This window comes from Zingiber officinale, chromosome 10B (genome assembly GCF_018446385.1).
Source record: "Zingiber officinale cultivar Zhangliang chromosome 10B, Zo_v1.1, whole genome shotgun sequence".
NCBI lineage: Eukaryota > Viridiplantae > Streptophyta > Magnoliopsida > Zingiberales > Zingiberaceae > Zingiber > Zingiber officinale.
Genome location: NC_056005.1, coordinates 1480140 through 1551221, shown reverse-complemented (window position 1 = coordinate 1551221; position 71082 = coordinate 1480140). Strand labels below are relative to the sequence as shown.

The following is a 71082-nucleotide window of genomic DNA, read 5'->3' as shown; positions in this document are numbered from 1 at the left end:
CAAACGCATATGAATTGATTTCATGTCATTCCGAGATCTCTAGGTTTATCAGCCCATTTATTAGACAGCTTTGTCTAAAATCGATTGATGGATGGATTTTTCGAAAATCGATTCGATTGGAAAATATTCAGTTGAATCGATTTCCAAACTGTTTGAAAAGTCCATCAAAAATCTATTCAACTAATTTTTTTTCTAGTCGAATCGATTTTCAAAAAATCCATCCATTAGTCGATTTCGGCCAAAATTGACTAATGGACGGGCTGATGGACCTAGAGATCTTGAAATGACATGAAGTCAATTTTATGCGTTCGTCTAGTTCTCTTGGTTATATCTATGTCATCAAATATCAATTTAACTTAATATATTGAGAGCAATGATTTTTTTTAACACAAATTAGTTTTTCGAATACATTTTCAGGTTCAAAAACTTATTGCTATCAATATTTTAGATTAAATTGATGTTTGAGGACATTTTTACAATTAGAAAAACTAGACGAACACATATGAATTAATTTTATATCATTATGAGATCTCTAGGTCTATCAACCATTTTTGGCTAAAATTGTTCGAAACCGACTGATGGACCTAGAGACCTCGAAATAATATGAAACTATGTCTCTATGTGTTCCTCTAGTTATCTTGATTATATAAATACCCTCTAATATTAATTTGACACAATATATTGAACGCAATGTTTGTTTGAACACGAATTCATTTTTAAAAAAAAACATTACGGTTCACGATGGATTTCAAAATCAATTTTAAAAAATATCTATTTTAGTAAAAATTGTTTGATAGATAAATGATCTCTGATTGATATGAAATTAATTTTTATATGTTTGTCTAATTCTCATGATTATATCCATACCTTCAAATATAAATTTGACTTAATATATTAAGAGCAATAATTTTTTTGAACATGAATTAATTTTTTAAATTTATTTTCATATTCAAAAAATTATTGCTCTCAATATATCGGATCAAATTGATGTTTAAGAACATAAATATAATCAGGAGAATTAGACGAACATATAGAAACTGGTTTAATATAATTCCGAGATTTCTAGATCTCAAAATCAATTGATCAACCAATTTCGATTTAAACGAACTGATGAAAAAAATAATTTGACTGATAAAAAATATCGATTCGATTGGAAATAATAATCGGGATAAAATTAGTATAACATACATGATTTTATCATTTTCCAACTTATCTACTTAGTTTAGTAATTTTAAAAAATTACCTACATTCAGTAAAAGCCGCACATTTCCCTAAAAACTACAGTTCAATACTACACGTGAGTCATTGCGCTTTGTCAATTTAAGTAGTGAGTGAAATACTGTCTATCTTAAAATTAATCAGATGGTAAAATCAGGATACCTGATGAAAAAAACAGTTCATGCAACTTATTTCATAATGATATTGGTCTGCATTTTTGTGGTATGGTCCACAAGAGAATGTTTGCGAGCCAAGTATGCTGACAAGTGACATGAAAATGATTGCATGGGCTGCAGAATAAAGATGAAATTGCTTGACATTAAAGAAATTTGTCAACGACAGAGCACTGAATGAAATTGCCCAGGATTACTGTATCTCATAGTTCACCGAGAACACAGACAAAGTATAGAACATAAATCTTCTACCGGTATCACAATAACATAGCTGGGAGTACAATAATGGCATTAGTCCCAGAAGCATGTTCAACACACCAGAGGCATAAGTTTAACATAAAATTCCAGATATAAAAGTAGACCAAATTAAAGCTGGCACACTAGTATCGTCATACATTAACAGTATACACATCTAATTGGACTACAAAGATATGCTTCTCCTATAGTCTGGCACTAGTTCTTAAGGTGGGGGAAGCACTGATAGACATCATTCTTGGGATGCCTTGCTTCTGCATGTTCTCGGCATTTGACCTCTGTCGTAGTACATATAAAAGTTTGCATGCATACCTTGCACTGGATTCACATTGAGAATCGCAGTTAGTGAATGAACATGACTAAGAAAAGCATCATTAGGACTTTGTAGATTTCTAGATAAATGGTGGATCCTGCAATAAGAGAACTACCATAAAAGCAGCTAAGAATTAAGGAGCTATTATTTGCATAAAGTTCAATCAAGAGATTGAATTCGTATGGTAGATCTGATAAACACAAATTTATGTTGGGAAAATGATGGAAAATCACTAAAGTGGTTTATAAATTTACATTAGATGATCAGATGCTGACCATTGTTAATGCTTTTCATGCAATAGCTTCTAAGTATCTTTGAACAATTACAAGAATAGAAACTGATTTTAAACAATCAATGTAAACTTCCCTAATCCAATATCCAAACAATTAAGCATGGTGCACTAAATCCATAACACATTCCTACTTGCCCCCAAAGCTACGGTGCACGGAAGGGTGTCAAATTGTCACTCAGACACCCGCGGTTCGATCCCCAGCTATGGCGCATTTATAGGGATTTTTCTTCCAAACAGGGTGCGTAACCACATGATGCTAGACTTCTAAGCCGTCTGCCGCGAGCACTTCTTGATTTATCCTAGCGGCCGGAGGAAAACTTTTGTGAAGCCAAGCTAGTCGTCCCGGGTTCGGTGTTATTGGTTCAACATAACACATTCCTACCTAAATAGTATATATGACTGGTTGACAGCACAGTACGGCAAGAAGCAGTAAAGAGTGTCTTTTGAATGCTAAAAATTCCAATCCAGTAGTCACAATACATAGAGAATAGAGCTTTTAGTCAAAAAATGGGTAGGAGTGAATAAAATGAAGGGCTTATTTAGGTTGAAGAGTTTGAGAGGAGGGCAGGAGTTCTCTTCCATTCCATTCATCAGCTTTATAATGAACTTTATAACTCCCCCTTCGCCCTCCAATCCTTTCAACTCACCTATACTTCCGTCTCTGATGCACAAAAGTTCCCATTGGACTTATCATATAATTGAAGAAGCCACTACATGCAAAATCAGATACCTCAAAAGAAAATAGGATGGTACTGACTGCTAAGAGGAATGACTTTTTTGGCATCTTCTAAATGCATTGTTCAACCTATAATCCTATAAATCTGTCAAAAGAAGGTTTGGAATGCTGCTAGAATGAATAAACTTCCGCAGTTGGTAAAAGATAATTATTAGAAGAAAAAAAAATGGTTTGTACTACAATTTCTCTGGTTTCTTTGTAATGCTATCTTCAATGTGCCAAAAATTTCCTATTTCTTTTTGATGTCTACAGATCAGAGGTTATCTTCTTTAGTGTCTACCAAAGAAAACGTTGCTATCCATTATCAATACAGTTTCCCAATTCTGAGGAAGCAAGCAGATGGAGCATAGATGTGGATTCATAGGTGACCTATAATATAAATGATCATCATGGCAAAAGTTAAACATATAAAACTAAAATTCATCTAAGAGGGATAACAAAATGCAAACAAGAAGTTCTTATATTGGTGAACAGACAACATATGTGCATAAAAGGATCGAAATCTGACATGTAAGTTTGCTAATCTTCCTTAAAAAGCATAAACATCATTGCATTCATAATAATTATCGCATCCCTAGCTCTCTCTATACCAAATTGTTTTTTTTTTCTGAAAAAAAAAATTATATAGATGGAAGCCTCTGAGCCTCCATCCTCGAATCTTTTGACAAAGTCAGATCTCGAACCAAAACCTCACCAACCACATCCTAAAGCATTTACCAGCTGTCCTTGTTGGTCCATTCACCGAGTTCATCATACGTGAACTGTGAGCTGCTTCTTTGTCAAGATAACTCACAGACCACAAACATGTTGCAACTCAAAGTAAATCATTATCCAAGTGAGGTTCTGTTTTTAAAAAATAAAAAAATTGTTGTCCAAGAAAGAAATATGAAGATCAAAGCAAAGCATATTGCATCTTTCCTATTGTAATCGATATAAAATTATTTGGAAAAATCTATTGTTTTTGGTCGGCCTACCAAACACCAATGCATTGGTACATCAGATCCTGTGGAAATGAGGAATACTTCTACCACTTTTATTTAAATAGGTTGACCAATGGTGAGCCATATAAATGAAAGTTTTGCGATAGTTAACTAAGTCAAAGTTTCACGAGGAAATGCAAACGATACGACAGAATGGGTATGCACAAACAACACAAAGAACTTGAAGCTAAATATTTCAAAAGGGAAGATTGTTTCACTGAAATCAAATTGAAACAGTCAAATAATTAGCTAGCTGTATGTATCACATCTAGTTCGGCTCCAATGAAATCTCATCTTTCCATTGGCCTAGTAATATTAAACTCAATTAAATCACTTTCAATGCATTTATTGGAATTTCCTGTCTGCCTCTACCCCTCCCACCTTCCACTCACTCTAATCGATGGAAGAAAAGGAGAGAGCAAAAAACCCTATATTTCCTGACCAACTATCCATCCAAACACGTACTCCACTCAAAATTTAATTTACTTCACACCCAAATCCATAAAATTGCCTTCAATTAGACCCAAATCGTCGGTAGTCCACGCAGAAATTGAACAAGAAATTAACTATACAAAGAGAAGAAAAAAAGGAAGGCAATAAGGAAAGCGCCAACCTGGATGTTCATGGCCTTTTTGTTCGTTTCTAGCTGACTCCCTGCAAACAAAAACAACGAAAAGCAAAAACGATCAATCGGCCGGGGAGAAACAGTATGAGACTTTACAAAGCCATCAGAAAAAGTTTTTTTTTCCTCCAATAACGCACAAAAGCATGTGATTCCAAGAGATAAACAAGAGGAAATACCCTTGGCCGATTTGTTCTTCTCCATGTTTCTCTCCCGCGCCATCTTCGACTTCTGGCCATTCCCGCCTCCCATCGCTCCTTTTTCTACGGATGGAACGAAACCGATCTACCGGAGGCAGAGATCAACAGCGGAAGAAGGGCTAAAGCAAGGAGGAAAAGAGAGCAAGCAAGGGACGAGCGAGAGCTAGGAAACAAGCGGACGGAATGGAAGAACGCGGTGCCGGTGAGATGTGAGGGAGGAACGTGTCGCATCGACGGTTCCGATTGCCAACAAATGGATCTGCACAAATCTAAATGACCTCCAATTCACAATAAATATTTATTTATGTATTTATTTATTTTGGGTCAATCAATTTGCGATAAGTTGGTCCGATGGCTTTTAATGGAGCCAACAAGTTAACAACCACAAGGCCACCAAAAGAGAGAGCTTGCGCCGTTGCGCGTGAAGTCCATTCAATTCAATGACAAGTGGAAGGAGCCACCATTTTTGGAGATTATATTGGGCATTTTAAGGAATAGGAATGGGGTGTTTGGTTCTTTTCTAGTAATAGGAATCGGAATTGTAATCATTGTATTGTGGAATGGGAATGAGTATGAGCATGAATATCACTCTTAAAAGTAATATTTGATTAGTTGTATATCTTCTATCAGAATAAATCAAAGTTTCCTTTTTTACCCTTAAAGGAAAATAAGAGAAAAAAATAGATGTGAGAGAAAGATGAATGTGAGAGAAAAATATGATGAAAGAGAATGATGAGAGAGAAAGTATTATGAGAGAGAAAGTGTGATAAAAAAGAATGAAGAAAGAGAAAGTGTGATGAGAGAAAATGAAAAAAGAGAGTGTGATTGGAAAGAGCATGATGAGAGAAAATATGATGTGAGAGAAAGTATGATAGGAGAGGATAAAGGGAGAAAATATAGTGAGAAAAAATGAGGAGAGAGAGTGTGATGAGAGAGATTGAGGTGAGAGAAAGTATAGTGAAAGAAAAAGAGAACAGTGAATATGTGGAACCGCCACATCAGCGACCCCCCTAGAGCCGGTCCCACGGATATGGAGGGAGGTAAATGCAGATACACAGGTGGAAAGTGCATGACGGAGACGTTAACCCCAGGCAGTGACACCCCGGGGATCGACCCCTGGACCTTTCAGCCACAGAACCATGTACTCCCCATCTGTGCTACGCCCTGGGGACAATGAATATGATGGGAGAGATTGAGGAGAGAGAAAGTATGATGAGAGAGAAAGTGTGTTGAGGAAAAAGGAGTAAGTGTGATAAGAGAGATTGAGGAGAGAGAAAGTATGATGAGAGAGAAAGTGTGTTGAGGAAAAAAAGGAGGAAGTGTGATAAGAGAGATTGAGGAGAGAGAAAGTATGATGAGAAAAAAAGAGTGTGATGGGAGAGATTGAGGAGAGAGAAAGTGTGATGAGAGAGAAAGTGTGTTGAGGAAAAAAGGAGGAAGTGTGATAAGAGAGATTGAGGAGAGAGAAAGTACGATAAGAGAGAAAGTGTAATGAGAAAAAAGAGGAAAGAGAGTGTGATAGGAGAGATTAAGGAGAGAGAAAGTGTATGATAAAATGATGAGAGAGAAACTATGATGAGAGAGAAAATATAATGAGAGAGAAAATATAATGAGAGAGAATAAGGAGAGATAAGTGATATGAAAGAAATAAATAAATAAATATATTTTGATATTTGATATTAATTGAGAAAATTTTAGTTTTAAATCAAGAGTATTTTTGGAATAAGAGAATATTTTGATTGATGAAAATAGGGTAATGACTCATTGAAGGGGAGGTACATGGGAATGAGTTATTACCCAATTTTAAGGATTCATTCCCTTATTTGTATTCATATTCCTATAATCCAAACATTAACAATGGGAATCAATGATTCTCATTCTCATTCCCCACTCTTATTACCCTAAATCAAACGCCCCCTAAATTACCTATTACTCTAGATAAAACCGCGAATTGATCAAATCGTGTATTCTTTTTCATTCTCTTTCTCATCCTACCTTTGTTTTTTTCTTTTTAATTGTTCAAAAAATTTATTTTTTTCGCTAAAAATCTAAGGGAGCTTCTAGTTTTACTTGTTTTTCTTTTTTTTTTTATTTTCTAAAAAATATATGTTTTCTAAAAATTAATGTTTGATTTATATTTTTCACATCGATTTTTTAGAAAAAAAAAGAATAGTATTTTCTAAAAAGTAAAAAATATTTAAAATAACTTTCCTAGTAGAAAAAAAAATAGATTTTCTAAAAAAAATAAAAATGAAAAACGTACCAATCAAATGTTCTCTTAATCTCTTTTTTCTCTCTGTCTCAAAAAGTTTCCTCCATCATCATTTTTACCTCTGTCCAGTGGCGCAAAGAAACATGGTAAGTCACAACAGATTGAAGTCAAGGCTAGAGTTTTGGATCGATTCATGATTGACTCTTAGATCAAAGATATTTCTAATCAAGATTTAGAAGAAAGCGAATGAAATAGTATAGGATTGAAATTTTAACTTTAAACTTTTTGTCATAATTAAAATTTAGGTTCGATCGTCTGGTGCTTTTTGCACCAACACATAGAAGTTGTGGCGAGCTATGTCAAGGACACTGAGCTACGGCTTGGTCTATTGGGCTTTGATGCATTGGAGAAGCCGATCATGAGGAGCGGAAAATGAGTGCTGATGAGACTAGCTTCATCGATTCTTCACCATAGGGCGACTCCCGTCGCAAGAGTGTCAGTGTGTTTCTAGTGATGAAGTAAATTTTTTATTTCAGATCAAGATGTGAAGTTTATGTTTTAGGATGATTCAATTTTTTTACCGATAGTTGTGATGGCATTTCAAGGCACAACTGAAGGCAAAAAGGAAGGCAGATGCTACTTGTTGTTTGTGAATGTTAGCATAGATGAGTCTACTTAAGAAAATCATTTGAAGTTCTTCCTGAGCTCCTTGTACCCCTTATAAATCTTGAGGTAAATCTTGCTCAAGTAAGAGTCTCATTCATGCTAATCTTCACAAACAATTTGGTTGTATCCGCCTTCTTCTCATCCTTTGTCTCCACCTTCATGTGCGTCTTGACATTTCATCAAACAACTACCGGTAAAAAATAGAATCATCCTAAAATACACAAAGTTTGTATCTTTGATTCGAAATCAAAATCTTACTTCGCCACCAAAGACGCACCGACACTCCTGCGATTGGAGTTGTCCTCCAGAGGAAGAATAGACAAAGTCGGTCTCATCTGAAAATGCTTATTTTTCATCCCTCGTAACTGGCTTTTCTGATGTATCGGAGCTCAGTAGACCAAGTCACAACTCAGTGTCCTTAAAGTTGCTGGCCACGAGTTCCATATCATTCGCTTTCTTTCAAATCTCAATTAGAAACACCACTGATTCCTGTAACCCACTATGAATTGATTCAAAGCTCTATCCTTAATCTCAAATTGTCATCGATTTGTCGTGGCTATTTGTGCCGTTGGACGGAGGCAAAGGAGACATGGACGAAACTCGTTTATTTTTTCCGCTAAAAAAAATCCAATCTATTAGCGGAAAAATAAAGCATTTTAGAGTTTTTTTTGTTTGGATGGACAGTGAAAATCAGTAAGGTTATTATGGAAAAAGGATACAATCAGTGACGAATCCAGAAATTCAATCATGGAGGGACGACCGCGATCTGAGCACGACAAATTTTTTTTGAACAGTTAATAACTTTTATGTAATTAAAAAATATTTTTTAAATAACTTGGCATACAGGGGAAAAAGGTACAATATTATGAAAAAAAACTCGTACAATAATATTAAAATATTAAAATAATCTACTAACGAATACGTGACAATTGTATTTTTCGAGACTCCATGTTCTGAAAACGCTGTAAAATTGACTCATTGTCGACAGTATTAAAAACATCTTTCTCGATATAGACTACCAAACTATCATTCATCCATTCATTTTCAATCATGTTTCGCAAATCTGTTTTGACAATATTCATTGCCGAAAACACTCTTTTAATAGTTGCAGTAACAAGTGAAAGAAGTAAGGCTAGCTCAATCATCCGATAAACCAAAGGAAATACACAGTTTTTCATTGTTTCAATCATTTTATTTGCAAGAGCTCCCAAATCTGAAATGTCTTCAAATCGTTCATCTGATCTGATGTCATCAATATATGTTTCAAGCTCTTGTTCAACCAACATACGATAATTCCAAGAAAAATCATCCTCATAAAAATGAGTCAGACACACTAACTTCTATACATCAAATCTAGAGAACGAGTTTCTAGGATCAAGGCATGACATATAAATCAGCAAATCTGTAGTTGTTTCAGAAAAACGACTATCTATCTCCTGTAGAATAATATCGATAACCTATAATTTATAAATCAAACAACAAAAGTAAAAATTAATAAATATGTTACTGTTTAAAAGAATTTAATTGACGATAAACAAAAAGAGAATTATGAAGTTACCTCACAAAAGATTTCAACATGGTAGTAGTGATAAAAATTAACATTTTTTCATCTCTCTTCAAACGACTACGGCTGTTGATGTTATCTGTCATATTAATTATTTCAATGGATTGAGTGTTACAAAACTTCTTCACATCCTCAAGTAAAATATCTCATCCAGAATCTCTCAACTTTAGTAATTTGCATTTCACATTATTGATCAAATGCATCGCATTCACAATATTTTGATCTTTCTCTTGTAGAACGGTTGACAAATTATTTGTGATTGCCAATATACGTTTCATCAATAGTAGAATAAACACAAATTCATACCTCTTCATTCTTTCAACCAAAGTTCTACTTAAATCCTTAGAAGAACGATCACCATCATCAATCAAATTTTGAAGAACCTCTATAATAGATGGCCACATTTGTTCAATACGACATAAAGTTGAATGATGAGACCCCATCGTGTATCTCCAGGTCTAGCTAGACTAGTTTCTTGGTTTAGTCCTCTACCAGAACTAATCTCTCATCTTTCAAGAAGTTTAACTTTTCTGTCATGTTCAAGTTGTCGAAGTTTGACGACCCTTTTGCAAGATGATGCAGATGTGTTCACAATTGAACCAACAATCCACATGAAATTACAAACATATTGATTTGCTTAAGCAACACCTACAACCACTAGCTGGAGTTGATGAGCAAAACAATGAACATACAATGCATACGGATTTTCTTTCATTATCAGTGACTTTAAGCCATTAAATTCTCCAGACATATTTGAAACACCATCATATCCGTGACCCCTCAATCTCGCCACTGACAAACCATACTTAGTAAATAAAGAGTTGATTGCCTCCTTCAAATAAGCAGCTGTAGTTGTTGCAACATGAACTACAACCATAAATCGTTCAATCACCTTTCCATATTTGTTCACATATCTTATAACAATTGTCATTTGCTCTTTCACTGAACAGTCACAAGCCTCATCGAGTAGTAAAGTGAACCACCTATCTCCAAGATCAGCTAGAATAGCATTTGTGGTCTCAACTGCACAAGCATTCACCAATTGCTTTTGAATTTTTGGGGCAATCATTTGATTATTTCCAGGTGCATTCATTCCAACAACTGCCGCAACTTCTGAACACTCTGAGCTATACCATTTGAGCAATTCTAAAAAATGTCCTCTATCGGATGATGTCGAAGACTCATCATCTCCCCGAAAAGGCAATCCTTGTAACAACAAAAATCGAATTACTTTTAAAATGGAAGTCAAGTGTTTGCGATAAGCAACTTCAAGCTCATGTTTCCCCGATGAAAATGAATACTCCACACTTTATCTTTGATTCTTGAAATTCTCAAACTGTATTCTTGCCTCATTGTGCGCACTACCAACTCCACCTACATGCTCATTGAATTTTTCAATTGTTTTTTTCCAATTTATGAAACCAGATCTCATAAACACATCATCTCCTCCAAACCCTATATTACTAGGTCTAAAAAGATAACACAAAAAATAAAAAGCTGCATCCTTTGAAACACTATACTCCAAACAATCACGGTCTTTAAACCAAACCTCTCTGAAACATCTATTGTCTTTACCCATTTTTTTTTCTTGGAAAATTATGAGCTCGAGGTTGACAAGGGCCCATAGCAACATATTCTTTTCGAATACAATCTCTAGCACCAACATCATACTCTTCAATCAATTTTCGTAAACTAGGATCTATTGGGACAATTTCTCTAGGTCAAGTTTGACCAGTTTGACTAAGCTTGAGTTGAGTCAAGCTTCAGTCGGGATTTGAGTTTTGATGTTTGACAATATAAGGAGATTGCTGGAGCAATCGTCCGGTTATGGAGATGGTCAAAGGGTTGACCAGTTTGATGAGAATATAAGTCGAGTAGGTCAAGGTTGATAGGAGACTTGACTAGGAAAGTCCTAACTAGATGTTAGGCAACGGGAAAGTCCTAGTGAGGAGCTAGGCAGGAGAAAGTCCTGGGGAGGAGTCAGGCAGTTGGAAAGTTCAAGTGTGATCTTGGCAAAGGAGAAAGTTCTAGTGAGGAGCCAGACAACGGGAAAGTCCTAGTGAGGAGCTAGGCAGGAGAAAGTCCTGGGGAGGAGACAGGCAGTTGGAAAGTCCAAGTGTGATCTTGGCAAAGGAGAAAGTCCTAGTGAGGAGTCAGGCAATTGGAAAGTCCAAGCATGTGGTCTTGGCAAGGTAAGTCCTGGTATGACTTGGCAAGGAAGACCTGACAACTAGGATGAGGGCGAAGGAAGCTCCTGAAGGTAAGGCGTGAAGGATGGGGAGATATCCGAGGGACGCAAGACTATTGGAGGAGGTTAGAAGGCTAGTTCGAGGTTGGTCGGGTGTGGCCAAATGCTAGGCATGGAGACTCAACAAGTCACGGTTGACCGGAAGTTAGGTTTGAGACTTTGGACTTGAGTTTAAGTCAAGTTCAGAGTGTTCAATCGATCGGGCGATCGATTGAACATGGTCCAAATCGATCGGGCGATCGATTGAACAGGGTCCAAATCAATCGGTCGATCGATTTGTACTGTGCTACGATTGTAGGAACGCTCAATCGATCGATTGGGATATGAAATCATGAGCACAAAGACTTTCCCAATCGATCAGGCGATCGATTGGGAGCTACCAATCGATCGGTCGATCGATTGGGCAGCAGAAGCTCTCATGCGGATGCGAGAGCACAGAAAGGTTCTGAATCGATCGGGCGATTGATTCAGGAAGTCCCAATCGATCGGCCGATCGATTGGGAAGTGACCGTTGCGCGGGATGCAGGTGATGGACGACTGCGATGGAGCGGTGCTGACGTGAATCGATTGGGGATGAATTTGATCGATTGGGAGCACTGTTTAAAGCATGAGCGGAGCGTTTTCTCCGTAAATCTTTACGATTTCTCCTACGATTTTTCGGCGATCTTCAGCGAGCTTCTCCGACTTTCATCGCCAGTTCTTGAAGGCTCTTGAGAGTGTTCTCTCAAGGTTCAAGAGGCAACAACAAGCAACAAGTAAGCAAGAAGAAGGGAGTATTGTAGTTATATCTTGTATTTTCTTCTTGTGTGAGTTGTGTTGTGTGTGGATTTGTATGAGGTTTTTCCGCCTCCGGCTGCGACTGAGAAGGAGTTGTTCATAGTGGAGGAGCGTGTCGTGAGTAGATCCTTGGATTAGTCACCTATTCTTGAGGTGGATACCAAGTAAACCCTAGGTGTTAGTATTATGAGTGTTTGTCTTCGAGTATTCCGCTGCACAACAACAAGACGAAGCAAACCGACGCAAGCGCGACGAAACGCTATTCACCCCCCTCTAGCGGGTACATCGGTCCCAACAGGATCAACAACAATTTCTACTTCACTAGTCAGATTTTCAATATTTTCAAATAAAATTTGCGGAGGAGGAGGAGGAGGTGGTGGTGGTTGTGGTGCAGGAGTAGACTCTTCATCCGAAATACTACGATTCAATTGGATTCCTAGGCCTCTTTGTAAAATATTTCAACATTTTCTACAAATTATAATATATGGGAAAAATTATCAACATAAAGTAATGTGAACAATTTAACAATAACACAATTAAATTATTTAACATCATTTATCAACATAATTCTTTAAAAAAAATAAAATTAATTTAGCATAAATTATGAACTTTCACAAATTACAATTAACCAACAGCTAATAAAAAAAACTAATTATATATTCAGAATTTATAAAAAATTAAATTACAAATTATCCAACCATTAAATATACAAAATATAAATTTTCAATTATCCAACCATCAAATATAAAAAAACAACTAAACATTTAAATAATCAAAATTTTAAATGGTTAATTGTATCATACATTGTAATCAAGAAATAATCAAACAATTATTAAATAAAATAAAATAAAATAAAATCCACTTACCTGAAGGCTTCACCTTTGGACTTTGGCGCTTTGCCGCTTTGATTGACACTTGACAGAGAGAAGAAAAACCTTTGGGCGCAACCCGCAGGGTTTTGCCGTTTTGGTCGGCGCTCGACAGAGAGAAAAAACAAAGGGACACGTTTTGGTCGGCGCTCGGCGTTTCGATCACAAGGTTTTGTGAATGGCGGAAAAAAAACAGAGGAGAGATAAATAAAAATGTAAAAAATAAATCTTTATATATGGAAACGTGTCATGTGAATGGACATATGGTTCACAATTACAAAAAGGAAATGGTCTTCGTCTCTTCAACTCTTCGTTTTCTCCACTTATCGTTCGTGTTTTTTCTCCGGCTGCTGCGAGTGCCTGTGAAGAACTTCTTACCGCATCGATTTTTTTTTGTTCCGCCGGTAAAAGGGAGGTGACCACCGATGCCACCCCTGGTACATCCACCCTGGATACAATTTGATCAATCCAAAAATGAGCTATGTATTTTGGATAATACACAAAACCAATACGCGGTTTAGTAAAATGTTGTGATGAGTTTACTTGTGTTTATATTTTTCTATTTATGTTTATTCACACTGTGTTTTAATTAGATTATTAGGAACTTTAAGTGAAATGAATAATCTATTCTTTCTTTTGTGCCTTAAACTGAACAGCAATTAAATATTATTCTGATATCACATGTTATAAAAAATATAAGAATTTGAACACTGGTAAATTTATTATTTGGTAAAAAGACGTCACATATAAAAAAAAGCTCCTACCGATAATAATAATATTTTTTTTTCATCTAAATTTATACCGAGATATATTATAGTTATTATGATTTCATAATTATCATATACTTATTATGACTATTACATATTTATATCAGGTACAATTTTATAATTACAACAACTGAGTTATTATATAATAATAGTAAGTATAGTTTCATATTTATTATATAATTATACCAGTTACGAAATCGTAATTATTATAATATAATATTATGTAAATTTTAAGTAACATAATTTTTAACTCGGATTAAATCATAAATACATAATATATCAAATCGAATGCTATTTAAAAATCTATATTTATAACACCGTAATAAATTTTAGTCTTTCTTATTAAGATTATTTTCATATTATAATAGTTATGAAATTTTAACTACTATAATTATAAATTAAAATTGTTACCATCATAAATGATAATCATAAATTATAATAGCTATAGCAGCTATAAAATTATAGATATTATAATACACTTTATCGATTCAAGATTTAATATACGTGATCGGTTCATGATTTAGTTAAGATAATAGAAAAAATATTGAAGAATAATTACGATTTTACATCGGCATGGATCGATTTTTGAAAAAAAATAAAATAAAATGAGACGCTTTGTTAACAAGTTGGAAAAAAACATAAAGACCTCTTTTGACTTTTACCCTCTATCATTATCCATTTTAAGATTCTCTGGTCTCGGATCTCTAGATCAATCCTGATCCTTTTATTCATTCATTAATTGGATAAGTTAAATCCTACAAGTATCAATCCTGATCCTTTATTCATTCATTGATTGGATGGGTTGGATTCCACAGGTGAGATCCAGCCCATCCAACCAATGAATGAGTAAGAGATCAGGATTGATCCAAAAAATTATAGACCAAAGGTTCCGACCTCTTCATTACCCATTTTGAATTCAGTAATGTCAATATATTAAGAGCAATGATGTGCTTAAGAAAAAAAACTTAAGAAAAATTACAAGAATAGACACATAATCATCATTTCATTTTTGTGAGCTTTATTATTTTATGTGTCTATCCTTAAATTTTTCCTTGAATATTTTATGTGTCTATACTTAAATTTTTTTTTCTTGAACATATCATTTTTCATATATTAAATATTAGTGGTTATCCAGAGACCCGGATGATAACTAAGATGATTGGCTTAATTTTTCAACTAAGATGATTGGCTTAATTTTTACTTCACTCGGGGGCTATCAAAGCTTTTTTTTTTTTTTTGGTTGAGCTCGGGTAAATAATTAGATTTAATTATGATAATTTTTTTTCTTTTAATTACAATTACCTTACATTTAAATGAGATTAAAAGTATAAATTAAGTTTTTTCTTCTTCTTTTAAGTCAGTACCTATTTATCGTCTAAAATGGATATTTGATTAAGCATTAGTTTGGGTCGTAAAAGAAATTGTGTAACCGGATAACCGGTTCGGGTTCGCCGCCTGCAATTTAAACTCAAATCGTCAGCCCTGAACCAAACCGGTGCGGAACTCCATCGAGGAGTTTGGTCGCATAAAATATCAGACAGTCCTCGCTCATAATTCAGGTTCTGGAAACGCCTAGGTCTACCCACACCACTCTTCGGAAAGGAGTATCCAGAAGCGTGCGCTCGGCGGCTTTTAAACCTGCTCGTGCGATTAACACACCGACGCGAGGCGAAGAGATCGGAAGCGAGGTAGATTCGATGGAGAACGGCGATCCGATAATCGACCTTCGTTCCGCGGCGGAGGCTGTCGTCGCGGAAGAGGAGGATCTGGCGTCGGCGTCCGTGGCGCCGCTCCACCAGATCGAGTCCCTCTGCATGCGTTGCTTCAAGAATGTAAAATAAAATTTGTTACCTTCCCCTATTACTAAGCGGCTTGTTTCACTCTGGAGTTTCGGCTAACACTCGTCTTGTTCTACTCAGGGCACGACGAGGCTTCTGCTGACTAGGATACCGCACTTCAGAGAGGTGAATATTTAGGTGTTATTTTATCCTTTATTGCTCAATTTTTTGGTGGCATTCATGGGTTGGAGGATAGATGGTTTCCAAAGTTTCGGTTTCTTTTTACTTGCAGATTGTGTTGATGGCATTCGAGTGTCCACATTGCAACGAGAGGTAGGTTTTGTTTCAATATTTTTGTCATATAGGTTTAATTTGATGTATTTTTTTTTACTATTTCCTGAAATGATTGTTTAGGAATAATGAGGTCCAGTTTGCCGGTGAACTCCAGCCTCGAGGATGCTGCTATAGCTTGGAAATTCCTGCAGGGAACAGTGAGGTTTGCTTCCCTGTCTAAATGATTGTTACTATTCGGTTACTTAATGCCTTAATAGTTTAACACTAAATAACTGTTGAATACATCAATTTAGTATATCTTGATTTTGTCAAAATGCACAAATTATAGTACTATAAGTTCTCAAGTAGACAATTAGAATCAAGGTTTGCTGCAAAATGCACAGTGGAAATTTCTAAAGTTTACAGAAGAACAATACTCTTTCGCACTAAGGATCTATTATAGTCACACAGAATTGGGTAAACTATAAGGGATTAGGTTTACTGGCGGACTGAGGGAGATAGTGGTGGCATCTTCTCTCCGTATTATTCAATCATTCAAGTTATAATATACTACATTTTTTTTTAAAAATATTAGTTTTATGAGTATGACACTTAATATAGAAGTTTTGATAATTCTCCCTAGTACTGTTTTTTAGATCTGCCATTGACATTTATGTAAGTCTATATTACTAGTGATGTTAAAGTCATTTACTCTGATTATTATTTTATCTAAACTTTGTTTTTCCTTTTTATCCCTCAAACTCTCAATTGTACTTAGAACTTTCCATTTGCAAAATTTATTGGTCTGCCTTTAAACATGTGGATATTATCTTAACATATTTTCTTTATTTGATTATTTATTTACATTCCACCTACTTGCTTATCAATAGTGATTTCCTTTTCATTTATATTTTACAGTATCTCAAAGAAGTTGTTGTGTAAAGGAACCATTCTTTTCATATATTGATTGGGAAAATGTTTTGTCTTGTTTCGTTTCTTGTAGTATATTCATCAATTTATCATACTTTGTTGCAGATGCTTAATCGGCAAGTGGTGAAATCTGATTCTGCTATTATTAAGGTAGTCCATTTCTCTTTCGTTCTCTGTAAGTTTGCAAGATCTAGTAAATATGGACAATTGTTTAGAGATATCATGCTTTGTGTATTTTTGTATTATCATATTAAAAGCATTTGGATTATCTATCTGCTCTAGCTGATCTTGTTCCAGCAATGAAATTTTCCTGTATTGTGATTTGCAGGTTCCGGAACTGGATTTTGAGATTCCTGCTGAATCTCAACGTGGAAGACTCTCCACAGTAACTCTCTTTTCTCTCAAGATATGATTCTAGTAGTCCTTATTCAATTTATTCTACCTGTTCTGGTAAACTGTTGGTAGATATTGTTGGCTTCTTGCCGGAGTTTCAAATTCCAGTTTCTTTGTTCACTTAGAGATTGCCTTTCACTGCTATGATGGTCCCATTGACAATTTCTAAGAACTCTAAAAATGGCAGAAACATTCTTAATTCTTTTAGTGTTATCCCCGTAAGATAAGTAATACTACGAACCGCTTTCATTGAAAGCAAGTTATTGGCAAAAAGTTCTTTGTTATTTTACATAAAAATTATTACCACTGTCATCTGCTTTTATGCTGATTTCTCAAGTACATAAGACTGTGGCTATAGTGTAGTGATTTTAGCAATTTAGGTTCGCTGTTATATATATATATAACCAATTCAATGAATTTACCATTTATTAGCTACAACCGAATGAAACTTCCATATTTTAATTACGTCTGAAAATGAAATGCAACAGAAAAGACAATGTAGTAGGCATCTTTTCTTAATTTTTTTTCATATCACACGGATAGCTAGAACAATGTTAAAACATTTGTTTTTTCTATTTGAGATACCTAAATCTATTATCTCTTCTATTCTGATAGGTTGAAGGGATACTTGTTAGAGCTGCAGATGAATTAGATTCCCTTCAAGAGGAACGGAAGGTGAGATAAGGACTTCACACCTTTTAACTTCTTCATTTGGTTTAACCTATTCTTCACATCTCAATGAATCTGCTTTATGCTATGCAGAAAGTGGATCCTGTGACTGCTGAAGCTATTGATCAATTTTTGATAAAACTGAGGTCACTTGTGGCGGGAAATGTGGCTTTTACTTTTATACTTGATGATCCTTCTGGAAATAGTTTTATTGAGAACCCGTAAGAATTCTCTTCTTAGCATTGAAAATCTTAGATATGCACTCCCAAATCTTACTCTCCTACTTCTGTTGTTTCTTGCATGGAGTATCTAGATATTATGGTAAACTATTTTGCATCAAGGCTGAAAGAACTGAATCTAGCCTTTTATTTGCTTCTGCTGTTATTAACACATGCTAAAATGCCATGTCAACGCTTTGGCATGCCAATATTCATAATTTGTTTAATGTTTTATAGATGTTTCAATGTTTCTAGAACCTGCTCGAATGGGTTTTTGCTTGGTAGCAGATATAGCTTAACTCATGATGTTTCATGTAATCCAGTGAAGAATCTGTTTCTTCTAACCTCATATGTTCTTTGACTGAGATAGTGTATTATTGGTGCTGTTTAATGCAGTTGTGGCATCTTGATTCATTGTTAAAACTACCACAATTGCTGTGCGTAGTAAATTGTGGAGCCATCTCATCTGAAGTTTTAGGAAGTCAAATAAGTTTAGGAAGGAATTGATAGGTAGAATACTTTTTGGTCTTGATAGGTAGAATAGTCGAGTAACAACTATTGGCAAGTAATTGAGCTTAATATGATGGCCAATGCCACTTGCACTGCCAGGGTTAGGCATGTTGTTAAATGGTTAGTATTCTTTGCTCTATTTGGTTATTTGCAGGCACCTTTGTCTCAGGTAAGTTCCACTGCATATCATTATATTGTTCTGAATGTTGCAATATGATGGATTTTGGACTATAGTAGTAGTATCTATGGTAGCTCAATGGTCAGGATTGGAGTCGGCTTATATAATGTTCCTATCTCCCCCAAAGGGCATAATATGATCATAAACTATGATATCCTGTAATGCAATCGTAAAACTCTTTTTGGATTATTTGAAATTTGAATTCTGAAGCAGCACATTGTGGGTCTAGGATGTATAGACAGCCTCCAAGCCATCACATTTTTCTTGTTCTCAATTTGATTGAAGTTTCTTATTTTATCCTGTGCAGATTGGCTCCATCATCAGATCCCTTTCTGTCTGTTAGATATTATGAAAGGACCAGCGAGCAACAGGCATCACTGGGCTTTCTTGTTGAACCATCTCTACAGGAAGAGACTGAAAGGCAGGTTGATAGTGAAAATCATTCCAACATAAGCCAAAAAGAGCCACATGGTTCGGTTGGGGCTATTTCTGGTCAGCGTGCAATTGCCCAGGGTAAAACTGAGGAAGTTGCAGCAGCCTTGTGCAGATATTCTGCACCGGAAGAGGTATACATTTGTCTTACATGATGCACTGTGTTACTGATAATTCTTGTCATAAATTGCTCTTTATTGTAATTGCAGGTTGATACTTTACCTTCAACATGTGGGGCATGTGGGGCTAGCTGTGTCACTCGCTTTTACTCTACCAGTATCCTTTTAGTTTCTTTCTTTTATCTTTCTGATGGTACGCTTCCGTCATCATCAGCAAAAAAAAAAAAATTGCGTGCATGTGTCAAAGATTACCACACGTTTTTTAGTTGAATGGAGAGTTAGATAAGCAGTACCAAATATGGCCACCTGTCTACATTTGATCGTTTTTCATTGTTTATCCATTTAGGTTCTGTGAACTGGCAAGATTGCTCAAGCTGTTTATGCGCCCCATTTTTTATGTTCGTGCACAATATTGTAGTCCAGATATTCCATAATTGACATTTCAAAACTAATCTGGATACTAAAACTTGAGTTCACTAAGTGGACTGTTGCAAATTTAAAATGCTGTGCTGGGATGAACTAAAACATGTATCTTTATTGTTGTACTTATCACATGTTTCCTCCATCATGTATCTTCTCACAACTTAAATTTTGGTTTTAGTAACTCTGCTCTTTGTCTACCTATATTGTTTCTTGTTTTCTTAATTATTTCCTTTTGAATCTTTATTATTCTTAGCATCTTGTCATTGGTGGATTTGTGATTCCTAATCCATCTGCAGAAATTCCATATTTCCGAGAAGTTGTTGTGATGGCAAGTACATGTGATTTGTGTGGCTATCGAAGTTCTGAGGTATGATGTTCCCTCAGTTGTTCATGTGGTTAAATTAATCTCCCATCAATGGTTAGAGAATTTGTGATTTCTTTGAGTGTCTAGGTCGTGGGGTTTTAGTTGTTTTTGTATTACTATTTCTGGACGTTATATTTTCCCAAACAGTTGAAGGCAGGAGGTGAGATACCTGAAAGAGGGAAGAGAATCACATTGAGTGTGCAGAATTTCGAGGATCTTAGCCGAGATGTGATCAAGGTTAGTCTATTCATTTCCAATGGTCAAATTTTATGGTAGGACAATGTGTATCAGTCTACTCATTTCCACATGTTTTTGTGAAACTTGCATGTGGCATGCTTATTGTAAGTATCGGGACCAACACTTATGACCTGCACACATTATTCCTTGCATTAAACAGTATCGTGACTCTCGTTACTCATTAGCTTGAACATGTAGTACACATCCATTATCTATTTTTACATTTTGCACTAAGTTGTTTCACACACTCACACACACACGCACATATATACTCACGGGATAACTCTATAGCAAAGACTGAAAAACACTAATAAACTGTATTATATAGATTTGTATCTTCTGATACTGAAAAAATGTGACGTTTATTTATAAAAATTCATAAACATGCGAACATATGGGATTCAAATACACAATCGGGTGGAAAAAGGTTAATATAATTGCAAAGTGATACTAATCTTAGCCTATAGTTGTCATGATATTGCTCTTACCAAACACAAGAAAACTATCCTCTTATCTTTTATAATTTATGATTAATTGTTCGCTGATCTTTACATTGCAGCAATGTATTGAGCCACAAATTCAAATAAACATTTGACAGCATCCAGCATCTATGCTACTAAATATTAGTTTTACCAGACATTTCCACTCATTTTAGGTGAACCCATTTACATTGTGATGGTACTCCAGTGAGTTTATACAAAGTTTTACTGGAGCTTCTGCTTCTATTCAATACTGAGTTGTTCTAACTAATGTTGATTCATTGTTGTCTGAATATCAATTTCCTGCCTGTTTATAGGTGTTTTAGCAGGCTTCCTAACATGTTTAATTGCTTTCTTTTTTGCTGTATTACTTTTTTTTTCCAGTCTGACATGGCCAGCGTAAAAGTTCCTGAGCTTGAGTTGGAGCTTTCAAGTGGCACTTTAGGGGGAATGGTTACAACAGTTGAGGGTCTCATTACTCAAATTAGTGAAAGTAAGTTTTGCCTCCTCACTTTGGGTGTAGGTGGTGGAAGTGGTGGGGCGGTCAGTGATCGCCTATCGCCGAGGCGGTTGATTTCTTTTTACTATTTTTTATACATATTATTATAAATAGTTATTATTCTATATGATGTTTATGTATCAATAAACTTCATACAATACAATATAATACAATTTATATATAGTACAAATAAATATATAAATGCTACTAACAAGATATTTAAAAAAAATCATCATTACCTTTACCAAAAGCGTAAGTTTAAAATTTAAAGTTTCAATCCAACATGATAACAAGCCAACAAGACTAGAGTAAGCATAACTAATCTTTTAAATCATTAACACATGACCATCAACTACATTCATAATCCTCTCATCATCGGACTCAAAATCAACATCTTCATTCTCCTCCTCCGATGTATCTAAATCCTCATTAATTTGGATGTTCTTTGAACTCCTACTTGGTTGTATTAACTAAAAAAAGACAGCCTGGTGCACGAAGTTCCCGCTATGCGAGGTCTTGGGGAAGGATCTTTTGTACTTGGTTGTATTAACTAAAAATAAAAATTTAATCTAAATATTTTAAAATTATATATATATATATATATATATATACATAATTTTATTAGGATTTAATTAAGTTTATTTAAATTATCTCAATTATTTCTAGGAGTTGATTAAAATGATTAACTTAAAGTTATTTAATTAAACCCTAAGTTAAAAACCAACTCCAACCCTCTTACCATTGTTTCGGCCTATATAACGAGTTTGACACGTCGTTGGGATCGTGCGACGAGTCTTGATGCGTTGTCAAGATCGTGCGACGAGTCCTGATGTGTCGTCGGGTCCGAGCGACATGTTTGGGCATGTTGTTGGGCTCGGGCGACATGTTTGGGTCCGTCGTTGGGCCCAGGTGACGCGCCCAAGCTCGTGCAACGCATTTGGACTTGTTGCTTGGCCTGGGTGACACGTTCGGACTCGTCACGCAAGCATTGGAGGTGTGCTTGTGCCTAAAGCACCGCCTAAGGCAAAGGCAAATGCTTGGTGCACCGGCATTGGAGCCGCTTCGCCCTCCCACTTGTCTCGCCTCATCTTTGACCACCACCTAAAGCACCACTTAAGACAAAGGCGGTGCGGTTGATGCCTGCCTCTCACCTAGGCAGCCGCCTCGACCGCGATTTAGAACTTTTTTTCTCATTTACATTCTTGATGATTCTGATTTTACAAATTGTTCTTGCATAGATCTTGAGAGAGTACATGGATTTTCTTTGGGCGATAGTACTGATGACTGGAAAAGAAATAAATGGCAGGATTTCAAGTCCAGGCTCAGCATGGTATGTTAAATGGTGAAGATTTAGCATATTTCTTAAGTGATAACATGGGTGCCTCATTATATTCTTTTCTAATTGGTTCTTTTACCGCTCTGGTTTAGTGAGCGCAGTTTTTTTTTCAAGTAAATCTTCCTCTTTGCCTATGCATATGTATATTGACTTACTCATTCTCTCTCTCTCTCTCTTTCGTGTAGCTTTTGAGTTTAGAAAAACCTTGGACGCTTATAGTTGATGATGCACTGTCCAGTTCATTTGTTTCTTTTGTCACCGATTCCTTGGAGGATGACAAGCAGCTTTCTGGTTCGTTACTTAATTTCCATTCACGTGGAGTTCACTTTTTACTAGATTTCGCGTACTGATTTTACTGATCGATTAGTATGCACATATTATGCTAACGTTATATTGTCATGTTTGGTTCCTATGCCAGTGGAGGAGTATGAAAGGACTTGGGAGCAGAACGAGGAGTTGGGTTTGAATGACATGGACACATCACAAGCGGATACAGCTTACAGAACAGAAGCAGCAGAACGTTGATGTTCTTACCTTAGGAAAACCTTTCATTGTCATTAAAGTCAGGAAATTTAACTGTCTGTTAGTGTCAGCCGCATGCTCATACAAATATAATAACTTTAAATATGTTTCTACCTAAATAAAATTATATTATTTTTAGTTTTAATATAGTTAATTTAAAAGTATAATGTGTGTATGACATAATAATACGCTTGGATTATGATTAAAAAATTGCAAATAATGTATTGTTTTCTAACTTTGTTATGGATTTTAACGTGCCTAATGTAGACGCTCTAAGTTTGTGAATTTCATATTTTGTAAATATAAATAAAAAATAATAATTCTATTTAATCTTATTGATTATCCGAGATCGAAGTTTTTTATTGTTCATAAAGGTAAATTAAGAAGTCAGTATATTTTGATTATGATTTTTTGTTTGAAGGAATAATTTTTATAAATACGTTGTAATTGGGGTTGTTGTAATTGGGGTTTGAATTATGAATGTTTGAATGATAATTTAAATATTTTATTGTGATATCATAATCTTAAATATAAATAAGATCTTAACAGCCGTGGTTGCTTCTCATTAATTTATTTCTAAAAATGCAATAAAAACTATTTGATTTACAATAGCGACAGACGTAGACGTATCACAGTTCGAATGAAGATTAAACTAAGGGAATCCACAAATGAAACTCCTCCATTGTGACGTGGCAATGTGGTAACGAGGGAATGCACAGTGGGATCCACCATGAAGGAGTAGGGTTTCCAAATTTGGACCGTAAAAATGAAAGTACTTTCCACACCCGGAATTCTACCTACTTTGTTACCTCTTCGTCAAGCCGTTAGAAGCGGTCTCAAACTAGGGTCCCACTCTGTTCTTCTACCCCTCGTTGATTAACGTGGCGGGTAGGAACAAGAGTAAACGTTAGTCCGATTTTCTGAGATTCCGTTTGTGGGTCGCGGATCAGGTTGTGCCCCTGCCGAATAGGAGGGACGCGTGGGTGATTTACATGAAACGTGATAAGCGATGAATGGATTAGATGCATGCTTTTAAAATGGATCGTTGAATTAGAGTGATCATTTGATCTCATTTGACGGAGCTAAGTCGATGTGGGATGACAATTGGCACTTGGCATTGCCCAAAACGGACAGATTCATCGAAGAGAAGCTCAAGGGAAGCAAAGGCGCGTGTGGTAGTCGTTGGGTGGGCGACGGGGCATGCCGACCGCCGCCGCCGTACAAGCTCGGGTACTGCTCTTCCCGCGGCTCCGACCTCCTCCTCCTCCTCCGCCCCTCCCGCCGCTCGCTATCCGAGGGAGCTTCCTTCAGTTCCGGCTCTCTCCGTCAAGGCTTCGATTCAGGCCTCGCCCACTTGTCCTCGTCGCCGCATCCACTGGGTCATCCTTCGATGACATCGATTCCCACAGCAGCTCCTCCAAGGTTGGATGTTGTTTCAGTTTTTCCCTCTCTCTCTGGAATTATCGGACGCCATCTGCTTGTTGAACCTTGTCGCGTTAAATTAAAGAGCGATATGTAAATTTCAGTTCTCGCTTTTTTTTCATCACGATTTGAAATTTATATCAGAACTAGAATCTTTCACGGATCTCAGGTTCTAGGTGAGATCATAAAAAACAAAGATGATTATTCAGGAGCATAAAGATGATTTTGTCATCGGAGCGACTTTATTCTGAAAGTATCTTCTTGTGGATTAAGTATTAACATATCCACTTTTTGTCAAGAAAATTATCTGGAAATAGTTGTTTTTGTATGTCTATGTTAAGATGTAAATGGAGCTTGTTGGTATGGGAAAATAGAGAAGTTTGAGGTAGGTTATATGCTGATGTATTGGTATAACGTCGGAGGACTTGGGACATTGAGATCGAATTGCTTACAAATAGAAATTTCAAAGGTAGCCGGCACATCTCAAACTATATGTTCTGAGTTGTTTCCTGGTTTTGCTATTGTTATAATCTAACAGTTTGAGTTGTTTTTTATGTATCCTTGTGCCCTCCAAAACTTATACTTTTGTGATGAACTCTTTAATATGCCAATTAAGTTTACTTTTGTGTTCCCATGAACTGTATCTTTTTTAAGGGGAATTTTCTGAAACTAATCAACTTTTGCATTTCAGAATTCCATCATCCTAAATTTGGTTCAAGAGATAGAGCCTTTGGATGTGAGCCTTATTCAAAAGGATGTTCCAGCCAATACAGTGGATGCAATGAAGAGGACTATTTCAGGCATGCTTGGTTTACTACCATCTGATCAATTTCAAGTCCATATAGAAGCCTTATGGGAACCACTTTTCAAGTTACTCATTTCTTCTATGAAGACAGGGTAAACTAATAATGCAAAGCTACCTGCTGTAATTTTGATAATTTTGGCATACAGTATTTGAAAAGCATGTTCTTTCTTTGGCAGTCAGTGGTATATAGCACAGTCATAATAAAAAATGCTGACTATACAATATACATCTAATTGGTCCATCTACGGTTAAAATTCTAAGAGTCAGAACTGTGTATTTTCAATTAATTTTCTTGGTGGAACCAACAAAAAAGAAAAGTTGGATGTTTGGGCTAGTTGTAAGGACCGATGCATTTCTGCATCCAACCATCAGAGACTTCATTACCAGTTACGTATTTGTATCCAAACTGTTGCTGTAGTATGAATCACCTTTTAATATTTCACTATTCTTTTAGTTTAACATGTTTACCAGTAAAAGTTTTCATTATCAAAATATTGTTTTTTTTAACAAAAGCAGATTCCATACTTTACAAAAAAATTGACGTTGTACATTTCCAACTTTTGTCATACAATTATTGCCTTGGAGATTACTTCAGTTTTTTATTTATGTTGCAGGTACACTCTGCGCAGTGCTGAATATAGACTATACCTTGAAAGAAATCTAGATACCATTGAAGGCGACACTGAAAAAGAAAAAACATCAACTTTGGAGGAAAATAACTCTGAGATTTCGTTTGATAGGTCTTCAAAAATATCTAGTTCTCCTGGAAGAATCAATGTTCATCAAAATCATGAAAAAAAAGATCAAGCATCACCCACAGATATGATCAATATCAGCAACCTTGGGGAGTTAACAACTGAAGTTCAAGAATACATATCCTCCCTGCAATCTCATATAAATCTTGTAGAAAAGGTATTAAGACCGCTTATTTCTTTTAATAGTGTTATTGTCATGGAAAAATGTGAAACTACATGGAGAGGATTAAACATCACAAATCTCTTCTTGATAATAGCCTTCAAGTTCATAATGAATTCAATAATAGATACTAGGCTACATCAATTCACATGGGCATCCATTAACATTTATCATGAATCATGTTTCCAATGATCTATGATCTCCAAGATTTTTCCATTTTGGTTTGCTGTATCCTATTGTGTTTACAGGAGCTGCATGACATGAAAAGGAGAAATTCTGCCTTGCACATGCAACAGTTTGTTGGAGAGGAAAAAAATGATTTGTTGGACTATCTCAGATCCTTGCAACCTGAGAAGGTTAGTTAATAAAATTTCTATATTTGTTTATATTTTTTTTACAAATATTTGGTGTAGCTAAGCCCAGCTTGTTAATTATTATGTATCTGGCCTTGGATTCTATAAAGTTGGCTAGTAATACCTCATTATACAGATAGCACAATCCTTTTTTCCAAACTGTAGCCTTGCCCACAGCTTGCATTTATATTAGTTCAGCTACATACATGGATAACAAATTTTTTTTTTTTTAACTGTAGCTTAGCCGACCTCCCCTAGTGGAATAAAACTTGGTGTTTGTTGTTGTTGTAGCTTAGCCGATTTCACATAGTGGGATAAGGCTTGGTTGTTATTGTAGCTTTGCCTACAAGCTTGCTTTGCTGCAAACTACCTATTCAGTATTCATCTATTTTTTTACCATGCATTGTGAGTTGATAAAGTAGGTTCTACTAACGGAATATTGGCATAAAAGTAAATTTACTACATATGTTAGTTTAATTCCAAATAAAATATATGTGTTTAGTCAATCATTTATGTAAATCAGCACACTGTACACCAAAGTAATTGTGTTTGTGTGCATATACAAGTCCTAAACACTGAAGCTGGGCATTTACCTATGGATGTACCCAGGAGATTTCCCTAAACTTGAATAAAGTTGAAATGATAACATTTGGAAAAATCATGAAAGATACCTGAAGGTTATTACTATTTTAGTTGTATATTTCCTACTCTTCTTCCATGCTGCTGAACCATCGCCAGGCACAAAGAATTACCTATTGGGAATGTTTTGAGGAACATATGTTACAACTGTTATAACAAGGCATTTTCTTTCTAGGTTGCTGAACTTTCAGAACCAACTTGTCCTGGTGTAGAAGAGGCAATCAATTCAGTTGTGCACGGCCTCCTTGCAATTCTTTCTCCAAAGATGCAGTCCAAACCCCCCGATCCCTCTGACAATCCAACAGGTGGAACCTTAGGAGTTGGTAAAGATGACTGTGAAGAACTTGTTGAGAACACTTCCATACAATTTCAGCCCCTTATATCTGTCCCCCGGGATTATCTTGCACGCCTTCTATTCTGGTACTACATATTGTTTTTATCTTCAGGAGCAATTTTTTTTTATCAAGTCAGTGAACTTGGATGATTTTTTTTTTCCAATTTAGTTTCTCAAATTTATGGTGTTGAAGTGCTGTAACTGAATTAAATTTTGTTTTTAAGAAGGGTGTGTAACAAAAGCACCCCCCTTTTTTTTCATGCATAGTGAAGATGACCAAATCTACTGTCAGGACTCAAAACTTTGAGATGAAACTATAACAAGTTTTCTTGAATTTAGAAGTTAAATCGAATATATTCTAAATCTAAAAGCTGAATTCTAAATCTGAAAGCTGAATTGAGATGAAGGTCAAAGTTCAATCTCTATATGTAACTTTACCTATAGTTTCTATGCTTTAACATTCATCTTGAACCTTTGTCTTGCTGTGGCTTTCTTAGGTGCATGCTATTGGGTCACCACATCAGAGGCCTCGAATACCGTCTTGAGCTGATGGAACTTCTGACAGTCTCGGCTGATTCACAAACTGTATGGCAAGAAGACGATTCAGTTGCTTAACAATGCTTATTTGGTTCAGTAGAGAAGAACATATGATGGAAGTATTCATGAACCCTTGAGTAGCCCAGGTAAATCACTGTAGTTAAGCATGCGCAAGTTCATTATGCTACAGCAGCAACCATTTGGAAATTGAAGATGGTCTCTGGATTTGGTGGTTCTAGGAATGCGCTTGTCAAATATCAACCTTTGTAATTTTGATTTCCATTCTCAAAGTTAAGTTGCATCTGTTCATTTCATTTTATTTGTACTGTGTTCTTATTTGTTGCAAATTATAGTGATGATGTTTTTTGAACTCTTGGTTGATATTTTAGATCAGTGGTATTTTGGATTCCAACAAATTGTTATCCCTTTTTTAAAAAATAATTATCAACTGATATTTTTAAGGGCTAAAAATCAAAAGTCAGGGTGTTTTTTTTCCTCATTTTGATTTTTTATTAAAATGACATCCTACGTTATTTTTGAGTCGTATATAGTTTCCCAATTGTCTTTTAGTATTATTTGTATTATTATTTCATGTCTAAATTTGTGTCAGACATGTTATTCAGTTTTATATAGGGATGACAATAAATTTGATCAAACGAGTTACTGGATAGGTTTAAATCCGTTGATCGAATTTAGAAACGAGTTCGGTGTGGATTACGAGTTTCAATAATTATCTGCCTCAAATATATATATAATAATAATAATTTATATTGTTGACTTATATTTTTATTTTTTAAGTTTAGTGAGTTGGCAGATTCAACTCGCTATGAATTCACTGAGTTTTGAGCGGGATCGGGGTGGATTGAAAAATTAAGTAGGGTGTGTCCGGGTTCGGGTCTATTTTTTTTTTTTGGTGAGATCGATTATGGGATTGTCCTAACTCGGTCTAAACCCATCCCGTTGTCATCCCTAATTTTATAATTATTATAACATATATTTAACCTCTTTAAAAATGTTTACTTTGTAACATATATAAAATTGTAGTTGTTATAACTGTTGTAATAATTATTAAACAGTAACTGTTAGAATTTGATTTACTCATCTAATATTTACATTGTAATAATTATAAAATCATAATTACTATTTAGGTGGAAGATAATAATAAGAATATTATTAAATAGTAATAAAGGACAATTGAGGCATTGTATACGATTGAAGAGTGGGTTGAGACGTCTTTTTTTATAAAAGTTAAGGAGTCGTTGTAAGATGATTTGGAAAAGAAGAGTGACTTTTGATTTTTACCATATTTTTAATATTGACAGTGAATTCATTTTACTATTTTATTAAAAATCTAGATCATTTTGTAATTAATTTTGATGAAGTTTAAAATAAAATTATATTAATAATTTTTTTCTATATTAAAAATAATTTTAAAATTTATTAGTAATTTTCTCGTTATTTTTTATATAAAAATATGTATTGTCATTGTTCTCTTTAGTGACTTTAGTCCCACGTCTTAGTGTCAGTGCAATCATGCTTTAAAGAAGAAATTTCGATGATTGACAATTATTTAAATTTAGACTAATACATTGGATCTAATATGAGTTTTGGGTTCGCAGGACTAAGAAGGTTGAGGACCAGATTCCTGGCAAGAGAAACCCTTGTAGGTCAGAAGACCGAATGCAAGACAAGAGAAGTCCAAGGAGGTTTGGAGACCAGATCTTTGGCACAGGAGAAGTCCTTGTAGGTCGGAAGACCGGATGTAAGGCAAAAGAAGTCCAGGAAGATGAGAACAAGATTCTTGATGAGGCAATTAATAATCAACTAAAGCAAGTGTGTTAATCGATTAAGAAAAATGTTAATTGATTAAAAGGGTGTTAAGCAATTAATCTAATCACTTAACAAACCTTCTATTTGAAATAGAAGGTTTCCTAATCGATTACAGTAAACGATTAGGAAACTGTAAGCAATTGAATCAATCACTTATGGTGTCATTTTGCTTCTAACAAAATGCTTCTGCTCGAAGCTTAAGTGATTGGCTCAATCGATTAAGAGATATTCTGTTCGAAAACAGAATAATTCCTAATCACTTAAGCTAGTCGATTATCCTAATCTTAATCGATTATGGTAATTGATTTGGAAGAGTCATGTAAATGAAATACACACCAAATCGACTACTTTAGTCGATTAACGCTTGGTAATCGACTAAGATCACTTCTTAATCGATTAAGATTTACAAAACGATAAGAAAAATGGCTCATTCTTGACGGTTTAAGAACATCCGAAGAGCTTGTTTGAACACAACTATTCTATTATGATCAAGTGTTTTTCATTGCTCTCCAGTGCTCAAGCTCAAGTTTAACTTCAAATGCTAAAGCTCTCACTAGTACTACAATCTCAAGTCACTCAAAGAAGAAGAAGGTGTACTCAAAACCCTAATCTCTTGACTTCTTCTTCCTTGTGAGGTCTTATGTTCAAAGGGATTTGTAGAAGATTGTGTAAGATTTCTCCACCTTTGGTGTTGATCTAAGAAGGAGAAGTTTCATAGTACAAAATGTGACCGTAGTGTGAAACTTTGGATTAGTCACCTCAAAGAGGTAGATACCAAGTAATATAAGGAGTTAGCATTGTCTTCAAGTTTCCATTGCACAAAATCAAGTTAATCAAGAAATTGAAGTTCGTCATTCACCCCTCCTCTAGCTCAACCGGACCTAACACTTAGGACTAATAACACCGCGAACGGAGAAGTTTTTATAAATACCTTGGGTCAATAATATTAGAAAGCATGCATTTCTTGACCTTTTTGCTAAGATATATTTAAGTGTAATATATATTTTTATCAGTTTAATATCTAGTATAAAAAATTAAATTATTTTTTTTTTTGAGAAAGAGTCTATTACACTAATGCATGAATCTAATTTATAGGTCTCAGATACTAATTTATGTGTATTTATACATTATATTACACATGTAATCCTCACGTTATATTAATGTATGGGCCTAATCTCTCCTTACTATGTTTAATTTATGTGATTTATGAATTTAAAATACTAATTTATTTATATTTATGTATTATATTACATATACAAGCCCTGTGTTAGATTACTGTAATGGACTTGGTACGGAATCTCAATAACTTTTTGCTAATTTCTAGTGTGGTTTCAAATTCTTCAAATACCCCTAAGTTTTAAATATTTATTATTTCACTCATAACAACCAAACATAGTGTGCATTGAACAAAAGTAAACTTTGGGGACCAACAAGCAAGTTTTTCTATAAAGTTTTGGGTAAACTTAACTACTAACTGCTGCTGCATACTCAATCGCTGCACGTGCATTAAGCATGCTAGGGGGTGGCTGAATGCGGCAATCGCTAGGTTTGGGTGTATCTGGTAACGTCAAACAAAAGAAAGGATAAGACATCTGGGAACCGATTGCATCGGTCGGCGACATGGCGGAGTGGGCCGGCGCGTCGGAGAGCGATCTGAAGGAGGCTGAAGCAGAGCTGCTGCCGGAGGGGCGGAGTGGGTTGCGGATCAAGGGTTGGCTCGTCGAGTCAAGCAAGCGCCCCATCCTTGGCTCTCTCGCCCGTGAGGAGTACGTCAATTCAGAACAATCTTTTTCCAGTCTCTCTTTTTTCGGGTTTTTAATACTTATCGAGTTGCGTTTGTGTGTACGACACAGGGTGATCTTAGCATAACGCACTAAAATCATCAAATGTAAAGTTGCTATTCAAGGATTAGTTTTGCAGTTTGCGCATGAAATTGACTTCAATAAGACCAATAATATACATGGATCTCACAGATAGGTCAGGTCGGCGTGGATCTCTGTAATTATCGTTTGACGGTACGAGTGATGCTACAATGTAATCCAAGATGCCATCCTGTCATGGCTATGAAAGCACTTGGGTTTTTATACTTTTTTATTACGTTCTTATCACTATTGCCTGGGATCCTGTACTGTAAAACTAATTTCAAAGAAGGAAAATAATTTCCAGTTAAAGTCATGCTTATTTATTAACATTAGTGTGATAACCCTTCGGATATGCTCATGAGATGATGCAAGCTTCTATTACTCATATGCAATTTGACTTCAAAATTTGATTTTGCTTCAGGTTGGAAAAAGAACTGGGAGTGTCACACTTACCGGAAATGGTGTTTGGAGGAAGTGCTTTATGTCTTTTGCATGAAGGAAGTGGTGTTAAGTTGCACTATAATGCAGTTGATGCTCTAAAGGGTTGGATGGAAGAAGCACTGCCACCAGTTGAAGTCCCAGCTGCTGCAAAATGGAAATTTAGAAGGTCAATAGTCTTTATTTATTTCAATCGTGTGAGTTCAAAGTTTGCAGTTGCTCATGACCAACTTCCATATGCCTTAGTGCTTAAAAGTTTCTACAATAATGCTATCCATGATCCTCAGAAACATGTGTAATTTTACAGTCTTTAACTCTTGCAGCAATTTTAAATTTTTTATTTGAGATTTTTTTAAACTTAATTCCTTGATCCTATATCCGTTGTTTTTTCTGTAATTTCCATATTTTATTCTATTTACACTGTTGAGCAGTATTTGGTCATGAAAATTCTATTATACTTTCAATCTGTTTCATATTAAGGATAAATGAACTTCATATTAAAATATGTTTCTGCAAATCCATTCTTGAATGACCTAATTGAAAACTATAGGGGGATGCCTTACTTATGCCTTTTCTTTTCAGTAAACCGTCACAGCAAGTGATTCTAGACTATGATTACACATTTACAACACCATACAGCGGAAGTGAGACACTAGATACAGAACCAGAAAAGGTTTGCTTAATTCTTCTGTATTTTTTTTGAAGTAGAAATTTATAGTCAGAATCATGTGAATTCTGGAGTTCCCTAATTGAGGTTTTGAATGGGAAACATTTCTGTGTAAGCTAGAACTTTAGATCACCAATAAAATTTTGTAGAGAAAAACTAACCTTGAACTAATATCCATGAAAAAACCTCAGTTTCAAGAAGGCTAATTGTTTCTAGCTGGCTTACTAAGATTGTAATAATTATTTATATTAGTGACTCCATGAGGATCTGTTATTGGTAGATACTCAAGGAAGCCAAATTTGCCACTCTCTTCATGAGCTCAGCAACCTCCAGTCCAATGTCACCAAGCCCCTCCTCTTCCCACCCTCCTTAATCCTTCATAATGCCGTTATCAAATATGTCTTTTCCCTCTGCCATAGCTTGCTACTCAAAGCCACCACCCCACATATCCAATCATCCTCGCACTTGTGACGCTTCAAGAGAGAAGACAGACAAGGAGGGGAAGAATCATAACAAGTTTCTCCCCAATCCACTCCTTGTGTGATAACAACTCATAATAAAACAATCAAATAGATTCAGTTCATTTTAATTTTTGGATAAATTGATTTTCTTGGGTTGAACGCCGATTTAAGACTAACAATGAACCTCAATTTAGCCTATTACATTCCCTAATGATCACTAAGTGACCATTTAAGACTAATTTTAACATAACTTACTCTGCCAATTTAAATTTAACTAATCAACTAGCCATAATAATTGGTTTAATTAAATACTATAGTATAATATAGTTATTTATCTGACTCATTAGCCTAATTCGAACTAGTTTACACAGCTTGAGAGAGACTTAGAGAGAGGTAGTGAGAATCAAAATGCATCTTTCACTGTGTTTATCTTGTAATGCAGACAAATCCTGAAGAATACCATAGACTTTATTGGCAAGAGTGTGATGAACAAATTGATCTGACTGTATTATCAAAAAAGGAACCAATACTGTTCTACAATGAGGTTGGTACAAGCTATACTGAATAAAACATATATGCTATTTTTTATGTTCTGATATTTTTATTGCAAGTGGTTTCTGACTTGGCCATGTAAGTAGAATTTAGTGAATAGATATTTTGAGAACTGATGTTATCATCGAATGCATGCTGATCTGTTAGTGATTGATGTATCTAATCTAGGTAGTCTTATATGAGGATGAGTTGGCTGATAATGGAGTGTCACTTTTAACTGTGAAAGTGGTAATGCCTATGGCTCTTTTTTTACTTTTTCAGAACCTGTACTTTACTGCAGTATTGAATGCTAATATGTACCATTTTCTATCAAACTCGTAGAGAGTCATGCCTAGTGGCTGGTTTCTTCTGCTGCGCTACTGGGTGAGTTTATGACATCATTTTATTTACTTGGGTGTACTTGAAGTGAAATGTTTTCCTTTTATTATACAGCTTATTTTCATATTTTCCACTTTAGCCTACATTGTATTGTCATCTAGAACTCCACTATAACTATAATTCCTGTATAGAGATTATGACCAAAAGTTCTAGGTTTTGGAATAGGTACTCATGAATGATAATAACAAAGTTTGTTGCTTCTATGAAGTTGATAGCTTTCATGTGTTATATTTTAGAGTCATGCATTCATGATAATGCATTTTAATAGACATGCACCCATGAAAATAGAAAATTTCTTTGTGCAAGATGATGAATTGTTAATTGTACAATATATTGTGCCTTGTTACTTATGGTACTATCATATTTTTTTAGGTCTAAGATTGCCAAAGTGATTCTATGACTGGCTTGGTTTCATTCAACATATTTAACTTTTCTCCATCTGTTCCTTCTCCATTCATATGTCTGTGTTTATCTATCTAATTCAGATGCTCTCCAGTAATATAGGAGAGTGAGTCCTCTCCAATTTCTCTCATTTTTTGATCCATTAATTCATGGATTGCTGGAAAACACAGTGCTTTTATTGTGATTGTACAGTTTTTGTGCTAGTGAAATAGTAGGTTCCCATAGTTTGCTGTGATCCTAGATTGTAAGCCGGCCATGGTATTGCATCTTGGCTAGTACTGAAGCTTTTTCATCAATCTCCTATACTCATGCAAGCCTTCATCTTTTCTGTTTTCTGTATAAGTTCAGATTTTCATTGTAGTGGTGCCCATATAATTTCCACAGTCCCTTTTATTTAAACTTAAGTCTGTTACTTTTCCTTTTACTAAAATGGGAGCTGACAATCATTGTGGTGAGTTGTGACTGCTTAGAACTTTCTTTTCCTACCTATTCGATGAAATTTGGCTGTGAAACTTGAATGTGGAATCTTCTAATTGGTTTGCCAAGTAACTCCTTGTTAACTACAATTGTCTCCAGTATCACGTGGCTTCTTTAAACAAAATTGGACTTCATAAGCTATTAGATCTGTACATGGCGTCTAGCCACCATATATGTGATGGTAAATGATAAAACTAGGAAGTTATACGACTAGCAGTGGCCTAGGAGACATCTGAAATCTTCAATATCATTGATAGTGCTTGTTTATTCCTTCTAATTGTGACCTGGGTTTATTTTGATTTTTCTCGTTCTCTACATTCTGAGTCAATTGTGCTTACAGCTTAGAGTTGATGGAGTACTGATGAGGTTAAGGGATACTCGAGTATATTGTGCCTTTTCCAGTGATGACAAGGAAATGCCGGTGATCATCAGAGAAATCTGCTGGAGAGAAGCTACTATTCACAGTTTATCTACTGTAAGATTTATATTTTCATAAAGTACATAATTTCTATGAGATAACTTTTGCTTTCTGTTTAATAGCTGTTATACTTAACCAAACAGTTAAGTGTTCTTCATAATATCGAGCCCTTATTCAGCCTTATGAGTTTAACAGACATTTGCTATATATTTTAAAATGAAAATTTACATGTGGAAATATATGGTTGATGCAAGCAATAATAAAGCTAACAATTACTTATTATACTTGTTCATTTTCTTTAGATTTTTTACCTATCCCTTCTCAAGGACAAGGACAGATTTGAACATGCAGCCCGTCCTGATTTCATTTCCCTACTTTGAATGTGCAGAAAGGCTTTCCTTCTGATTCCACTGCATACATGGATCCAAATCTTATCAGTCAGAAGCTCCCCATAATCAAACACAAATCCCAAAGGCTGATCCTTTCCAGGTAATGTATTTTAAATAATGAATTGCATAATATTTTTTTTCTGAAAACTTTTAGCTCCCCGAGTGCTAAGTTTTTGACTTGTTTCCTCTCCTTTGATGATTCCTCTGTTAGGGTTAGAATGGATTCATTGTTTCTTAATAAGCTCACCATGTATAATACCAATAAGCTGACCATGCATACCGACTAATCCTTGGGTGACCGGACTGCCCCTTGGAAGTTTTCCATCGGCCAATGGGATAAATCGGAAAGTACTTATGGAGGCCCTTTTAGACGGCCAGCTTTCTTAGGCCCGCTTCTTATTGGAGGAAAAATCTTCTACAGTGCGCCACAAGATTCGAACCTTAGATCCCTTAGATCCCTTGGTTATCTGTTAGAGGGCCTAACCATTTGAGAGGGAAAAAAAAGTTGGCCATGCATAATTCCTACTGATTATTATCTTTCATTAGGGATACACCGTTAATTTTGACATACATATCCATCAATTCTAGAGGTTTTCTATATTCTTTTAACATTCAAAACCCGTCCCTTTAAAATCAGATAGAATATAAAAAATGATCCATCTTTTTCATTTACATTTGTATTTTTCTGGTCATCTATCTTTCCTTTTTCTTCTTTCCATATATTCATAGATTCTCAAAGAGAAGTCAGAAGACCAAATTTTGGACTGTTAAAAGAATGGATGTTTTAGCTTCTCCTTTGACAAATGAGAGGGATAGAAATATTTGAATAACTCAAAATAGGAAATTAACTAATTAGTTATAGAAAAAGTAATTTACCCTTTTCATTTATATTTGCTCAAGGAGACAACTCGAATGATAATTTTCTTTTCCCTCCCTCCCCCTTATATTTTTGTTTCTTTTTGCACGACAAACTCAACCTCTCAATTTATCATAATAACATCTTAAGGCCATAAAAGTATACTTCATTTTTAAGCTACGTGACTTGGTAACATATCGGTCTACATTTTATTTCTGCCTTAACTTGGAGGTTTGAAAGATTAATTGTAACCTTATTTTGATAAGAACTTTTATCACCATCCTTTTTGTCGTGAAACTTGATTCCTTGAGTTTATACTTCTATGCAGGTCTGCCGATTAAAGATGGCGGAGTGGAGATTGCTGACAACTTGATGAACTCGCACCGTATTCCAATATCCTCTCCCGTACGCTAGATTATTCGATGGATAGGATGATGATCAAATTAAACAGCCACACAGCTTTTTTTGTCCATATTAGTTTATCATTTCGCTCTTTAAAATGTAAACCTGTTTCGTTTGCAATTCTCTTTCTAAATGCAAATTATGTGATATGACTGTCTGCAGTAGTTGCTTACGTGAACCAGTTCATTCAAGCCATCTTAGACTTGGGCTAGCCAGTCGTTATACAATACTGAAATTGAAAATTTTCTGTTTAAATTTAGATCCCTACAATAATTTGATTACACTACTTGGAGATAAGGATCTAGGAAAGAAAGCAATCTCGTGCCTCAGTTTAGGACAGTTTAGGAAAGTCGGTCAGTAAAGGCCGAATAAACTCTTATAATTTATCTTTTTGTTAGAGTGTGAGGGCATCCGGGAGGAACTGTTAAGGTGAGCTTCATCTTTTATCACCTGAAGAAAGAAAGCAATTTTGAACAACAGGGGCGGCTAAGATGACAGCTTCTTCTTTTACCATCAGAAGAAAGAAAGCAATTTCGAACAATGAAGGTTTGAATTTTACATTTGGTATTTTTGAACACCCATGGATTTCAAGTTACGATTCATTAGTGGCGTTGGAGTTTTCGGATTTACTTGGTGGCCGATGGGATCGTCTACTGATTAGTTGTGCGGGGATGACTGTGGGAGGTGGCTGCGTAGTTTGGTTTGAGTGAATAAAAATAATATTTAAGACAATATCCGCATATGAATTTTTAAATTTCGTATGTCGTTATTTTCATTTAGCATGCAACATTTTCCTTTTTTTGCCATTTCTTTTTAAACTAAATTAAACTTTAATTTAAGCTTACGATGTAGATTATACTGATAATCAGTTTTTAATATATAATAAATAGGTTAAAATTAAATATATTATTTATATAATCTTTCTATTATGTATGAAGAAATTAATTGGTCTCATGGATCTGACAATAGGTTAAAATCTAGTTAGGTTCATGGACCTGATAGTTGGTGCAAAGTTCAGATAGGTCCGCGAGATTTGATATCTGACGGGAAGTCCGGTTGGGTCTGTGGAACCTGACAACTCACGGGAAGATATGGTGGATCAAAGACAAAGTCAAACGATTGCAATTGGTAAGTAGATGAAGTAACTGGAGGAGAGATCCAATGAAGACGCGTTCCCAGTTGAGGAGATTGTAAGCGTCGGTCCAACTTAGATTTATTTGGAAAACCTTATTAGAGATCTGATTACCTGCTAGAATGGGGTTGAATAGCTAGGTCATCTCTAATTCGCGATTCTCTCTTTCTATACATGTTAGTGGCACAACGAAAATACAAATAAACAACGCTAAACAATAAAGAAGAACACCAAATCGCTAACATGCATATTTACGTGGTTCAGAGATTAGTGCTCCTACTCTATGACTGTCCGTAAGGTGGGCGATCCTGATCCGTCGGTGGATGACTTCCCGGAAACCTCCGGCTAGCTCAAACCTCCTTCTCGGTGGAGAAATCTCACCACAACATTGATCCAAACTCTCTTAGATCACAAGAAGAGCTTGGAGGCTTTGGAAGACTACTGATAGGGTTTAACCATCTCTATTTCGTCAACCATGTCCAAGTACCCCGAGCTCTATTAAATAGAACTCGAGAGGAAAACACTAAGTTGTTTTCCCGCTACCAGTCGGTTGGTGTATGTACTAGTCGACTGGTCCTTTAAGTGAAGTCGATCGTTATCCAACGGTCGGCTACCAATCGACTGCTACAGTATCACTACAGTACTGCTACAGTGTCGTTACAGTACTGCTACAGTAAATCATAAAAACATAGGATTTTGCCCTGAGTACAATCACTCAGCACTTGTCCTTGCCCGACCAACCTAGACCTAGCCTCCTCCATCAACCTCGCGTCCCTCGGATGTCTCCCCATCCTTCACGTCTTGCCTTTTGGAGCTTCCTTCGGCCTTATCCTTATTGTCGGGTCTTCCTTTGCTAAGAGGCTTCTCACCTCCGGGACTTCATCCATTGTCAAGTCACACTTAGACTTATGTTGCCAAGACTACATGCTTGGACTTACACCGCCAAGATTCATCCTTAGACTTTTCTCCTTTGCCAAGATCACACTTGAGTTTTCCTTGTTGTACTTGTATCCTGCACACTCATAATGCATATCAAATACAACAATAAATCTAACTTAAACGTTTGTCCAAATATCAAAACCTAGGGCACCTAGATTGCTCCAACATTAACCACCTCTATTTCGTCAATCTTAACCAAGCTCCCAAACCTTAGTTATATAGGCTACGAGTTTGAAAACCCCACCTACTAGTCGGCTAGTAAAAGTGTTAGTCGACTGTCTTCTGTGGAAATTCAACCGTTACATCCCAACGGCTCGATACCAGTCAACTGGTGAAAGTACCAGGCGACTGCTCTACACTAGCTAAGCGAACATAAATATTTTGTTCGCTCCCAGTCAACTGCCCAATCGACTGAACCAGTCAACTGATGAAAGTATTAGTCGACTAGTACCCAAGTACAGTCTCTCAGTACTCAGACCCTCATCCTCATGACTCACTTAACTCTTCCTCATAACCTTGACCTCTTGCCTTCAAGCCTACTTCCTTTGGCTTTCATCCCTTGGATGTATTCAAGCTCGCGACTTGTCTTAATGTCATCCTTCGCGTATGGCTTGAAGTCACTTCCCTGTGCTCTTGTCCTTATTGCCTTATCCATGGTCCCTCGGATGCTTCATCCTTCACCGACGTCATCATGCTGAGTCATATGCGTATCTTGTAAACCTGCACAACTAAAATACACATATCAAATACAAGGGTAAACCTAACTCAAACCTTTACCTAAAACATCAAAACCCATGGTCACCCCATATCATCTTGAGACAAGATTGCTCCAACAAACCTAAGATTAAATCTTGACTAGATCCTGATCTTGAGGATATAAGATCTAATTACTACTATCTTATTAATATTGTACTAACTCTGTTTTGTAGAATAAAAATATTTTTATTTACCTGGACTAACTTTTTTTTACAGGAAGAAGAAGTGCGAAAAAGGGGAGTTCGGGCGCTTGGAAGGGATTTGGGCACTCAGACTCTTGGCGCCCAGAGCTGGTCCGGGCACTTGGACTAGCTTGCTGGGGCGGGTGCCTAGGCATACACTCAGGCAGTCCGAGCCCTTGGAATTGGTCCAAGCGCCCGGACTAGAAAAGTTATCCAGGAGCTGAGTTGGAGTGCGTCGACTGGTCGAGCCCATGTCAATGGTCCAGGCGCTCGGAGGGGGTCCGGGCACCTGGAGGTGGATAAAACTTTACGGATGAAGTTTCGAGGAGTGGTCGCCACGTCAACCTGGTCCAGGCTATTGGGCCCTTGGCGACCGACTAGAAGGGGTGAATAACCTGCAACAATAAAAATAAACCCTTCTTGACTTTATAGCTATTAACATAAACACTTGTACAAAAGAAAACTAATCAAAGAAAGAAGAGACTCGGAGAATTTACTTAGTTACAACCAGGGAGGTTGTTAATACAAGGAAGATGAAAAGCTCACTAAACAATTTCCTTCAGGTGGAGAAGCCTCTAACAGCAGTTAAAACACTCAATTACAGAATAAGACTAAAGGATAATTAATTACAAGTGTTATTGTCATCTTCTAGGACCAGGGCTGTATTTATAGCCCTGGTTGGGATGCCTAAAAGGGTTCCAGGCTCCTGGAGGGGGATAAACTTTTATTCCTATCGCAATGGCTTGCGACACCTATTGTGTCGATAACTTTTTTGGTCCGGGTGCCTGGACCAGTTCTGGGCACCCGAATCGGGTTAAACCAGCTCTGCAAATTCGCTGCAACAAGGTGCCCCCGGGTTGTCTTGGGGGTCCAGATGCCTAGACCAAGTCTGGGTGCCTGGACTTAGGTTCGGGCGCCTAGACCAGAAAGTTATCTGGTATTGACTTTTTGGTCTCGGTCTTCTGCTCCGATTCCACTCACATTGGTCTGAACCTTCCGTTTTGGTTCCACTCACTTGGGTGATGTCAGCCATCCGATATATGACTCATTCGAACCCAGCTTCCTGTCTTCTTGAGCAGACTTCCGCTCCGACTTCTCATCTCTCGGAGAACGCCGCACACCTCCTTCTCGTCCGCCCGCGTACTCTTCCGCAACACCTTGTCCCTCGGACGCATCGAGCCCTTCGGCTCTCTCCTATGTCGTCTTTCTCGCTAGTTGCGTCTTTCACTCGACTTCTTGTGCTTCTAAGTTTCTGCACACTTAGACGCGGGGGTTAAATACCAACAGAACCTAACTTTACTTGGTTGATTACATCAAAACTACTACGAGGCACTTACAATCTTCCCCTTTTTTATGTGAGCAAACCCAAGTTAAGTTAAGGTAAACCTAAAAAATAATAGTTATAAAATTTGTAAGTACAAAAATTAAAAACATTTTACAAAATTGTACTACTCTTTCCTTAGACTTAATTTTCACTACTCCTCTTTTGATCATATTAAAAATGAGGTACTTTAAAAATGCTATTTGGGGAAAAAATAAAAATCTAAGGGAAAATTTCAGAAAAATATTAAAGTTTAAGTTCCGAAAAATTTGGATTTATAAAAATAAATTAACATATATAAGGCAAAAAAAAAATTTCATATAAAGTTAAAATTATCTTTAAGCAGAAATAAAATCTTTTCCACATTAATTTTTTTTTGTTAATAATAAAAAAAATTTAACATTCAAAAAAATTTAACATTAAAAAAAATTTAAAATTTTTTCTTACAATAAGTGATAAAGTTATCTTTTTTGGAAAAATTAACTTCTAATTAATTTCTAAAAAAATATTTGACATACAATTGAAAGTATTTTTATAATAACTAAATGCTTGATAGTTAGTCAATTAAATACTTATTTCAATAATTGACTTCCAAATTGTGATGAGGTACTAAGACTTCTTGAATATTGCTTTTAATGAAAATAAATATTTAATTTTCTCTCTGAAAACCTAAAAACTAATTAATCTAAATATGATTTTGGAATCCAAAATAGATTCCTTCCAACTGAGTTTACTAAAAAAATTCTTAGGAATTAATTGTTTATCTACTTTTGTAATTTGATTCTTATGATATCTAAAATACCATTTAAGCCTTTGATGATCTTTGAAATTTCTCGGAATATTTGAACATGCATAGTCATTTTTCAATTTGTCTATTTGTGCTATTAATTTTTTATTTTTAATTTTCAACTTATCAAAATCTTCTAGTCTACATACATTTATTAAAGTCAATTTTAGCAATGCGTTTTCTCTTTCTAAATTAACCATACTTTTAGAAAACATTTTGATAAACTTAATAGTTCTTCAGGGGATCGGGAACGTACCTTACTTACCGTTATTTTGTTGTCTGATGCCCCCCCCCCCGCCCTTCGTTGTTGCTTTCTTTCGAGATCTCTCTCGCTTCATCGATGCTTATCTCGGATGAGTTTTCTTTGTCTCCAGGTAGATATTCGGCTATGAGAGTTGTTCCGATAATTTCCTCGGTCTTGAATTCTTTTGACTACGACTCGGTGTCTATCGAGGAGTTGAATTTGGCTTCTTTTGGTTCTTCATAGAGCTTCAAGAACTTTTCCCAAAGTTCTTTTGCACTCTTGTATTTACCGATTTTGTCGAGATCCTTGGCAGATAGAGCGCTCATAAGGTGGAACTCAATCTTACCATTTTCCATGAAGTCGTTGCGCTACTTTTCAGTCCATCGATGCTCCTCAAGGTCTTTTCCTTCTTCGCTTTTGGGCATATCAAAACCATACTTTATCATTAGTAAAATATTGAAATTGGTTTTAAAATATACCTCCATTCTATGTCTCTAAAACGTGAACTCCCCCTCAACACTAGTGGGTAGATGCTTGCACCGGCCATTTCTTATGCTTCAATCGATGGTTAGTCCTTCTGAAACGACCTCGCTCTGATACCACTTGTTGGGCCCTTGACGACTGGCTAGAGGGGGGTGAATGACTGTAACAATAAAAACAAACTCTTCTCGACTTTATAGCTATATTAACATAAACACTTATACAAAAGAAAACTAATAAAAGAAAGAAGAGGCTTAGAGAATTTATTTGGTTATAACCGGGGAGGTTGTCAATCCAAGAAGATGAAAAGCTTATTAAACAATCTCTCATTCAGGCGGAGAAGTCTCTTACAGCAGTTGAAGCACCCAATTACAGAATAAGACTAAAAAATTATCAATTACAAGTGTTATTGTCACCTTCTGAGACTAGGGATGTATTTATAGTCCTGATCGGGGCGCCTAGGGGGGGGAGATAAACTTTATCCCCGTCGCAACGGCTCACGACACCTGTTGTGTCGATAACTTTTTTAGTTCGGATGCCTGGACCAGTTCAGTGCGCCTGAACCGGGTTAAACCTGCTCTGCGAAGCTGCTAAAACAAGGCACCTCCGGGCTGTCTCGGGGGTCCGGGCGCCTAGACCAAAAAGTCAACCTAGTGTTGATTTTTTAGTCCAGGTCTTTTGCTATGGTTCCGATCGCATTGGTTTGAATCTTCCTCTCCAGTTCCACTCGCTTGGGGGATGTCGACCATTCGGAATAGGGCTCACCCGAACCCAACATTCGGCCTTCTCGAGTAAACTTCCGCTCCGGCTTCTCGTCCCTCAGAGAATGTCGCGCTCCTCCTTCTCGTCTGCCCGTGTACTCTTCTGCAACACTTCGTCCTTCGAACGCACCAAGCTCGTCGGCTCTCTTCCGTATCGTCCTTCTTGCTAGCTACGTCTTTCGTTCGACTTCCTACGCTCCTAAGTTCCTGTACACTTAGACACAAGGGTTAAATATCAATAGGACCTAACTTTACTTGGTTAATCACATTAAAACTACCACGGGGTACTTACACAGGCGCCCGAAGGGGTTCCAGGTACCCGGAATGGACCTATATAAAGGCCTTCGACCAACAGTTTCAGAATATTAATTGCTACAACTTTCGTACTCACGCGCTGCTTTGAAAAGGTCTTCAAGATACCTAAAAGTTACACTGACAATTTGCACTCAAGTTTTCAAAGTTGTATTATCGGTATAATTTAATTCATGGAATTATACTTAAATTTTGTAATTACTTCGCGATTATAGTGATTATCTAACAAAAGCACTCAGCGAGTGTGGGCCTTAGAGTAGGAGTCGTCAAAAACTCCGAACTAAGTAAAACCACTTGTGTTAGTGTTCGCTTTTCGTCTCTGTTTTTTCCGCTGCGTACTCTTAATTTCTAAAAAAGCGAAAAAGGTATTCACCCGCCTCTAGCATAGCTACCGTCCTATATAAACTATAATAAATATTTCTCTAAATTTATTTGTTTTTAATTTTAAATTTGTAATTCAAAATAATAAAATATAAAAGAAGATTAATAAAAAAAACTTTCTAAGTCAATTAATGAATTTTAACTGAATACCATTGATAGACCTATATGATTTGAAATTTTTAAAAATTGACATGTAATGGAAGAGGGTGGTGCAGTGAAACTATTTATAGTGTCCATGCCTAATTATAAGCACATGGAATGGGTCGGATTAGAGCTCTCTAAGTCCATCAATGAATTTCAATCGAAATCCATTGATGGGTCTAGAAGATTTGAATTTTTGAAAAATTGACATATAATTGAAGAGATTAGTGCAGTAAATGTATTTATGGCGTCCATGCCTTATTCTGACATTCCTATGATAAGTTATGTATATGTGCTAATTGCTTGCTTTTAAAGATCAAAACTTTTGACTTGAGTACCAGAATGGAATGTTCTATGTGCCAAATCAAAGTTCATTTAGAGATCTATATTTGTTGTTGGGTGAAACCTATAACAGCCTAACTTTGAGCTAAAAAAAATATCGTTTAAAGTATTTTCGACTTCATCAATATATTTCGATCAAAACTTATTTAGTTTCGATCAAAATTTATTAATTGACCTAGAGAACTCTGATAGGACCCATTCCAAGTGCTATAGGTTTTTGAAGTGCTATGGAGTATATATGTATCGAGAGATATCAGTTTGAAGTCATTAACAGTAGTGATCAAAGGGTTTTAAAGTTTGATTTAAGTCAATTGACACAATACATAATTTATAGTAGGAATGTTAGGACCAGACATGAATACTATAAATTCCTTCACTGTACTACCCTCTTTTAGTATATATCAACTTTTCAAAAATCCAAATATCTTAGATGCGTAAAAGAGTTTCGGTCAAAATCCATTAATAGACCTACAAAGCTCCAATTGGACTTATTCTAATTCTTATGGATTTATGTAGTGCTCTAGAGTCCAAATATATCATTCTTTACCGTTTTAAAAAAATCAACACCATAATGATATTGATGTTTAAGTTGTGATGATGATTTTTAAACACCAACACTTGTGGTGATGATTTTTAAACACCAATACCCCCGGCTACGATGCAGTAGAAGGGCGTTGACTTGTTATCCAGGTACTCACGGTTTGATTCCTAACTACGGTGTATTGATAATGAATTTTCTTTCAAATGGGACACGCAATTATGAGATACTAGGCTTCTGGGTCATCCATCGCGAGTGTTTCCTGATTTATCCTAACAACCGGTGGAAAACTTTCGTGGGGTTGAGCTGATCTCCCCAGATTCGGTGTTATCTAGTTCAATATTTTTAAACACCAATACCATCGTAATATTAATTTTTAAAAATCAACACCATAACGATGCTAGTGTTTTAAACTATGGTTAATGTTTAAAAACCAACACCCTAACAATATTTATATTTAAGCTTTAATGCTGGTTTTTAAAAACATCATCAAAGTGATTTTTTATTAAGAAATTCAGTTCTAGTTAATAATTTAATTTATTTTTTATAATTACATATTAAAAATAGAAAAAATATTTTTTTATTAAAGTTTTAAAAATAAAAATAAATAAATTTAGAAGATTATTTATTAAAGTTTAATTTAATTAAAAAAGAGAAGGGAGAAAAGAAAATAGAGGAAGGCGCAAAGAAAAAAAGAAAGAAAAAAGGGTCTATTTTAGCATAGAGGTAAAATGGAAAAGGGTGGTACTTTCAGGCATTCTTAAATTTCAGTGTATCTTTTCGACAATTTCAAATCTTAGACGCGCTCTTTGAAAAATTATCATTTTTTAACGAAATAAATATGCTTTTATTTATTTTTTTATTTCTATCTTCCCAAGTAAAGAGAGGTAAGACTTGCCTATTTAGGATAAAAAAATAGTTAATATAAAATAATTTTTTAAACAAATTATGGTAAAAGTTAATTATTTTTCCTTATTTGACTGTGATATAATAAAATATTCAAGACCAATGGGAGTGAGAACGTTTGGGGAAAATGATTATTTAGGCGCACCATCAGACTATTTAAATATGCAGCTAAATACTTTCCAAAGTAGCACCAATCTCCACTAAATATTTAACATAATTTTCATAACAACATGAAAAATAATTACCAAAGTGTCGCCAATTTAAATGTGCACATCTTAAAACAGTAGTCACAATTTAAAGTGTCATGTGTAGATAAATACAAGACATTTTAAAATTTATATATAAATATATTATATAATTTGTTTACAAACATAAAATCTCCTCCTTTCACAATATGAAAAAAGAAAACTGCATGAAAACTTTTTACACGATAAAGTATGAAAAAAAGAGAAACTCTCTGAGATTCGTATGATTTACTACTGTAAGAGTCGTGCAACGGATAAAATGATGAAGGGGATAATAATAATAATAATAATAATAATAATAATAATAATTGATGTAGTGATATAGAGAGACTCACTTGGCACGGAATTAACTATCAATTTGGAGGTCAAAGTCAAGATGGTCAATATCATGATGTCAAAGGACCGAACAGAGGACAATTATAATGACTGATCGGGGCATTTAGTGCCCAACCGGCGGGAGACGTCTATGAGCGGATCATATGTCCAACTCGGGATAATATGACAAGATAATCAGACGTTCAATGTAGTGCAACAGAATGCCAAGGAGACCAGATAGCTTGTTCGAATGTGGAGGTTACGCTACTACATAGTCACTACAGGGAAGAGTGACTGAGACAGAATGGGGAGGGGGGTCTCGTCCGAGTTGCTACCTCGTTCGGTCAAATAGCGAACCTAACCAACAACGGAGTGGAGTCCCGGCAAACGGCTATCCACTCGGCCAAGCACTAGGACGGTGGTCATATCACTTGATATCCTTCTGGGAGATAGTGTCGTTGACACGAGGCATGGTCGACAGGTGGATCATACGATGAAAAGTTCTATTGTCTTATCAGAGATATGCATATCCTGTTAAGATATAATGTTAAAGGTAGTTCCTTGACAAATCTCTTCATGAGATATATCGGAGAACATGCCATGTCTCGAAGAATGTGTCTATCAAGATTCTATATAAGAAAGTCCATCATCAATAGAGATACGTTTTATTTACTATTTACATCTGTATTACTATTGCTCCGCTTTTCTTTTATACTTTCGATAACTGATTTAAATGTCAACAACCATGAGATCTCTATCCTGACACGATAATGATGTTACTTATTTTCCGTGTTGTTCTTCGACACGATCAATAATAATAATAATGTTTAAACTTTGCGGGAAGAATCTGTTTTTGGATTAACGTAGGAAGAATAAACTTATAAACATCCCCTCTCACCGCACGTGATCAAAATGGGGGCTGCATGAGACGGGCAGACAGTGTTACCGGGCCACACGGTCCCCATAGCGGATCCAAATCCGGCCACTTAAATTTTGCCCTAGCGCTGCAGTGAGTGCCGCTGCTCTGCGTCCCATCACCCTTGCCATCGCTCCATGGTCGAGCGATCCCCGGCGAAGGATTCTATGACGACTTCGACGATCACCTCCACGGAGCTCAATTTCCTCGTATTCCGCTACCTTCAGGAATCAGGTCGCTCTCTCTTACCTCTGTCTCCGTCTTCTTTCATCGTCTTCTTAATCCACGCTGTATGTGCGACTAGTTACTTCATTTACAACGGAATCGTTTTAGGTTAGGTATGCGTGATTTGAATGGACACTTGTTCTGGTTAGGTTTTTTCTTTTTGTTTCTCTTTTTATGGAGTGTTTTTTTTTTTTTTTACCTATTAGGGTTCGAATGGTTGTTAATGTTGTCATAATGGAATTGTTCAAATTCATGGTTGTGTTTTTTCCTAGTATGATGGATTTTGTAATTAATTTTTTGTCCTGTTAATTTTTTTTGCTAGTTTTTGGTTCTGGTTGACTGAGGACGTGGAAGGATTGGTCAGCGGTGAACTCTAGTGGAGTTTCTATCAATTAGGGCTCTGTAAAACCGTTTACATTTTGATGCATTCTTTGGTGCATACTTATTCAGTAGTGGTTTGGGAAATTAGAAAACAAAATTAAGGAAATAAATAAGATGAATGGATATAGATTTTTTTGCAAGCAAGTTTTGGATATATTAGTGGGAATGAGATAAAAATGAGGATATCATGCGTGATTGAAATGGAGAGGAACTTTCACAGGTTTGTGTGTGTGTAATGTGCCTCGTAGGCTAAAAGGAAAGGTGTTTACAACTATGGTATGATCTGTCATGTGAGAATGCTAAAATGGATGTATGAAGTTACTAGAAAGGATATTTATTCATTGCTTTTAGAAGTGACTTATACAGCTGCTTCCATTGAGGTTGCAATTGTGTATAGCATATTTATTCCCCTATATGCTATTGCTTCACTATGCAAGCCCGAGCATCCTATGTGGCCATCTATATGACTATAGACGAGAACATCCAAAGAAAAAGATATTGTGGTTCATACAAATCTGTTTGGGTTAGACCAAATCAAATATAAAACATACATATAGTAAGGGCATGTAAGGTGGTTTTTTTCTTAGAGGACTAGTTCTTGTGATTGTGAAATACTTCCATTGTGTAGTAATTTCTAAGTGTTCATTTTTAAGCACTTGCTTCCTTTGTGTCCAGTTATACATGCTTTATGTATTATATATTCTACAATGTTAATATAAGCTTTATGTTGTACTTTTTACATTCTATATAAAATTATCTGCAGGTAGATTGATTAGTATTCTTTGTTATGCATATGTTAAGCATTTTTGTCAATATAGATACCTTTGGTGCAAATACATATTTACTTTCTTTAAATAATGAAATAACATAGTTACAATTACAAAATTGAACATTACATATATTTCATTCAAACTTACAAGTCTCTCATAAATACTGTTTGTTCAAAATTGTATACCCATAGTGTCATTCTCATTTAATATTTGTCTACTTTCATTATTTTTTTCTAAAATCTTCTTCATTATACATTTAATTTCATTTTTTTTCCACATTCAAATGTCATTCTAAGATATATAAATGTCTTTTTAATATATTAAATAAATTTATTTATTAAAAAAATTTAGTCAAAAGATCAAATTCTATGGAGCTTTATACGTGTAAAAGTTAAGGGTCCTTGTATTTATTAAAATTATTTTATTTCTAATCTAAGAAAGAAATGACTTCTAATTGCATTTATGCAAGATTTTAAGTTTCTTGATTTTTTTTTTTGCAAAATTAAAAAAATTTGAAGTGGTAAATATGCAAACTAGTTTGTAAAGTATATAGGTATATATATGTGTGTGTGCGCGTGCAATTATGTCGGTAATTTTTAATTTTCTTTTACTATGATCCGCATATATCCGTGTATATGCCCCACATATATCTGTGTATATGATCAGTATATATCCTGTGCATATGCCCTGCATATGGCATATCCACTATGCAATGGATTGATTGAATACCACTTGAATGGACTTTACTGAGAGCTTGCATTTATTCTTTGTTCTTCCCAAGTCCAACTCAATTCCTAGCTCTTGAGAAGCAATATATATAAATTCTCAAAGTTGGTGTTCTAAAAATTGCAAAGTAGTTGTAATTGCTCTTTAAGTTTTCAGAAACTATATACAATCTCATGAATGGAAATGATTTTTTTTTTCTCTTCAAAAAAAGTGTGTAATGCTCATGTTTGGGTATTCAGTTTGGTACTTATTAACTTCTCATTGAAAAAAGAGTGTTAATACTCCCGTTTGCATATTCTGCTTGTTAGTTATTAATGGTTGACATTTAAATTTTCCCTTCTCTTTATAAATATAATCATTATTGGAAGTTGTTATGCTATGCTTATTTGTTTCAACCTAGCTTCCTTTTCCAATTTATTTTTCTTTTCTTTCTTGATGGAAATTTGTTGTCCTGCAAGAGCCTTTAATTGTTTGCCAGTATTCATCAAACAAGGAATTGGGACATTTTCAGGTTTGACCCATGCAGCATTTGCTTTGGGATATGAGGCTGGGATTAACAAAAGTCCCATTGATGGAAATGAAGTTCCACCAGGTGCTCTTATTACTATTGTCCAAAAAGGTTTGCAATATATAGAGCTGGAAGCTAACTTAGATAGTGTAAGTATTCCTTTTTTACAGTCATGTTTTCTTCCTTGGAGATTGAAAGATATGATAACCTTCAATATATTCTTTTTGTAATTTGCAGATTGATGAAGATTCGGAAGATGACTTTTCCTTTTTGCAGCCTTTGGATCTCATCACAAAAGATGTTGATGAACTACAACAAATGATAAAAGCTAGAAAGCAAGCGAAGAATCAGAAGGAAATTGATAGAACAAAAGATAATGCACTTGCTCAAGAACAAGAACAACAATTTGAAGGGGAGAGAGTGAGAGAAAAGCAAGAGAAAGTTGGAGATCAAGAAAGGGATAAAGATAAGATGGACGTGGACAATGAACAAGAGCCAGAGAAGGAGAGGGATGAAAAGGAAAAGGAAAAGGAAAAACAACATTCCGAATCCAAAGATAAGGTTAAGCATGAGGAGCATGAAGTTTCTAAAGGTTAACTTTCTTTTCTTCAGGTTCATATAAGACATCACAGACAACTTAGATTGAATAACCAGACTCCTAGCATGCTAAGGAGAAAATATCTTTTGGCCTTTTACCTTTTAAAATTATACTCCATTTCTTTGAAATGGCAAGCATTCAGTAATAAATTTATTATGCTTGTATCCTCAGAAAAAATGAGGGACCAGATCAATATACAAAAGTTCACAATAGGTGTTTGATCTTGTGTTTAGTTCTGTTGGTCCATGCCCATTTGTTTAAACTTTCACATAAATAATTAGTTAAACACATTTCATTTGACCCTTGAAATTCCACCCGGTAACCATGCATTGGGATCACCCTCTTTAGTTGGTATCTAAAGTTGAATTGGATGTGCTTATATTATATAGCTGTGAACTAGCTGATTAATTGTTTGCTTAACATGCTTGGAAGAATTGGCTGATGTGAATCTGGATTGGCCATCTAGCCATGATGCATCAGGAATGGTCATGTATGATCCATTATCCTTCAAGATCTCGGATGAAACATCATAATCCCACGCAAGTTGAAATAAAAAAACAAGATATTATTTGATTGAATTAAGAATTTTGAGACTTCTCTTTGAATCGACTGCGAGTTTGCCCTATCAAAATTGGAAATCTGATGTTGCCGGGAATAATCAATGTACAATAACAGAGGAAGGGAGATAGTGGGAAGGAGAAGAAAACTAAAGGTGAAGACTTGGAAAATTACCGCATGGGAGCTTTCTTGTCTATGCGGCAAGCTTACGGGGAAACATATGTGGTTGTTACAAAGGGAAATATATAATTTTCTTAGATATGTCTATGATAGTAGTTTGCTTTAATATTAGATTATGTAAGACTTGCTTTAGTAATACTATTTTATTTGAGATGTAAGGTTAATTATATAAGCTATTAGATAATAGTCGATGAGGTGGTAACATTAATGAGGCTTATAGTAAAGTGTACATACTATTATGTATGTCAACTACATTAGCTAATTTTTCATATGCATTAATTATTAAATAATATGTAATAAATTGATATTATGAACTATCTTATTAATGCATGATAAAGTTGTTACAAATTATTAATAGATTTCAAGTAGTATTCAATTATTATTATTATTATTAAAAAATTAACTATTATATTCTTATTAATAATAGAAGAAGGGGAGCTTTTGCTGAAAAGTAAAGTTGTTACCGTAAGACCTAATGGTGAGTTCGAGTCGCGGAAACAATCTCTTGCAATGCAGGTTAAGACTACATCTAATAGATCCTTCTTCGGAATCCCACAGTGACGGGGGCTTCGTGTATCTGACTACCCTTGATTCTTATTAATAATAGAAATAATAATACCATTAAATATATAGATTATTTATCAAAAACATAACTATAACACGATTGATCATATTAATTATAATAAAGTAAAAGTCAATTAGAATTCATATAAAAATTAATTATTATATTCTTTATTTATCCTAATTTAAAGATATTTAACATCTCATTATTTTAAAATCTCATTAATAGTAAGTATTAATTATTACAATATCTTCTTAGCAATAGTTGTTCAATCAATATTGAATAATTTATTTGTAGTGTATTATATTAATGTAATAACAAAGGTAGAATAGTTTATAAAAGTAATGTTATAACAACAATAATAGTAGATGCATATAATATTACATAATATGATATTCTTACTAATATATACGACACTTGTAATACTAATATGCATGTTATACATAATTATCATATCATAATGTAATATCGGTCGACCTCAAAGTGGGCATAAGTTGTGCTTTGGATTTATTTGGTAGGCGAATTAGGAGGGAAGGCCGTCTACCTCTAGGATTAATTGAGCGAAACATGGATGATCAAAGCTATATATATATATACTCTCTCTCTCTCTCTTTAAATTTGTTTGTAAATTCCCATCATACCAATCCGATATGGCCTATACCTATGCTTTTGGAACATCTGATTTTATAACTGATACTGATTGACAGCCATGTTGCTTATTGTAATTTCTTAGAATACAAAATACTTGGATTCTATTGTCTGATGTTCAAACATGACTAATTAGACACTTCTTTTTACAATCTTATAACAATAAACTTCAACCAGCACTCTTCTTAACAATCTTTTGGAAGTTGCATCACCAACAACAAAAATGGGATGCTCAGATCTTAATTAAATGAGAATTTGTTCCTGCACATAATCGAATGTGGCTGGTTACATAGGTTTAGTGAGCACCCCTTCAGCAACTTAGCATGTGAGTCTAGCTAACTCAGTATCATCGAAGGAATATGGTTGCACCTAGTCAGTTACAAGTCTTCTCTGAGACAGCTCGTAGGGATGGGTCTTTCCTCTTGCAATCTTTATTCTGGGAATATTGAAGTGACCTTGTAACCTGGTCACATGTTGCATTTCCATACAACAACATGACCTTAGTTAAGAGAAATTTTCTTTATGGAAACGATAATTTGGCAATGTTCTAGACTGAGACATATATTGTTCACGTTCCTGGTAATTATGTGGATCGAACTATTTGTGTGTCTGGATACTTAGGCATGGAGAAGTTTTCACTTGCAACTCACTTGTTTCTTAATTTGATTACTTATTTTTAATACATATAGGGCCTGAACTAATGGATATCACACCTAGCTCTCAGTCTGTGGCTGTTGAGATCTCACGTTCTGAAGTAACCATTTTGGAAGGGCATAATTCAGAGGTTTGTTTCCAGATATTGTATCAAGTTTACATTTTTTTTTAATCTTTCTGACTCTGTAAAACCTTTCTTTAGGTATTTGCTTGTGCATGGAGTCCGGCAGGCTCTCTTCTAGCATCTGGGTGAGAATCACACGCTTAGTCCACAAGATGTGCCTATTAGAAATTCAGAACTAATGTTAGTGATACTAATACTTTATAATGGAAATTACTGGCTTGGAGTACCTTGAATGATAGTGGTAATAAGATGGCCATTTTCAATGGTTGTAACTTCGAAGTGCCAAAGATCACTCCTATACTTTCGGCCCTATATTTGACGATAGTTTTCTTCCATATAGGATCTTAACAACAGTGTTCTTGTCAATTTCCTAAAGATACTAATCAGATACAGGCTTGAATTTTTAACCACTTGACCATTGTTAATTATAGTTCAAAAACTTCAAATTCCTGTATCAACAATGTTGCCCACAAAATAATGTTTTATTTTCTTCTCCCAACAAATATGTACATTATGCATTGCATGAAGAGGGAAGTAGCCAATCCAATGTCTGTTTAAGGTCGAGAGAGGAAGAAAAAGACTGGCATTTTAGGAGATAATAAGCCAGAAAAGCGAGGGGAGAGAGAAAAAGGTAATGTCCAATGTCATTCAGATAACATGAATGTCAAATTACCTTAGCTGACTGAATTACCATATATGGGTAGGTTTGGAGTTGTGCTATGGTACAATTTAATTAGTTCTGCATATTTGATATCCAACCCTTCCTGCTAAATGAATAATGACAAGTACACATTTAATTTCTTATGAATAATTTAAACCTCTATCAACAATGCAACAGACTATTTCATGGAATGATTTAAGCCAAAATCATAGGTGTCTGTGATTTGCTCAATAAGCAAGAATATACATTCCTGATCTCAACTCAACTGGAACCAATTAAGTAGCCCAAACCAATTCTTTGCAGCTTCATGTGGATTACCCTGTCATACCTCCTTAATTTAATGTTTCCTCAAGGTGTTTCCTTTGTTCCTTTTGGTTTTTGGTTGTTATCTGATAATTTGGTCAACACCTTTATTGAGATGTTTTTCCCCCCTATTGTTTTAACTAATCATCTTAAGTACGATACATTTCTTGACATGATAGGTCTGGAGATTCAACTGCAAGAATTTGGAAAGTTCCTGATGGTCCATGCAGTAAAGATGTGCAAGTTTTACCACCAAATGTTCATGTCCTGAAACATTTCAAGGGTAGAACTAATGAGAAGAGCAAGGATGTCACTACCCTTGACTGGAATGTTAGAATTTTTTTCTTGTACATAACAGTTTTTATTTTTGCCTTTCAACTATTAAATTTGTTTTGTCATTCTAACTTCAATTGTGATGGTTCCGTTTAAGTGTGACTCAGTTGCAGGGATGTGTCTTGCAGTACCTTTTGAACATGCTTTGATGCCATTTTAACATCTATTTGTCCCACAGGGTGATGGTACTTTACTTGCTACTGGTTCTTATGATGGACAAGCAAGAATATGGAGCCCGGATGGTAATTATTATGCCTGTCTTTATCTTTCCTTTGTTAGCTCTTCTAATTTATGAGGTTACATTTTCTTTTCATCTCCTATCCTTTTGTACAGATGGCCCAATTTTTTTGATGGGTTAAACTTGGCAACTTGCTTTGCTGCTTTTTTCAACATAAAAATATTGATTAAATATGGTTGAAATGATAGCTATAGGTGAAAATTTAGGTTCTATTAGAAGAAAACAAATATGACAATGGCCTGTTTGTAGGATTTTTGTTTTCTATGCAAAAACCAGTAATGGAAATTTAGTTTGAAAAGAAGAATTCAAAGGAATTTGTACTGTTCAATGTACAATGCATGTCGGATAATATAATCTATAAAAATATTCTGGACAGGTACCATTTGACTACTAATCCATGTGACTTTTCATCTCTAAAATGATCAAAGATTTTTAAAATATGATACAGGGAAACAAGCTAGCTGCTGCTGGAAATATGACACCTGCACGAAATATGACTAGCAAGTGGAAACATCAAACAATCTTTGCAACTAGTTTAGCACTTAGGCACCTTGACTCTGTGTAGTGGCATATATTTTATATCCATGGCCTCCAATCTCTGTGCTCCAGTTGGGCTTGCTCCACCAGCTTTGGCAGTTGGCTAGACTTTCCATTCTTGAGTCACGGTCTTGTCATCTGCTGAATGGATGTGTTTGAGCTATGGGTTGATATTGATGGCGATAATTCATACACCATTTATGTGTGCAACAGCAAATGGCATGGAACCATTAGCCTGATTATAATGCACAACAAATGACATTCACCCTGTGGCTTTGTAGAATTATGGATGTTAAGTACCACCATTTTTGGGATATACATTTGTTGAAACCTTATATTTCCTTTTACCATTATGTAATGTAAACACATAATATTGCTCTGTGGTTGAAAGGCTTAAAATATTTTTTTTCCTCAAGAATTTTTCTTATATATTTTTATTGGGTTGCAAAACTTTAAGCCATTCTTATTAATAAAAGTCATTCTTTGCCCTCTCTTTTTATTGAATGTTTTTGTTGGTAGTTCCTTGTAGGCCAAAATATTATCTGTCATTTGGATGAGCTATATCTTTTCTTCTTTGGATGGTTAACAGGAGAACTAAGGAATACATTAGTGAAACATAAAGGGCCCATTTTCTCACTAAAATGGAACAAGAAAGGTGATTTCCTTCTCAGTGGTAGCGTTGATAAAACTGCTATTGTCTGGGATACAAAGACTTGGGAATGTAAACAACAATTTGAATATCATTCAGGTATTTGTTTTCTTGAGGTCAATCAAGTTTCTATAGATGTGAAGTTTTATGTTTTTTACTTCAGCTAGACTAAAGACCAGTGTAATAAATGTCGATATTGTTTTCCAGCACCAACTCTTGATGTTGATTGGAGAAATAATAACACCTTTGCTACATGCTCTACGGATACAATGATCTATGTTTGCAAGATTGGTGAGACTTACCCGTTCAAGGCTTTCTCTGGACACAAGGTTAATGCCTTAGCTGTCCATTCTAATATTGTATCAAATGCATCTAAACATGCTTCTCAGTCTGCTTTTCTAGATTTTTGGGATATGCCCTTTTTTCCTGGAATCTTTATTGTTCTTCCATTGTAGGCTGAAGTTAATGCTATTAAATGGGATCCAACTGGTTCACTATTGGCTTCATGTTCAGATGATGGGACTGCAAAGGTAGTAATCATCTTAGAGTGGATTATCGTACCATAAATCTCACAGTATGTTGTTATCTTTTCATGCTAGTGAGTCAGCAAAAATCACATCTTATCTAAGACTATAATATGTTTTGCAAATTTCCTTTACAAATTTGAATAAATGTTGATATAATGTGTCCTAGTTTCTATTCAGCTTTGCTTGAGTGGCTATCCGCTATTATTTCAAATCTTGTGTATTGTTCAAAATACTCTCCAAAATAAATGTTTGATTTTTCCCTTCTTGAATAGTAAATACTTGACTTTCTAGTTTTAGATTATACGAAATGTTTGTTCTTTATGTTCATACTTGCTCCATGTTGACCCTAATAATCTATCTTATTCATTATGGATTTTAATGCATTTCAACATGTCTCGGATTTTAATGTCATGTGAAACATTGTTTCAAGATTAATTCCATAACTTCTGTAAAAATGATAAATATGCAGATATGGAGTCTGAAGCAAGACAAGTGTTTGCACGATTTCAAGGACCATAGCAAGGTGTTGATCTTTCATTTTCATAAATTTGTCAGGTCTCTCTATTTCTTCATGGCAGGAATATTTTGTTACGTAATTTTATTTTCAGGAGATATACACAATCAGATGGAAACCAACTGGTGTGGGTACAAGTACCTCGAATCAACAATTGATTATTGCAAGGTATTTTTTTTTAAAAAAAATATTTTTGCACAGTTCGGCTCTAAGAATAGGGGAAATTTTCATTTCATCCTAGGGATTATCTCCTTTTTTTCAATGCCCCTTTGAGTTTCAAAACTCAAAGTAGAGTAAAATTGCATACAATGGACCCTTCCTCGGATCTCAATTGACGGGAGCTTTGTACACTTTGTCCTTGTTTTTTTTGTCCTTTGAGTTTCAAAACTATTAAACACTGTTGCTGTTTTTGAATTCTTGTCATTTCAGTCCCTAACATGACACTGTTCTTTTACGGAAAAGTACATATACACCAGTTCATTATTTTGTTCGATGAATTAATGGTGTTAATGATTAGGGAGGAAAATGGCCAGAATGTAGAAACTCCAGCGGTGGAAACTTAAATTCTTTGAAAAAATTAATGACAACCGTATCCTGGGGCATTTTGAAAAAACATGTAAAATTTTAACAAACTTGAGAGGGTGAAAAAAAAACGATAAATTGCATTGGCCATTTGAACTTGCTTATATATTATCGGCAGTCTTTAATGACTAGTGTGTCACACTATTGCAGTGCATCTTTCGATTCGACGATTAAATTGTGGGATGCAGAATACGGACGCCTCCTTTGCAGCATGAATGGCCACAAGTAAGTCTGCAGCTACTTGATTTTTATTAAGCATGCATCTCTGATACTATCAGTTAATTTTAGAAGGATAATATTATATGGTAACTATGCTGTCCAAATGCCAGGGGACCTGTATATTCCGTCGCTTTCAGTCCCAATGGTGAATACTTAGCAAGTGGATCCCTAGATCAATCTCTACACATATGGTCTGTAAAAGAAGGGAGGATTCTGAAGACGTATAGGGGACGTGGTGGCATATTCGAAGTGTGTTGGAACAGGGAAGGCGAGAAGATCGCAGCGTGTTTCGCTAACAGCATCATTTGTGTTATGGACTTCAGGATGTGAAGGAGTCTTAGCGTCTGGAGGTAGAAAGCATTATTTAGAAGCAATTGTTTAAGTATTAGGTTGACGACTTCATGCTGACCATGATTTTGAGTGGAGCAGTTAAGTTCGTGAAGTAACCTGCGACCAATAAAATAACTATTCGCTTGTTGCTTTGTGAAGAAAGTCAAGAGGGTTGCATAGTTTTACTGGGACAGCAGCTTTCTAAGACGGGGAGATCTAGTTGACTTGAAAAGAATATAGATATATATACTTCTTATGCTTGTGATTTTAAAAATAATTAACAGCAAAATGCGTGTCCATGAAAATGTTGAAATGTGTTTGATTGCGATGTAGACTACAATATTATCTGATAAACTTTAGGATAGAACTTGGGCACATCCCAAATTAAGAGAAATAGTTGATGAGCGTTCCTTGTTTTGTCAAAAAATAAACGTTCTTGTCATAATTGTATTTCAAATTAGTTTTTAATTTAATATTATTGTAGCAACTATTGGATTCTTTGATTATATAAAAGTTAGTAGATAGCTGTTATTATGGGTAGAAGTTATCTAGTAATTGTTTTGAGGTGAGTTTAGGATTTAGAATTTATATCTAGTAATTGTTTTAAGGTGAGTTTAGGATTTAGAATTTATATCGTGTAAAAGTTATTCAATAATTGTTATAAAGCATAGAAATTATTTGGTAACTGTTACAACGTGCAGAAGTTATTTAGTGTGAGTTTAAGATGTAAGATTTAAAATTCATAATATCTAAACATTATTATATTAAAATATTATTTATTAATTTAGTTATTTTTTTTAAATTTCATTAAAATAACTTTAAAATAATTGTTTAAAAATTATTTTGATATAATAGTATTCAGATATAAAGGAGTCTTAGAAAAAATTTATTGTACATAGTTTTATTCTATTTTTTTTTATAAGAGGTTGTTTTCAAGATTTAAACCAAATAATAATTTTATTGTTGCGCTAAAATTTTCTTTCAAATACATAAGTAATTTTTACATGTTATAATAGCTATCGAGTAATTTCTACATTATAAAAACTATGTGATAGCTTTTTATAATAATGTTGGATTAAGGAATAATTTTAGGATAAAATCATAAGAAGCCGGATGTTTTTTGTTTTTTTTTTTAAGAAACACCTTTTGGTGATTTATAAAATCTAGGACGTCCAAACTTTGAAAAAAAATAAAATAAAATTGTAGGCAGTGAAAGTTGCTAGGCTTCAACTTCCGTATCAATAACTATTTAGTTACTGGGGAAGATACAAGCAATGAAGCAGGAATCATGTTGCTGATTCTACTAAGGAGCACTTGCGTTTGGGTTGTCATCACACAATGCATCATACTTTTTTTTTAATTCAACTCTCACTTTTTCTATCAATTGTTAGTCAAAGTTTACAATTATTTTTTTGGACATATCACTGGATTCAAATGAATGAAAATTGTTTCCTGTTTTTTTTTTTTTAATTTAATACATGTCAATAATTATGTCATAGATTTTCTAAGATAGATGGTTCACAATGTCTCAGGTAAAAATATTGTTAAAGAGTTTTTGATATTTTTTATTATTTATTTGAACTAAATTTAATCATTTTAAAGGTTTTTTTAGTAAAAAGATTTGTTTCTAGTCATTGAGATTTTATCATTTTTTTTTAAATCGATCAATTTTCTGTATGAGACTTTTAAACGGCTTGCTTCTATCTAACCTCTTGCTTTTATAGTTGCTATCATAGTATCGTTATTTTCAAAATAAAAAAGTTTAGATATTAATGGAATAAATTATATATGTTGCAGTAAAAAGTAATAATCTTTTACTTCGGGTTCCATCCGAATGGTCCATATGATGGGGAAGGAAGATAAATTGCAGAAGATTTCGGCCAGTACATTGGTCATTTGCATGGGTCAGATGACTCATAATATATTTTTCATACGTTAAAACTTAATTTTATAATTTGTTATAATAATATTACATTCAAGTACTAACTCCGCGGTATAATAAGATTATATATATATGTGACTTCGGATACAATCGATGGAAGAAGTAAACATTGGTTTGATCCGCTTAGTTTGGACTGATTCCCATTAATTAATATTTTAATTAGAGTAAGATTCAAAGTATCTTGAACTTCCCAAATCCGATACCGGCCCCAACAAAATAATAATACTAAAATCTAACGGCAATTTGGCTGGAATAACGCTTCTCGCTATATATTTGAAAGCCATTGACTATTTCTAACTCATGGATCATCTAGATGATAAGTGATGATATACTTGTTACATGAAATCGTGAGGTCAAATCGTAGGATTGTCAGGGTGTAAATCCTCAGATCCTGTACAACTCACCCCACCATCACTTACCCTTTCAGCTGCCGTAATTTACTTTCCTCGTGATGGCCTAGGGTCGGATGCGGCGGGGGCGAGCGATTTCGCCTTTTGCCACATGATCCGGATACTCGGAGGGCTCCCGGGCATCCTACTTCACTTTTTAAGAATCAGGGCACCCGAGAAGCTCTTGGGCACCCAGTGTTGGGTTTTTCGGACCGCGAAAATCGCTTTTTCGCGTCGCGGAAACCCCGAAAGCCCCTAGCCATGGATCCGTGCGAAGAAAATTTACGAAAAACTTACGAGTACGAGTTTATTATCTAGATATACACTTAGATCTACATGTTTAGAAATTTACCCTTGTAGCGAAGCCCTTCGCGTTTCCGCTCGTCCAAACGGTGCCGGATCTCGAGAGTGTCAAAATAGACACTCCTCTAGAAGTATCCACACGAACTAATTAGGTGGAGAGAAACTAAACAAAGGTGTGCTAGCACCCTTGATCAGCCACGGCAAGAAGAGGAGAAGGAGAGCTTGAGAGGAAGAAGATGCAATAATCATCACTTGAATGAAAATGAATCCATTTTCATTCAAATTGTGGCCGACCACATTTCCCAAATGTAACCCCCTCATTAATGCATTAATTTGTCATCAAAGAGGGAATGTAACCTCCATGAGGTGGCACTCACTAGTAACTCCCATGAGGTGGCAACCATGATGATGTGGAATAACATCATTGGTCCATATCAATGCCAACTCACCAATGAGATGACATAAAGTCAAGTCAAACTTGACTTTTAATCTTCCTCTCAAGTCAAGTCAAACTTGACCAAATCTCTTCCATGGTTGATCGAATCCAACCATTTGATTCAAGCCAACTTAATATAATGAATCTAATTCATTTAATTAAATTGATTCAATGAGTCAAAAATCTAAATTAGACTCATTGAACACATGAATCAACTTGAGTCGAACTCAAGTTAACCCAATTAGGATTACTCTTAATCCAATTCGATTCATCAAATGAATCTAATCCTGTTGGTTCATCATACGAACCTAATCTCCGTCTAATTGTCCTAAGTGTGTGACCCTATAGGTTCTTGTAACGTTGGCAAAGCCCTAAACCCATTTAGGAGCATAAGTAATGAGCGGTATCTAGCAACATATCATTACTACCCAAGTTACAAGAAATGTCGAGATCCAACATCACCTTATGACTACAAATTGTGATTCCTCACAATATATGACAAGTGTCCTTCTATCCTAGACATCTAGATTGATCAATGTGAGGCATAGACCGTGTCATCCTCTGATCAATCTAAATCCTGAACTCCAAGTAGACTCAGTAAATCAAATGAGCTCAATATCTCATAATGACTCATTTGGGCATGGCCATGCACTTCGTGGTCTCACTCTATCAAGAATACCGATGTCTATCCCGTCATATAGGAGGGATAGTCCCATCTACATCACTCACATCCCTCTGCATAATTCGTTACATACCCAGTAATCGCCTTTATAGTCCACCCAGTTACGGGTGACGTTTGACGAAACCAAAGTACATAACTCCTTATGTAGGGATCTATAGTGACTTCAGGTCTAAGGACTAATAGTCATACTAATAGCCACATGAGAAAGTATATGACACTCATATAACGATCCATGATACTTTCTCATGGCGGGTCATTCGGTATACATTCTCTAATGTATACCCATGTGTCAACTTGATATCTCTATATCCATGACTTGTGAGATCAAGTCATCGAGTTGACCTACATGCTAGTCTTATTGCATTAACATTGTCCCTGAATGTTAATACTCGACTAAGAATGATTAAGAGTAGTGTTCCCTATATCATCTCACTATCGGTTCAACTAACCGATTGATATAGGTGAGAACCATCTACTCAAGGACATTATTATACTTAGTTTATTTGGCACCAATACAATTAAGTATAATAACCAAAATCCAAATGCCTTTATTTATATAGAATATGATACAATAAGTCCAAAATACAATTATCAAATGATTGACTCTAGGGCTCTAGCTAACACCCAGACTTCAGAGGGTCGCTTATCTCTTTTTTTCTTGGTACGAACTTATTTTTGTTCTTTCTCTTCCTTTGTTTATCTCTTTTCCTGCAAATGAAAGCCCTAAACCCTCTTCACCGCTCATTCACTTCTCTCTTCTTCCACTTCCAATCCCAGATATAGGTTATCTTGTGCAACTCTCAGCTTGTGCCAAGTGAGTTAGGGTTTCCGTTCACAACTGTATTGGATGTGTAGTTGATCATCACAGATATTTTTTTTTCTATTAATATAGAATATTTGATTAAGAAAATCAAGCACCGATTTTGGTGGGAGCACAAACAATATATCAGTTACTGGACAACTATAAATTAAGTAATAATTTTTTTGCTTGATTCTTGAAGCTCACTGTAATCAGAATCTCATCCAAAATATAATATGTCTATAAATTTCTTTGTTCAGGCTAGAAAGAGAAGAATTTTATAGAGATAAATGTAAATTATAAAATAATTACGATAATAATAATAATACAAAATCTAGAAAAAAAAATTACTTTGTAAAATAGGTACGCTGGTGTTGTTTTTTTAAAAATCAGCACTAACGTGGCGTTGATGGTTTTGCAAAACAAGCACCAACGTTGCAGTTCATTTTTCATCATGTTTTATGATTGATTTTGTAGTTGATTGATAGCAGGGCATAGAAGCTAAAATTTTAAGTGCTATTTGGAAGTTGCATATGCAATGATTTTGTTGTTTTGGATGTATTGACATTTGTTCTTTAAAATTAGCACCACATTGGTGATGATTTTGAAAGACCAGCACCAATGTGGTGTTGGTAGTTGATGCTGGATTTAAAAGACCTACACCAAAATAGTGCTAGGCGATGTTGATTTTGAGAGAAAATCAGCACAAATGTTGTGATGGTTTTGAAAGACTAGCACTACGTTGGTGTTGGTTTGGAAAGAAAAACAACTCAACATTTGTGTTGGTCTTTCTAAACCACCACGGTGCTGGTTTTGAAAGAAAACCATTTCAACGTTTGTGCTAGAACCTTAAAAATCAACAATTAGTGTTCATATGATCGATATGTAATGTAGATTTTAAAACACAAGTAGAAAAAGGAGAGTAGGGAGATGACTAACTGTTTAGTTTCGATTAAAATCCAAACTCATTTGCCGCGAGTTGAGAGTTGCACAAGATGATCTGTATCTAGAATTGGAATCGGAGGAAGAGAGGAGCAGATGAGCACCAAAGAGAGTTTAGGACTTTTGTTTTAAGGGAGAGGTGAGTGAAAGAAGAGAACGAGAACAAATAAGTTCGCGTGATGAAAGAGAGATTAAAAAATTTTAAGTTTAAGTTGCGTTAAATGACTACTTAGGCTACGTCACCCACTGTCTTAAAAAAAGTATAGGGTATAATATCAAAATTATGTATATATATATATATATATATATATATATATATATATATATATATAAATAAATAAAGATCATCATCAAACTGATTTATATAAACAAATATTATATTAATATTGATTTGTATAAATTAACATTACCTGGTATGAATAAGAGATGCTTAGAAAAAAAAATTACACACAGATAAGAGATGGAAATAAAAAAATATATGTAAAAGCCACGTCAGATCATCTATATATATAATATTATTTTTTTAAAAAAACTATTAACTTATAAACTTAATTATCTTTATTAATTAATACTGGAATAATCAAACAAACCCAACCAAAATTTTCCATCGGGTAAAAAAATAAAAATAAAAATAAAACTTAATGCTATCCCTTGCTTGTATCGCTGCAAATAGACTTGATAACAGAGCGATGAATCTGGCCTCAATTTCCATCCTCCGAAATGGCTGCGGATAGTTTGACCTTTGTCCGTTTTCTCCTCCCTGCTCTGCTTCTCCTCGTCCTCCTCCTTCTCACTCTGCTCTTCCTCCGCCGTCAGCGACAAAACCACCGCCGTCTACCGCCCAGTCCCCCTTCCTTTCCCTTGTTAGGTCACCTCCACCTCCTCAAACCGCCGATCCACCGCTCCCTCGCCGCTATTTCTTCCGCTCAAGGTCCCGTCCTCCTCCTCCGCTTCGGCTACCGCCCCGTACTCCTCGTCTCCTCTCCGACCGCCGCCGAAGAGTGCTTCACCGTCCACGACGTCGCCTTCGCCAACCGCCCCCGCATCCTCGCCGGCAAGATCCTCGGCTATAACTTCACCTCCGTCGCCTGGGCCCCCTACGGCCCCCTCTGGCGCGACCTTCGTCGCATCATCTCCGTTCACTTGCTCTCTTCCGGCAGCCTCCGCGCCTCCTCCGACGCCCGCACCGGTGAGATCCGCACCCTCGTACGGACCCTATTTCTCCAGCACGGCGGCGACGGCGCGCCGCGGAGGCTGGACATGAAATCGACTCTGTTCGACCTCGCCGTCGGCATCATCGAGCGGCTGGTGGCTCCGCTCGGTGGGGACGCACCCAACCAGAGGCGGATAGTGAGGGAGATAGTGACCGAGGGATTTCGGGAGAGCGCTGCGACGGCGAACGCAGGGGACTACATGCCGGCGTTTATGAGAGCTTTAGCGTGGCGGAGATCGGAGAGGAGGCTGATGAGACTTCAGAAGAAGAAGGATGGGTTTTGGGGTTCTCTCATAGAACAACACCGGGAGAGACAGCGGACCCAGGAGGAGGATGGCGGCGGCGAAGGAAGCAAGACGGTGATGAGCATCATGCTGTCGCTGCAGAACAGCGATCCAGAACACTACACCGACGATCTCATCAAAGGCCTAATCATGGTACACTTTCCTCTCAAATCTTGATCTATGCTTAGCACTTCAAAATCAAACAGGGATCGGATCAAGATTTCATTTCTATCCTACTCTTTTAGGCAATGTTTTCAGCCGGAACAGATACCTCCTCCGTCACGATCGAATGGGCGATGAGCCTGCTGCTAAGCCATCCTCACGTCCTGGAGAAGGCCGCCACAGAGCTCGACGCCAAGGTCGGTCATTCGCGGCTAGTTTCTGAAGACGACCTCCCCAACCTCCCCTACTTGAACTGCATCATCAACGAAACCCAGCGCCTGTACCCCGCCGGCCCCCTCCTCGTGCCCCACGAATCCTCCCAAGACTGCACCGTTGCTGGCTTCGACGTCCCGGCCGGCACCATGCTGCTCGTCAACGCGTGGGCCATCCACAGGGACGCTGCGGTCTGGGACGAGCCGGAAAAGTTCAAGCCGGAGAGGTTCATGGAAGGTGGTGCGGCGGCGGCGACTGAAGGATACAAGTTCTTGCCGTTTGGGATGGGGCGGCGGCGGTGTCCAGGCGAGGGACTGGCTATGCGTGTGGTGGGGTTGACGCTGGCGACCTTCATCCAGTGCTTCGAGTGGCAGAAGGTGTCGCCGGAGGAGGAGCTAGACATGGCGGAAGGGCCGGGGCTCACCATGCCCAAGGCCAAGCCGCTGGAGGCCATGTACAAGCCACGCCGGAGCATGGTGCCCCTTCTGTCGCAGTTGTAAAGGCATCCAAAATATAAAGCCACTCAGGCAGAATAATATAAGATATCACATACCTCCGTCTGGAAAATGAAAATTCCCTTTTATAATATTACTGTATCGCTGTGCATGCATCTCAATATGTATACATGTTTTTCAAAATATCCTAGGAAAAAACAAATTAAAAAGTGTTCCTGACATCTTTCCATAATCGAGCATACAAATCTCTGATGTAACAGGTTGAAAGCTTTTAAAGTATGATTTGTCCGCTGGACATGTTTTGTTGTCAGTGGTACAAACTTTTAAACGAATACGATGAGATATATAAGTGGGTCTCACCACAGGCCGACTGAATTATCGTTCGACAGGGACATTTCAGCTTGGTTGTATTGAATAGAGCTATTTTCATTCACTCGGCTTTATTGTTGTCGGAGGACTATCTTTTGTCCGACTGAACATGCTGTCCGATCGACAGAGACGGTGGTTCGAGAGATTTACTGTTTGTCTCTTAACCCAAGTCATCAGTTTTCAGAGGATGACCATCCGGACGGTCATGCCCGACCGACATTGGAAGCTCGTTCGACTAACTTCGCCTGATCTGTTGACCTGGACTTTTGATTATTTTGACTTTGACTTTTACATCAGCCGCTCTTCCCTGCTTTGACCCATCTTTGATGGGGTCCCTCTTTATCACCGCATCATACTTGAAATCCTATACCATATGAATTCTAAGAACCAAATACAAATTCTAATAGGAAAATACAAGTATATGAACAAGATCTTATTTCTACGAAATCATAGCATAACAAAGTAAAACATAAATTATAACGAAGAACCTGAATGCAGTGGAATTGACATTATTCTTCGAGTAGTGTTCATTGATCTTGTGGTATCCTACAAAAGAAGAAGGTTGATCTTCCAAGAGGCTTAGGGTTTGACGGCGTCGAATCCTCTTTGTCTAATGGGGAACGAAGAGTTGTCAAGAGATCATCTCTAAACCCTTGGAGACCAACCCTATATATAGGAGAATCCGATTCGTTATCATTCCATAGATAATAATGGATCGGGCTAACAGGTTCTGCAGGGTAAATCCAAATATGATAATTTGAAACCCAATGAACTTAAGTTTGATCACTTAAACGAGTTCGGTTCGTATTCATATGTATAACCTACAAATAAGCTCACCTAAAAAGAAATATCTAACAATCTCCCACATGGGCTATGTGTGAATTGTAAATAAAATATAAATATAACTTTAGTTGATGTCAAACTCTATGAGTATAGAATACCCCCGTAAATAATCTGATCCATTAAATTTGTTGGTATACGATTAAAGAAGTCATAACTACTATATATGCATGTAACAAGTCCTAACAGTAGTCACAATAACAATATCATTAATGACATAAATCAAAATGTGAATGTGTAGAGTAAAAATTACAAGAAATGTGATCAATACATGTGAAAGTCTCTGACTATTTTTTTTTTAAAATTATACAGATGTCCTGAATCATAATTGCACTTACAACCATAATATACTCTCAATTAGTTCTTAACACAAGTAACTACTAACAACATGAGGTACTAGTCATATAGTTCTAAAATTTATTTTACAAAAGGAACATTTAACTAATGCAGAAACTGAACTGGAAGGTCTTCAAGTTGTATTGCCTTTGTCCCGAGTCTACTCACTGGTTGAAGTCTTCGGTCTCATGTGTCTCCTCTCCTGTGACAATTAGAGATATGCGTCTAAAGACTTATTACGCTGAAATCGTAATATGAATTAATTAATTCTTAAAACCACGTGTCCTAACAGGAAACTACACTAACCATTTTTAACCCTTAGCTACTAACATTGCATAAGCATCCTTAGAGCATGAACATAACTCTACTTTAGCAAAGCATAAACATGAACATATTAATCGCAGAACCTAATTAATTTCATGATTAAAGCATAGTGTAGGCATAATTAATTTCATGATTAAAGCGAAAGCACAAGCATAGCTTGAAGTATGAGCATAAGAATAATTAATGTGAAGTTCTAAAACCCAATGAGAGCATAACATAAGCATTAACTAATGCATAACATAAGCATGACCAAAGTTTAAACAAGTGCATAACATAATCATGAGCTTAACCATAACTTGAACTTAGCATAATCATAAGCGAAATGATACGTAAGCAGACTTGCTTGTCATAAACCCTGTAGGGTTGGGTGAGCTCCTGTGCTAGGGTCACTGGTCAGACTTTCCCTCATAATATTTGGTGAGCTCCTAGGCTAGGGTCACTAGTCACACTCTCCCTCGTAGGATTTGGTGAGCTTCCGAGCTAGGGTCATTTATCACACTCAACCACATAGGATTTGCGTAAGCTCCCGAGCTAGGGTCACCAGTCACACTCTCTCTCCTAGGATTTGGTGAGCTCCCGGGCTAGGGTCATCGACCACACTCAACCACATAGGATTTGGGTGAGCTTCCGGGCTAGAGTCTCCGATCACACAACCAAGTAGAATTTGGTGAGCTCCCCAGGCTTAGATTCCCGATTCATAACTCCATAAACATACATGACATATTTTCATAAAATCCATCACATATCCTGAAATAACGAACTAATTTAATATACTAAGTTGTCAAAATATGATTGAGTGCATGATATATTAAACCCTGAAAATCTGAAACTAATGTATGCCACAAAGTTATCAAATGTAAACACTTTCATAGCATGTTAACCCTAATCGAAATTCAACTTCTAGCATACAAAGTCATCATGATACATAGCAAGAAGGAGCATAAGCAATAAGCTAAACCTGTGCTAAAAATTACACCTATATCTTATAATGTTACCATGATAAGAAGTAATATGAAACATAGACATAACTAGAACCAATCCGAATCACATAAAAATTAACATGTAACTCATTATGTTATCATGATAAAAATCAGAAGAAACATAGGCATAAAAATTAACATATGACTCACTAAGTTTTGTTTATAGGAAGCAAGAAGAAACATAGACATAACTAGAAAAAAAATCCGAAACACATAATTAACATGTGACTCATTAAGTTAGCATGATGAGGAGCAAAAAGAACATAGGCATAACTAGAACCAAAATCCGAAATTCATAACATAAGCATGTGACTCATTAGTTAGCATGATAAGAAGCAAAAATAGACATAGACATAACAAATCCAAATTCCAAAACCCATAACATAAGCATGTGACTCATTATTTAGCTTGATAAGAACTAAGAGTAAACATAGCAATAACAAAACCAAATTTCGAAATCCATAACATAAGCATGTGACTCATTAATTAGCATAATAAGTAGTAAGAAAAATCATAGGCATAACAAAACCAAATTCCGAAATCTTATATCTAATTAATAAAATTATTATGATATGAGGTAAGAAGAAAATTCTACGCAACTAAACAAATTGATAAGATCCTTTAATGGATCTATTCAAATAAATCCTTTAACTTTATTTCCTTTTTAAAATAAGTTTTAGACTTTTTCTTTTTTCTTCTATATAAGTTTTAATAAGACATTTTCTTTTGAAAATGTATTTTTATTTTATTTTTCTTTTATACATTTTCTTTTGAAAAGGTAGTTTAGGTCTCTATTTAAAGAGACGTTATGTAATTATGGAAACAAGTAATTTCCCTTTTAATTAATCAATTTTATTTGATTATTGGAGGCTGATCCCCTCGAACCGATCACCCTATCCCCCTTTTCCCTTTCTCTTTCGATTTTTTCACGTGATAGACCCCTGAGTTCCTATCAACTTGGTATCAGAGCAGTTCACTTCATCTTCGCCCTATAGTATCTTGCAGCAACTTCAACAAGCGCATGGTCTTAACCCGACTTCAAGAGAAGAAAATTCACTCTGACATGACGACCGGAGGATCTCATCCTGATGCCAAATGGGCTTTGGAATTTGAAGCTAAGCACGAGACAAGGATGGATAAACTCGAAAAACTATGGCATCGTTGGTCACGATAGTGCAAGAATTAAAGGATCGTTTAGAAGTAGATTCCAGTTCAAGCATACTAATCAAAAAGGGAAAAAATCAGCAGTCTCGACAACAACAATATGACCAAGGTGCAAACTCAAATGAAGATCGAGAGCACAACTATCTACGTATGAAGGTGGAATTTCCTCGCTGGGAGAACAACGATCCGATTGGATGGATTTCAAGGGCTGAAAAATATTTCCGCTTCCACAGCACATCGGACAATGCAAAGGTAGAACTAGCATCTATAAACCTCAAAGGTGATGCCATCCAATGGTATGACTGACTTGAAGCATGTCATAGACCTCCAAAATG

At 35.8% G+C, this 71082-nt stretch overlaps 7 protein-coding genes across 7 annotated transcripts; 5 read left to right on the top strand and 2 right to left on the bottom strand.

Annotated features, from left to right (window-relative positions):
* Nucleotides 1-1622: 1622 nt before the first annotated feature.
* On the bottom strand, nt 1623-5011 carry LOC122029727 (uncharacterized protein At2g23090-like). The gene is made up of 3 exons (XM_042588845.1): nt 4769-5011; nt 4581-4621; nt 1623-1964 (listed from the first exon to the last, which is right to left on the bottom strand). Exons 1-3 carry the CDS (start codon nt 4839-4841, stop codon nt 1845-1847), a joined length of 234 nt encoding a protein of 77 aa, XP_042444779.1. The 5' UTR covers nt 4842-5011; the 3' UTR covers nt 1623-1844.
* Nucleotides 5012-9868: 4857 nt separating this feature from the next.
* Nucleotides 9869-10584, bottom strand: LOC122030361 (zinc finger MYM-type protein 1-like). Its single transcript, XM_042589571.1, has 2 exons — nt 10533-10584; nt 9869-10437 (listed from the first exon to the last, which is right to left on the bottom strand). Exons 1-2 carry the CDS (start codon nt 10582-10584, stop codon nt 9869-9871), a joined length of 621 nt encoding a protein of 206 aa, XP_042445505.1.
* Nucleotides 10585-15441: 4857 nt separating this feature from the next.
* Nucleotides 15442-23416, top strand: LOC122029459 (zinc finger protein ZPR1-like). The gene is made up of 16 exons (XM_042588447.1): nt 15442-15724; nt 15812-15856; nt 15963-16003; nt 16085-16166; nt 16979-17023; nt 17202-17258; nt 17882-17941; nt 18029-18156; nt 19149-19407; nt 19483-19549; nt 20112-20182; nt 20327-20416; nt 21280-21388; nt 22633-22724; nt 22916-23021; nt 23149-23416. Exons 1-16 carry the CDS (start codon nt 15590-15592, stop codon nt 23253-23255), a joined length of 1494 nt encoding a protein of 497 aa, XP_042444381.1. The 5' UTR covers nt 15442-15589; the 3' UTR covers nt 23256-23416.
* Nucleotides 23417-24360: 944 nt separating this feature from the next.
* On the top strand, nt 24361-28627 carry LOC122029306. Its single transcript, XM_042588243.1, has 6 exons — nt 24361-24674; nt 25366-25571; nt 26094-26391; nt 26643-26750; nt 27562-27806; nt 28218-28627. Exons 1-6 carry the CDS (start codon nt 24453-24455, stop codon nt 28333-28335), a joined length of 1197 nt encoding a protein of 398 aa, XP_042444177.1. The 5' UTR covers nt 24361-24452; the 3' UTR covers nt 28336-28627.
* A 2937-nt stretch (nt 28628-31564) lies between these two features.
* On the top strand, nt 31565-37536 carry LOC122029307 (TIP41-like protein). The gene is made up of 9 exons (XM_042588244.1): nt 31565-31853; nt 32371-32556; nt 32970-33060; nt 33958-34059; nt 34236-34295; nt 34389-34430; nt 35665-35799; nt 36131-36231; nt 37316-37536. The coding sequence occupies exons 1-9, from the start codon at nt 31708-31710 to the stop codon at nt 37326-37328; spliced, it is 876 nt and encodes a 291-aa protein (XP_042444178.1). The 5' UTR covers nt 31565-31707; the 3' UTR covers nt 37329-37536.
* A 10574-nt stretch (nt 37537-48110) lies between these two features.
* On the top strand, nt 48111-59401 carry LOC122029495 (WD40 repeat-containing protein HOS15-like). Its single transcript, XM_042588498.1, has 14 exons — nt 48111-48321; nt 50701-50846; nt 50935-51289; nt 53933-54027; nt 54100-54146; nt 55165-55315; nt 55497-55560; nt 56683-56841; nt 56950-57071; nt 57198-57272; nt 57739-57792; nt 57878-57951; nt 58516-58590; nt 58695-59401. The coding sequence occupies exons 1-14, from the start codon at nt 48225-48227 to the stop codon at nt 58912-58914; spliced, it is 1734 nt and encodes a 577-aa protein (XP_042444432.1). The 5' UTR covers nt 48111-48224; the 3' UTR covers nt 58915-59401.
* Nucleotides 59402-65026: 5625 nt separating this feature from the next.
* On the top strand, nt 65027-67029 carry LOC122030004 (cytochrome P450 81Q32-like). Its single transcript, XM_042589159.1, has 2 exons — nt 65027-66057; nt 66150-67029. Exons 1-2 carry the CDS (start codon nt 65128-65130, stop codon nt 66777-66779), a joined length of 1560 nt encoding a protein of 519 aa, XP_042445093.1. The 5' UTR covers nt 65027-65127; the 3' UTR covers nt 66780-67029.
* The last annotated feature ends 4053 nt before the right edge of the window (nt 67030-71082 follow it).

Excerpts from the sequence above, each read along its gene's own strand:
- LOC122030004 (XM_042589159.1), top strand. The coding sequence starts at position 65,128 with ATGGCTGCGGATAGTTTGACCTTTGTCCGTTTTCTCCTCCCTGCTCTG. Across the intron at positions 66,058-66,149 it reads TCATCAAAGGCCTAATCATG|GCAATGTTTTCAGCCGGAAC; the intron begins GTACACTTTCCT and ends CTACTCTTTTAG.
- LOC122029727 (XM_042588845.1), bottom strand. The coding sequence starts at position 4,841 with ATGGGAGGCGGGAATGGCCAGAAGTCGAAGATGGCGCGGGAGAGAAAC. Across the intron at positions 4,622-4,768 it reads GAAGAACAAATCGGCCAAGG|GGAGTCAGCTAGAAACGAAC; the intron begins GTATTTCCTCTT and ends TTTTGTTTGCAG. Across the intron at positions 1,965-4,580 it reads AAAAGGCCATGAACATCCAG|TGCAAGGTATGCATGCAAAC; the intron begins GTTGGCGCTTTC and ends ATGTGAATCCAG.
- LOC122029306 (XM_042588243.1), top strand. The coding sequence starts at position 24,453 with ATGCCGACCGCCGCCGCCGTACAAGCTCGGGTACTGCTCTTCCCGCGG. Across the intron at positions 24,675-25,365 it reads CCCACAGCAGCTCCTCCAAG|AATTCCATCATCCTAAATTT; the intron begins GTTGGATGTTGT and ends TTTGCATTTCAG. Across the intron at positions 27,807-28,217 it reads CTTGCACGCCTTCTATTCTG|GTGCATGCTATTGGGTCACC; the intron begins GTACTACATATT and ends TGGCTTTCTTAG.
- LOC122029459 (XM_042588447.1), top strand. The coding sequence starts at position 15,590 with ATGGAGAACGGCGATCCGATAATCGACCTTCGTTCCGCGGCGGAGGCT. Across the intron at positions 16,167-16,978 it reads TTCCTGCAGGGAACAGTGAG|ATGCTTAATCGGCAAGTGGT; the intron begins GTTTGCTTCCCT and ends ACTTTGTTGCAG. Across the intron at positions 17,024-17,201 it reads CTGATTCTGCTATTATTAAG|GTTCCGGAACTGGATTTTGA; the intron begins GTAGTCCATTTC and ends TGTGATTTGCAG.
- LOC122029495 (XM_042588498.1), top strand. The coding sequence starts at position 48,225 with ATGGTCGAGCGATCCCCGGCGAAGGATTCTATGACGACTTCGACGATC. Across the intron at positions 55,316-55,496 it reads TCACTACCCTTGACTGGAAT|GGTGATGGTACTTTACTTGC; the intron begins GTTAGAATTTTT and ends TTTGTCCCACAG. Across the intron at positions 57,793-57,877 it reads ATTTCAAGGACCATAGCAAG|GAGATATACACAATCAGATG; the intron begins GTGTTGATCTTT and ends TTTTATTTTCAG.
- LOC122029307 (XM_042588244.1), top strand. The coding sequence starts at position 31,708 with ATGGCGGAGTGGGCCGGCGCGTCGGAGAGCGATCTGAAGGAGGCTGAA. Across the intron at positions 33,061-33,957 it reads TAGATACAGAACCAGAAAAG|ACAAATCCTGAAGAATACCA; the intron begins GTTTGCTTAATT and ends CTTGTAATGCAG. Across the intron at positions 34,431-35,664 it reads TTCTTCTGCTGCGCTACTGG|CTTAGAGTTGATGGAGTACT; the intron begins GTGAGTTTATGA and ends TTGTGCTTACAG.
- LOC122030361 (XM_042589571.1), bottom strand. The coding sequence starts at position 10,584 with ATGAGGCAAGAATACAGTTTGAGAATTTCAAGAATCAAAGATAAAGTG. Across the intron at positions 10,438-10,532 it reads AATCAAAGATAAAGTGTGGA|GATTGCCTTTTCGGGGAGAT; the intron begins GTATTCATTTTC and ends TGTTGTTACAAG.